Below are 72089 nucleotides of genomic sequence, written 5' to 3'. Positions count from 1 at the left end.
TTGATTGTGAAATCAAATGTTCCATTGTTTGTACTTGAATCATCTTCATCAAATGCCAGTACTGTCAGTACTTCTTTACCTAGACAAATATTAAGAAAAGTGTTACATGAATGTTTCATTCAAAGTACTGTAATTTCTTTACCCTCAAAGTGTTTATTCAATATTTAAGAATGCTTCGTCCAGTCTTTATTTATTCACCTTCATGTTATTTCAAACCTGTATGCTGTTATTATTTCTGTGGAATAAAAAAGTATATTATATCTTAACTTAGAGTCCTATCTGTTTAGTTACCATGGTCATTTTACTTAGGTTAAGAATTAAGGTTTAATACAACCCCAAAGGCTGTCAAGTACAAAAGAGCACCATGAAAATATCAGTTGTAACATAAAGCCCGCAAGGGGACATAAATATAAATATTGTGATTAAGAATTAGTTCCCATGAATTAAGAATTTTGTGGCCATGATTTACTCATTTGTTCACTCATTTTAGGTCAAACATGACCATGTTGAACTAATTTGTTCCCTCGTTTTGATTTAACTACAACAAGAGAATGAATTATTACAATGTGGCCACAATTTAGTAAAACGAGGAAACAAATTATTATATTGTGTGCACGATTTACTTAAAACAAGGACGAAATGAATTAGTTAAACGTGCTGACATATTAGTAAGTATTGGGAACAAATTGTTAATTTGAGGCCACAATATACATATTTTTTTTCCCCGCATGTCATGTGCGGGCCTCTGTATTTGTACAATTTGTGCTCTATATTCTAATTCTTCATGAAGTAGCTGGATGTGAGAAACAGGCCAAATTAAGTTCATTGAAAATCGTCCTCTCATAATTAATATTAACTTTGGTTGTATGGAAAAGAGCTGTGTAGTGTGTAATAATTGTAAATAATCAAAAATGTTTGCTTCTGTGTTATGAGAAAAAATAACAGCATAGTGGTCTGCAACAGCATAAGGGTGAGTATAATGACAGAATGTCCTGTTTTTGGTGAACTAATTTAATTTTACAATTTGGGTTACCTTGATCATGTGACTCATCCACAGTCACTTGATAGACTGACTTCTGAAATTCTGGGGCATGATCATTTATGTCCAATATTTTAATCTCAACCCCGAGCCTTGTATGCACTGCATTAGTGGATTCATTTATTGCTTCAAATTTCAACTGTAATTGAGTCCAGTGAATGTCAGTATACAAGCCTTCTTTGCAGTGTATTTAAATGAATTTAAATGCTATTATGCAATGGGTGGTTTGTTTTTCAGGGAGTACTTACATTGAGAATTTTAATACCTTGTGAATTTTCATAGTCCACCTTTCTCAATACTGAAACATAACCTTTATTATCAATCTCGAGAACATTAGTTGGCTCTTTATCCACACCCTGACCATGTAGCTGGAATCTTACTAAATAAGACTTTTCAAGTTTAATCTGAAACACAAACAACATACACACTGAAATGTTCACATGATCATGATAATCTAGTACTTATACACATATGTAATGTGAAACACTATACAAATAAATAGGGCTGTCAAAAGTACTGACTTCAGTCAGTACTGAAATTTTAAAAATGTGATGACAGCAGCATTTCCCCCTAACATTTTGAGTGCTGATTAAACATAGTTTCAGATTAAACATATTGCTAATTTAGACAGTTACAGTAACTGCCTACATTATAAATTAATATTAATGAATATGATCTGGTTAGTTAAAATTATTTGAATTGAAATCAAAATTCAGGGCTTGACTTTTGACAACCCTACAAATAAAATGGAATTGAATGGTAACTGTTTCGAATGCCTCTCACCTGGCCTATTTTATATGGAAATGGACCAGGGCTTTCTTCCTCAATAGTAAAAGAATCAATGATCCATGCACGCTTCTGTCGTATCCTTCCACTGTCAGCCAACACACACACTGTCCAGGCAAACTGAATTAAAAAGAAGTCATCATAAGTAATGTTATGAAAATTGTGTTATAAAGGTTATGTCAGTGCATAAATTTCATGAATTCTGGCCAAAACACGTCTTATTTTACCTAAATTTTCATTATCTTCAGTGCTGGGTAGAATACTTACAATTTGTAGTCCAATACAGAATACAAATTACATGACAAAAATTGTAGTCAGTAACGTAATCTATTACACATCTTATGTAATATAATCTGATTTGAATAGTGCAATCTTGTGCCACATTGAGATAAAAAAAAAAAAATAAAAAAAAGTGCTTTATTGTGACAGGACAGTAAGTTGACAGGAAGTAAAGTTGGAGAGAGGGGGGGGGAGGGATCGGGAAAGGTCCATACTTGCCGGGACTCAAACTTGGGACGCCCGAAGCACACCTGCGCTATATGTCGGCGTGCTGCCCATGAGAGTATTGCCGCCAAGAATAAATGATGTTACATAAAGGATTCTTCATTCTTCATGACAAGGTGAAAGTCCCTTCATTGTGGCAGAGATATTATTTATAACTTCATTTATTTTTTCAATGGTATGTGGAATGATTAACTACTGTATCTAATTTTATTTTGATCATGGCATATCACCACATTGACAGGTCACTTAACAGAAGTCCACATATCTGCAGTCCAGCTGCCCAAAATAAGTTACAAATAAAAGTTTAATGTCTGTCAATGAGATCAAAGACTAATTAGTTACTGTTACTGTTGATGACAAAACTTAATTTTAGGACCACTGCCAAATGAATAGGGACTTTCTAATAACAGTATGTGAATGACTGTATTTTCTGGCCAGCATTCACATAGTAAATCAAACTTTCTGTGAGGTTTCCATTTCTAACAATGCTTGAGGACATATACGCTTGAAAATCCACATCATATATTCCCTTAATGACATGTCAAACCCTGAAAAATGAATGATGATGATAAGATGATACACAAGCTCACAACTGTACAGATTATATAGAACACTATATGTATAATTAGATATCGCCAATGCACATTTAACTGAATTCACATAATTATCAATTGGTTTTACTAATAAGCATATTTGGGAGTATACCTACACTGTAAAAAAAAATCCCCGTAAAATTTATGGTAAAAGAAAAAAAGTAGCTGTGGTTGCCAGAACTTTACCATAAAAAATACGGTAGCAACGTTTTAGGTTTTACGGGACAGCACTTAGTTTACTGTCTATTTTACAGTTCAAAAGTGTATAATTTAAAGGTTTATATTGTAATAATTACGGTTCATACCTGTTTATTTTACACACTGTAAAAAAAATTCCGTTAAATTTTATGTAAAGAAACGCATTTCATTAACTGATATAATGTTAATTTACCAACCTATTGAAGTTCTAATATCTGTTTTGTACCTTTAATACACTGACAACCACCAAACACAGTGGTGATGAGAGTCACATAATGAATCATAGCTCATCACAATCAGCTTTTCCACCAGCTGAAAAGAACAATACTAATATATAGAAGGTGCACACAGTGTCATTCACTCAAACACTAAACACCATCATGGCAACACTCATGAAATTAAAAAAAATTCAATAAACATTAATTTAACAAAATTAGATGTAACATAAAACCCTAATGTACATAACTGATTAGAAAAAACTAAGAACTGAGTTCAGTCATGACAACTCTCGGAGTGGATTAAATTCAACCAGCATTTATTGGCATGGGGCATGAAGTATACATGGCTTGATTTTGGTGTACGAGATCTGCTACGCTGCTGCTGCTGCTGCTGCTGCTGCTGAGCAAATACAATAATTTGTTCAGCTTAGTCAAATATAACAAACAAAGAAAAGGGTGCTGCAAGAATGGTAGAACCCCCGTAGCAGATCTCTACAGATGGCGCTGGGGAGGAGGAGGGATAACAGAGCTTTCACATTGCGCAGCTTGTCGATCGCAGGCTAGGGTACGATATATATGGTTGCGTGGATTTGGAAATACTTCTGATTGGCTGGTGCCACGGCATAGAAAGAACCAATCAGCGTTCAGTTAGAGTTTCATGCCTGAACTCTGTATTTATTTCAATGAAAATACATCAAATGTTAAGTGTCACGCAGGGAATTGTGGGAATGTCAAGTTTTTCATTGTAAATTATACAATGACGTTATTTTTCACTTCCAAAAGCTATAAATTTAACAGTATTTTACTGTAAAATTACATTAAATGTACCGTTCGATCTATTACAGTTATTCTCCATATATAGTATGGAAACTTTCTTTAAACCACTTAACTGTTTTTCACTGTAGCATTTTTACAGTCTTTTACCTTAAAAATCACAATCATTTTTTACAGTGTAAAGGCATGAGCTGACAATGCAAACAATTCTTAAAATGCATGCTAATGTGTCATGTGTCAAAGACTTACAGGAATCAAAGCCACTTTCATACACACCCCATAGTGGTAACAAGTATCCAAGTCAACACAACTTAAATAAGTATACCCTACAGTTCTTACTACATGACACGTAAAATAATCACATCAGCTAATCATTCACTGGAAACCAAACATTCTATAGCTCATCGTACATAAACCTGGATTTCACCTGGCTTTATACATTGCGATAGACTTCCCGCAACATAAACACCTACTGTTGTCTAGAAATATGAGCAGAGAAACATGAGCTGGCGTGACTGACCACCTGTATGGCTGTATCACATCACACAGGCCTTTAACTCACCAGCACCACGAGCAAACTGACAGGAAGGGTCTTCATGTTGAAGCATGTGATATGCTGTGATCCTCAAGCAGTCCAGTGCGAATGAGTCTGAGCTTCCCTCTTTCTCATAGAGAAATAGTATTCTAGGCAGCTCATATAACAGATGGGAGAGGGGAGGGGATATTCAAATCAGGGTGGCAGGAACTGCAGAGTCAGTGTTATTTTAGTATCGTTGATATCGTTTAGTTTTTATTTTAGTACTTTTATTTAAATTAAACCAAAATGATAAATATTGCTTTGGCAACGAGCTCAAATAAAATAACTTTAATTGTTTTTTCTATATTTATTTTACTTCAATTAATGATTTAGTTAACAATAACCCTGGCTGGGGTAAAGAAAAAAAAGAGACTTCAAAAATTGCTGAATTCGGAAACGCATACTAGTATACAGTATACTACTCATAGTTAATAGTAGTGTGCTATACGAGGTTCTGAATTTAGCAAATGTTTTGGACTTTATACCTTTTCCGGAAAACATGAATAAAAATGAAGAGTAATGTAACGATCAGTCCTCTGAAGGTGAGCTTGATGAACCCAAGTGCAGTTTGTTGAGTGAACAAACCAAAGAAAGCAACCAACCTGAACATGAACACGAACATAAGCAGACTTGACAATGACACTCACCAACAGTAGGGTTACATTAACAACACACAACAAAGAAACATGGGGAAGACAATGGCTTTAAATACAAGAACTAAGTGAACACATGACTAAGACAACAAATTAGCAAGTGACACAAGGAACAAGGGAACCAATGACAGAACAGAACTGAAAACCACATGACCATAAACATCAGAACATGACACATAGACTAAGGAAGAACATGAGAAGCAAGGGGAGCATGGCACAAACAAGCAACATGAATCAAACTACAAAATAAAAGACATGAACCATGAACACAAAACCAAAACTATACATCACAAGTAAATTCTACCAAATAAAAGAAAAAAGATTTGTCATACTGATTATCCAATATGGAGCCCCGCACTTGACATACAGAAGAAAAAATAGATATCATGGCCATGAATTAAGAATTCATTCCCTCATTTCAGTTGAGTTGTGTTCACATAATTTGTTTCCTCGTTTTAATTTAGTAAAAAAACAAACAAAAAACCCAACAATGGTCATGGTTTAGTACTAATTCATGGTTTTTGTACTAATTAGTACAATGTGGCGAATGAAAAAGTCATGCTTCATACTTCATAATCCAACAGCATGCTTCATAATCCAACAGCAGTCATATCAAAAGTAACATTGAACTCAATTACTAAAGCATGCATGTGTTTTACTTTTTTGAATGCCTTTATTAGTTTTAAAAAAACAAACAAAAAAAACAATACCAATTTGTTACAGCCAGATTTCTTCGTTTTTCTCAGTTTATATTTACGTTTTGGTTCAAACCTTACATTTTAATTTAATATGAATCAAATATATTTATCTTCCCACAGAGGTGGTACGGAGGTCTTTTTTAATTTCACCCTGAACAAAAGCTAAATTATAATATGAAAGTAGACTTTTCACACTTACTTGGAAATTGAATATAGTGTCATGTATTTCAGTTCCCTTTCACGCAATTCGAGCTTCGTCGAAACGCTATGGGAACGCCTCTGTGTGATTGCGTCGTGAAGCACGTATGAAATCAGTCCAATGGAGTGACGGAACGTCATAGGCGGGTGACGTCACTGACCAGAAAACTATAAAGCCTACCCGAGAACAAGCGCATTCAGCTTCTGTGCCTTCAGCAAGCGCTATGTGTGAAATTGTCTCTGTCTGTTTATTGTTCTTTGTCACAAGCGTATACTGTATATTTCAGACAGTATTATAATGGTGAGCAAACAACCTTTTGAATCGTGTGTGTCCCTCCCTGCCCTCGCTACATAACGAGCGGTGATACACACGATTTGTGCTGTTTGTTTGGGAGTGGGACATGAACGTCAGCTCTCGTGTGGGCTGACAGTGTTCATTCATAAAATTCCCGACGTGTAAGAATGCACTATCGGGAGTTTATAGCCCCGCTCCTGTTGACTTTCCTCTCGAGGGAAGAAAGTCTTGCATTGGCTCGAATCTCATGTTTGCCGAGGCAGCACGTAGATTATAGGTCTGCAATAAAGAATCTAGTGGCTCAGATCTCACTTTTGCCGAGGCAGAGTGTACATTATGGGTCTGCAATAAGGCTTGGATCTCACGTTTGCAGAGGCAGCGCGTAGATTATGGGTCTGCAATAAAGAATCTATGGCTCGGATCTCGCGTTGCTGAGGCAATGTGTAGATTATGGGTCCGCAATTTACTTATAAAGCAAAGGCAAACCAATTATGTGTTTAAAAGCCATGATTTTATGATTCTTTTTGTATTTTAGATTCTATTAGGAACATTCAGACTGTGATATACTGGCGCAATGCCGGGGCACAGAGGGTCCCCGCGAGTAACCTGAGGGTGGCTCACGCTCTCTGAGGAGAGTTTCATTGCAGTCAAGCCAGTTGTTCCCTGCCGGTGCGCCGCTTCAGGGCATAGTGCTGACAGCCCAAAGTATATATATCTCGAGAGACTGGTACCCTTAGTAGATTTTCTAGCAGAATGGGAATGTCTTCCGAACATATCTCAGTGGGTCCTGCAGATAGTAGAAAAGGGGTATGCCATTTAGTTCAGGACTCGTTCGCCCCGATTCAGTTGGGTCCTGCCCACTGTTCCTCCCACAACACAGGAAGTTTCTGAGGTTCGCTTTCGGGGTCGAAGCGTACCAAATATCAAGTTCTTCCTTTTGGCCTAGCTTTGTCACCCCGCACTTTCACGAAGTGTGTACACGCGGCTTTGATGCCCCTGCGTATGGGGGGCATTCGCATTCTAAACTACATCGACAACTGGCTGATTTTAGCTCATTCAGAGCAGGGAGTTCTGGAGAGAGTTCGCCGGGATGTGGTCCATCTTTTGCTAGTAGCCCCATTTTGGCCGGCCCGTGTATGGTTCTCAGACCTAATGTCCTTTCTAGATGGCTCTCTAATGGAGATTTCGATCAGGAGGGACCTCCTCTCTCAGGCGAACGGGTTGATCCTTCACCCTCGCCTGGAGTTGTGGAAACTGTGGGCCTGGCCTCTGAGGGGGCCCAGTTCATAAGTTCAGGTCTCTCATCTGAGTTTGATCTCAGATCTCATCCTTCGAGCCTATTGAAAAAGTTTCTGAGAAGTTTCTCACTTTTGGGTTTTCTCATCTTTCTGCTTGCCATTTCGTCTCTCAAGAGAATTGGAGATATTCAAGCCCTCTCGGTATCCCCCTCATGCCTGGAATTTGCGCCTGGTATGGTAAAGGCTTTTCTTCACCCTAGGCCGGGTTATGTTCCAAAGGTTCCTACTAATGCTGTAAGACCCATCATACTGCAGGCCTTCTGTCCTCCTCCCTTCCAGATGTCAGACCAGGAGAAACTGAATCTGCTCTGCCCTGTGAGGGCGTTAGATGTGTATGTCCACAAAGCTGCCCTGTGGAGAAAGTCAGAACAGCTGTTCATTTGTTTCTAGTCACCTAGGAAAGGTTACCCTGCATCTAAGCAGAGGATGAGCAAGTGGGTGGTCGAGGCCATTTCACTTGCTTATGAGTCGACTGGACAGCCTTCACCTTTGGCTGTATGAGCTCACTCGACTAGGAGTATGGCCGCTTCTAAAGCGTTATTATCAGGAGTTTCTCTCCAAGATGTATGTGATGCGGCAGGCTGGTCCTCGCCGCATACATTTGTGAGGTTCTATGAACTTGACTTCGGCTCCAGTCCAGGGGCGCAGGTGTTGTCGTCTTAGTGTGCACACCGATTTCACACGGACGGTCATTTCCTTGTATGGCGACGTGGGTATTAGCATTCCCACAACGTTTTGACGCAGCTCGAGTTCCCATAAAAGGGAACGTCTCGGTTACGTATGTAACCTTACTTCCCTGAGTAGGGAACGAGATGCTGCGTCGCCCTGCCATACTCCTGGCATGCCCGTGAGCGACTTGCTTCAGGTATTTCAGAAGCTGAATGTGTTTGTTCTCGGGTAGGCTTTATCGTTTCCTGGTCAGTGACGTCACCCATCTATGACGTTTCATCACTCCATTAGACTGATTTCATACGTGGTTCACGACGCAATCATGCAGAGGCATTCCCACAGCGTTTCGATGTAGCGTCTCGTTCCCTACTCAGGGAACTAAGGTTACATATGTAACCTTAATGTTTATTATGATGTCTTTTTAAGATAAGCATCATAATCATATTTAAAAAAAAGCACCATAAAAATGAATAAAACCCACAACAGTCATTAAAGCTAGTCAGCATGTGTTCTGCACATCAACACTCTGGTGTCAAGCGAAAATACTATTTTAACAAAACTGAATAAGACAGGTTTAAACCGGAAACTGACCTTTTTTTTACTCACTTCTGCACATTTATCTAATTAAATACTGTTGTAATATACTAATAAAATATTACTTTAAACTTTATAAATTATAATATTATCACATTAATTTTTATAGTACAATATTAAATTTACAAACAATACAATTGTAATTTACAATAGTAATGTATCTGTCTCAATTTTCTATAATTCAAGTTAAAAATAATAAAAACAATTATTATTGTTGTTGTTGTCCATTATTATTAAATTTTATTGGGTTCCTAAAAACATCAGCATTAATGTAATGTGGATTGAGTCATTAGCGTGTGTTCTGCACATCAACACTCTGGTGTCAAGCAAGAAGTTGTTACCTTCAAAAAAAAAAAAAAAAGTTGTTACCATTACCTTCAAGAACCACTTAACTAGACTTCTTTGGCAACATTGTTGAACAGTAAATGATGAAAAATATCTGACTCAAAACACACCTACTTTCCAATGAAGGGACGTCATTGTTATCAGTGGGCGTTATCAGACTCCCTTTTTCACAATAACATCACTGCATGGTTCGTGAGCACAGAACAGGCCTGGCAAGTTAGCACACAAGGGAGTCTATGTTTAGTCTATTATTTGTATTTTACAAATTTTTAACTAAGCAGTCCTTATTTGATCCCCAACATTGGATATTGGTAGGACATTAGGAAAGGTACACTGTACAAAAACTGTGATATTACAGTTAGTTGCTGTTTTCCTCATTTGTTTCTGTTTTTGAATTGATTTTTGCTTAAGCTGACAAAAAGTTCTATGCGTTTCCCAGCAAGACATTTTTGCTATTTAACATGTATAGAAATAATTCTATACATGTATTTTCATTCAATTTAATTTACATTTTCCACAGCAGACAAGTCATTTCACAGGCAGTGTCATTGGCCAATCACACACAGAAGGGTAAAATTTCAAAATGCATGTCTGACTAACATGAAAAAACCGACAGCACTTGAGTGTGTTGAAATAAATGATGCATTGTTGTGGGGTCAGTGGTAGGGAAGGGCTTCTTAAGAGGTAACCATTAAGTATGCATCATTTGTAAAGCATTTGGGAATTTGTGCGGCAGTTTCATTCTATTTACATTCACATTCACATAATTTTCCAGCATTGATGTGAACAAATGTTTAAAGCATTTCATCAGTATTCAGTCGAAATAAAATCTTGAATTTGACATGTTAAAAGCTTGAAGGCTTGAACTTTTGTTCAAGAATTTTAGACATAAATATTACGATTGTAACTTTTAGTGTAAAGTAAAAAAAAAAATAATAATAATATTATCACATTAATTTTTACAGTACAATATTAAATTTATAACAGTACAATTGTAATTTACAATAGTAATGTATGTTTCAATTTTTATAATTCTAGTTAAAACTAATAATAACAATTATTTTTGTTATTGTTGTTGTTGTCCATTATTATTACATTTTATTGGGTTCCTAAAAACACCAGCATTAATGTAATGTGGATTGAGACACTATGAAGACTAAAGAGTGGCTTGAGTCCATTTTAAAGTCCAGCTACAAAGCTAAATACTTATCATGTCACAGTTCAAATTACAATATATGACAAAATAATTCAAAATAATCAAAATAAAACACTTACTAAAAATAAATATTTTCATGTTTACTTGAATATCATATGATCATTAACCAACAATGGAGAACTGTGAAAATGTGCTTAAAAATGCAGTGCTTAAAAATGGAGACAAATCACCTGGCTGACGACCTCAAACAAAGGCTGCAAATTAAGTATCCAGGTATAGAAACCCACCCCAGGTAGCAAGTGTTGCAAGTCTTAATCCAATCAGCATAACTATTCAAAGAGTGGGACAGGGGCTCCAAGAGCCATTAACGACAAAATGTGAGATTCTTAGTAACCTGACTCATTTGACTTAAAATAAAGAGAACAGGAACTGGCAGAAAACTCTTGCAACAAACTTTGCTTAAGAGAATCCTTGGCCCGATGTCATTATCTTTACCTTAAATGTTAAATGGATCATCTGATCTTAAACAGATTTGTAAATTTGTAATCTAATCCCTGATAGAGTTTTGGTTTGGTTGTTGCTAGGGTGTTAAAGATTTCAGGAAATACTAATACTAAAATAGTTACTAGTAAAAAAGAATAATTACACACACAATAATGTGAAAAAAAAAAAAAAAGCTAATCCCTAAAGAACATGTTTGTTACTTTTTTCTTTTCTTTTTTTTTTTTTTTTTTTTTTTTAAATTTGATCTGATTTGCTTTATTCACTTCACAACATTCATGTCACTGATATCACAAAATAACAGTCTAAGTTAAGCTTTTATTTGGTTAAACGTTATTTTACCCTATTTGGTTTGAAAAAATATACAGAATTTAAAATATTTTAATTCAATCATGCATTTACTGTAAGCGGGTATTTTGATTTAATCATAGAAATAAATCTTTCTCACTTGGTCATTGAAGGTTACTAAAGAAAGAGCAGAACTAGTCTATCAGCGTCTCTCACATCTTTATACATGAAGTTTGCTATTGTAAAGTCTTATCATGCAATATATCTTACAATGCAGTGGACTAAATTGAGAAATGCAAAAACTATGACAGGAGTTTGGCAATGGTTTTGAGCAAGTTGTGGGAACAGAAATGCATAAATGAGTAGCATTTTCTAAGTTATATATTTAACTAATTTAACTCACATTTAAAATTATATTCAAATTTAAAATAAAAAAACATTAAAAAATACAAATTTTGTGTTTCATAGAAGAAAGAAAATGGGTTTGGAACAACATGTTAATTTTAGGGCGAACTACACTTGTGAAAAAGAAGTACACTTTAACATACTGTCACAGTCTGTGGTTGGATGGAAGGAGCAAGGACTCAAAGGTGCAGATAAAGGGCTTTATTGGTAATAAAATAAAACAAACAGACTTGACTTTACTTGACAGGAAGCAAAGGGAAGCACAAGACATGTCAACATCTGACGACCACATCCGAAGACATTCAATGACAAACGATGACGATCCAGCACCGGTGTTGTGTAATATTCGGTTCCTGTGAAAAACTCTTCCAGTGAGTGGAGTATATATGAGTATTCATGATATTTCCCCGGTTGTGGGCGTGGCCTTGATACAATGAGCAGACGAATGGAACTGAAAATATTAGTGCTCAAATCGCCACTCGTTTAATGGATTATTTCGAAACGGCCATGAAGTTTCAATGTTAAGCATTAACTGCAACAGCTGACATTTTCAAAACTATGAATATATTGTGTAATAATATGATAAATCGTCTGTGCTGTTTTGCCTGATCGATTACAGACACAGCAGAGCAAACAATCAGCGAATAACCCATGCTCGTCTAGGCTAATACAGTTTATTACTATTTGATATCTTTATCTTTTTTATTTATTTTTTTTATTTCATTTGTGAGGTTTTCGATTTAATTTGAAAATTTTGGTTAGTAGCCTGTACAATACCTTTTTGTAATTCGGTGACAACAGTACAGCAGAGTGTTAACAACAATGCCTGAAATAAACTAATGTATCCGTGCCCTAATAAAATGTATATATAGCCTGGTGTGAGTATTTGTGTAATTCTTAATTTATTTTATAGCCAGTGTTTCCCAGCCCCCACAACCACGTCAGTAAGGCTCAAAATTCCTTTATCAACACCAAACTACATATTTTTACTGTTTTCTCATATTTTACTGGATATTATGTAAAATTGTAGCCTAATTAAAGTAACATTTGCACATTTACTTGTATCTGTCACAATTTTCTTTTTCTTTTTTTCTTCTTCTTTTTTTTTTTTTTTTTTGCTTTAACAAAGCAACATCAAAATCATTCCACATTTCGGAATCACTAGTCTCCAAGTACTAATCGATTATAATAGATTAAAGGTATAGTCCATCCAAAAATGAAAATTTTGTCATCATTTACTCACCCATCTTCTTTTCTTCTGTGAAGAAGATATTCTGAGGAACATTGGGAACCAGTAGAACTGATTTTGGTGCCCATTGACTTTGTATTGTATTGTATGAAAAATACACTGATACGTTTTTTAAAATATGTCCCACAAAAAAAATTTGTCATACAACTTTGAAATAAGATGAGGGCATCAGAATTTTTATTTTTTAATGAACTACCCCTTTAACACGGACCCTCAAAAGAATACATCCCATTTTCATTAACAAAAACAGGTTGTGTTTAGTTAAGAGTAAAATACTGTTTAGAGAAATAACTACTTCTAATAAATATTATATTACTAATAATTTCTTACACACACACATTTATATATATATTTATATAAACCATACATCGTGTCTGTTCTTTGACCATACGTTGCACTGAAAAATGAATAATCCATAATGTTGTGTTATAATCGTGTTTAAGATTAAAATATTATTCAAAAATATTTCTTCTCATTTTACAAGTATGCATACAATTATACCATTTCTGATTTTCAACATTGTAGGGCAGGGATTCCCAAACGTTTTTCTCTGTTGACCTAAAATATTTACTTGAAGTCCCCCTGAGATTAATAAAGTTAATATTTCAATAATTCAACAACACACTTTCATGTTCACTGTTCTCTGATGTTGGTTAATGGTGACATGCATGTAAACAAATTAAATATGTCATCTTTTTTAGTGTTTTATTTGGATTGTTTTTACAGTTGTGTGCTTTTCATCAACTCTAACAAAGCAAAGTTAAGTCTGAGAATGTCTGGGATTATCAAAACAGGGTCTTGGCAGTCGATGAGAACAGCTTCCATGTATGTCCAGGAACTGAATATTACACAACACTGGACTGAAAGCAAAGGGAGAATAAATAAGGAACAAACAAGGCAGGTAACGAGGGAGGACAGGTGGGGCAAATTAACCAATAAACAGATAACAAGATGGTCAAGACAATCGACAGGAGAGCACAAGGAAACACATGACAAGCCATGATGCTCACACTGTAAAACATTTTCAGCTGGTTAAACTTAGAAAATGAAAGTTCACCTGCTGCCTTAAAAATGTGAGTTAACTAAACATAAGTTAACTCAACTTGAAGATAATTGTTTCAACTCACAAATAGTCAAGACAATGCATTATTTTAAGTTTAAATTTTAACTTAAAGTAATGCGTTGTCTTGACTATTTTTGAGTTGAAACAAAGCTTATCTTTAAGTTGAGTTAACTCACATTTTAAGGCAGCAGGTGAACTTACATTTCTAAGTTTAACCAGCTGAAAATATTTTACTGCACCAAACATAAACACAAGCACCACACGAAAGCATGTGGCAAGAAACAAACACGAAGACAATACAGGAGCTCTGTCACAAAACCAAGAAATTACACTAACCCTGAACCCTGACACATACTTTTGAAAAATATAAATAATATATTTTAAAATAATAAAAGCTAGTGTGTCGATTTAATTAAAAATCTATATAGCCTATTATATATTTTAAAATATTACATAATTCATTAATGCCCGTTTGTCATGTATAATACACCAACCAATCGTGATCTGGCACAACAAGTTCAATGTGGACAATGAAGTGGAGCGGTAATTTTCCTTTCCAATTCATAAATCGGTTGAAAATTACATGGACGGACGAACTTGCTTTTGTGGAGCGATTTCTGCGGTTTATCTCATTTTATAGCTGAATCAAATTGCGTCGCTGACAAAATGGATGTTAACTGACTTCAAAGCACTGCACAAAACCATGCAGCACCAAACGTCGCATTAATATATTCAATTCATTTAGTGTAGGCCTATTGTATATTGATACACCGTTTACTATTTGATGAAACTATCATAGTTAATGAAGCCCAAGTGCCACCTACAGGATTATTATGTAAAGTGTAGGCTGGCGAAATGGTGACGTGAAAGGACTTTATTATATTACTATTTTTAAATTAGCCTATGCAGCATTATGAAATAGGTATCTTATGCTCTTCAAGCCTGCATATGATTAAAAACAGCAATATTGTGAAATATATTATTACAATTTAAAATAATGGTTTTCTGTTGAATATACTTTAAAATATAATTTATTCCTGTGATCAAAGCTGAATTTTCAGCATCATTACTCCAGTCTGCAGTGTCACGCGATCCTTCAGAAATCATTCTAATATGATGATTTATTATCAATGTTGGAAACAGTTGTGCTGCTTGATATATTTTATAAACTGCTGTGATCATTTTTATCAGGATTCTTTGATCTTTGATTAATAAAAAGTAAAAAATAACAGCATTTATTCAAAATAGAAATCTTTCCTAACAATATAAATATTTTTATTCATCAAAGAATCCTAGTATCAAAGGTTATAAAAAAGTACAGCAGGATATAAAATATATTAAGCAATACAACTGTTTTCAACATTGATAATAAATCATCATATTAGAATGATTTCTGAAGGATCATGTGACACTGAAGACTGGAGTAATGATGCTGAAAATTCAGCTTTGATTCAGCTTTTTTTTTTTTTTTTTTTTTTTGCTGAAATTTCAGCTTATTTTAAACTGTCAGAATATTTCACAATATTACAGTTTTTTTCTGTATTTTTGATCAAATAAATGCAGGCTTGATGATAACTGTTTTGTTGTTGTTGTTGTTTGTTTGTTTGTTTGTTTTTTTACATTGCCCCTTTTTACGTTTAAGCCCCTGCCCCTGAGGAACTCTCTGCACTTCCCTGCTGGACAGTCCTTCAGTTCTTCCGAAACCCGCTGATTTTCTAGAATAACATAACGGAAAGAGAAAAATCATAATCTTAATGCTTTTGATAGTGTTATTTGCTGATAGAATGTGATTTCACTAGCTACCTCATGGTGTCTACATGGTCTGCATATCTTCATATGTTAGTATTACATTGGGCTATGAAGGATCTAGCAGACAGGTGGCGACAATGCACTGGATTTTCAACTGAGAACAAGGTCTCTTTTCCACCAGTATGTGCCAAAGGAAAGTCATGAAGTGCAAGAATATTTAAACAGTTCTTGTTTCCAAAAAAAAAAAAAAAAAAAAAAAACTGACATAAAACAAAATTAAACAAACCTGTATGTTGATTAACATCTACCCTTTCACGAGTTCACATATTCAATTAAATAGAGTAAGTCATAAGTATTTTGGCCCGAACCCAGAGTACTCCCCCGGATGTGGTAATAATAAATAGAACTAGAAGTGAGGAGATGAGGTGGTTTAGGGATGCTGATGAACTGTCAACGAACAGAGGTGAGTCTGCAGTATACCTCTTTGGTGTTGGTTATTTAGCTGAATGCTTTCCACTTGTGCTAATTAGGTTAATTATCTGAACCTGCTCCTCCCGAATTTTATTAATAAAACATCATTAAGCGTAAAAAAAGTCCTTTTTAAACTAATACAAGGTTTTGTTTTTTTTAATTATTATTATTACCACAGTGTGTCAGATTCTTCAGGGTAAGTTGTGTCAGTGGTTCCAAATGCAGCAAATACTATGCACTTCTGGCGTGTCTCATTGAAAAATAAGCTATTTCTAAAAATTAAAAACCAAAATGATTTAACTGCTTTGAAATATTCTGGATGTTAAACTTTTCTAGTTGGTTTATTGCTATATTAAAGAAAGTGTGATTTCATGCTGTGTCACTTGATCTTTTTTTTTTTTTTTTTTTTTTTTTTTTGTAAAAAAATATTTCTTATGTTATATTGTGTTATCTTTATTCTAATCCCAGTCATTATGCTCAGTCATTCTGTTCAGGGCTTGATATTACCCGCCAACCCGCCAAATGCATTTCAGCTGGGGTGGGTAAGACAGCCAGGGGCGGAGCTACGGGTGGGCCTGGGTGGGTCTGGGCCCACCCAGATTGACAGCTTGCCAGTCAGATCCAGGGAAATATATATATATATATATATTTTTTTTTTTAATAAAACAATTTTCTAACGTTTAACAATTCTTCAATAACTTTTTTAAATGTGATTTGGTTTTTTTCATGCATTAAAACTCTTAATAAGAATATGCTAATTCGTCTCTTCTTCAGTTACGTCACACGCCAGTAGTAGCTATTATGTTCGCGCAAATATCCGGATTTCAACCAGCAGCGCCCTATTTATGTTAAAAAATGGCTAACCCGCTATCTATGATGCATTTAATAAAGAAAAACGTCATGACAAAGATGACAGGACGCCGTTACAACTTTTATCGTTTGAACGAGAACTAACAGATAGGCTAAATGAGTTTATGACGATATCAGCATCTTCAATTCAAAACCCAGCCGACTCATGTCAACAGACATGAGCCATACAAGGTAAGCTATAGGTGTTTAGTCTGGCCCGCCGTGGCATGATAATGCAATATTTTTTGCATGTAATTTGTGAGCAAGGGGTTTTCTGAAATGTATAAGTCAGTGGCGTAACTACCGACAGTGTAGCCGCACTGGGGCCCGTCAGGCGGGGAGGCCCGCAACGCACGTGGGCCCTGCCACATCGCAAGCGGCCCCTGGCGACGAAGTGACTATATTAATATAAATATTAAGATAAATATAAATATTAATAATACAATATAATTGGTGCCGAGATTCTTTACAGCAGTGAATAAATACATAAATTCGCCGAATTACTCGTGTACCGTAATGGTCTCGTGGTAGAATATTTGGCAAGCGTTTCTGAGGTTCTGGGTTCTAATCCACCCTCATATCTTTTTTTTTTTTTCTCATTAAAACTAAAGGTGTTCATCAGTGATTGTACATCAAGAGCAAGGACACGTTGTGTGCATTTTGTTTTGTGCTTTTAACAGAACGAAACGCTCGATTGTCTGTGTGAAGACTGCGCATGTGCACGAGCGCCAAGAGAACTGATAACAGCAGCAACGAGCACTGGCCATGATTTCAAAAACAACACATTCCAGCGGATAGATCGCCTCTTATTTAACACAGACCTACGAATTTCTTATCGAATGGAGATATTTCTTTCTTTTAGGTACAATTATTCGCTGTGTTTGAGTTCATTTTTGAGACGTTTCACAAAGATTCTCGCAGAAAAACAGCTAAAAGCGCACCCTGTTTTTTATTTATTTTATTTTACAAAAGTACAAGGTTTTGTTGTTATTCTGAGCGTACACGAATAAAAGTAGACCATTTATAGTCTTGCACCAATCTGTAGGCTATCGCCAAAAATGAGGGAAGGCCTATTTTAAGTTCTGTCATGAGGAAAAAATCCATCAGAACGCGCCGGCGTGTTCGTCGGCCAGAGGGATAAAAATAGCCAATTTAGTTTCATATTTATATTTAAATATTAGGCTATAGAGCCTAATATTATTTTTTTTAAATTTCACCTATGTTGATTATGAAAAGTGAATAGCATGACGGATACGCATGCAATGTCGGGAGACATGCAGCGGGTCAGACATGAGTTTGACCACTTCATTAAGTTTTGTTTTATAGTAAGCCTTTCTTTAAAGTGAATTTCGTTTTGTAGAAATTGTATCTTAATTTCAATCAATGTTTCATCAACCAGTTGCCTATATTTAATAAATAGGAAGAAAACCAAGAACGTCGGGTGTGGAATGGATTGAAGTGCGCAACAAACGAACCCATGTTTCCGCGGCCTTTGAATAAGGCTGCAGCAATATTCTGTTTTTATTGAATTTCTTAAATACATGTCTTTATTAGGCTAATTAATTATTTGATAAGATATTGTTGGTCTAACAATATATTTTAGTTGGTCTAAATTAAGTAAGTTAGACACAAATTTAAGTAAGGTGCCCTTCTAGACAAGCGCGTATGTGCTTGTATGTGCTTCATAACTGTGCAGCGCAGCCCAGCCCAGCCCGTCATAATAGCTGCACTGGGGCCCGTCATTACTATGTTACGCCACTGATATAAGCCACTTGTATGGCAGGTTGTCGATACAGGACTCAGGGGCGCTCAAATTCGTTATTTCAAATGTAGCCTATAGGCACGCGGCAGCCGCGCTCATAATGGAAGCGACGCGCATGCAGTGCGTTTTCCAGGCGCATCGAGATGAAAAATTCTTAACTTTTCAGAATGCCGCAAACGCACCGCAGGTCATGTGACAAGAACGCCACTGAGGGACGGTCCATCATTTTTTTCCCCTCCCAAATTAAGCCAGTTGAAAAACATGGGATGATGCGAATTATTCTGGCCCACCCACACTTTTAGAGGCCCACCCACCATCCACTTTCTGCCTCCGCCACTGACACACACACACACACACACACACAAATCTTATTGGCTGTTATGTATGTTTTGTTGGTCTTTGTATTTGTATTTTGCATTTAATTTCTCATCTGTAAATATTGTAATTGTCTGTTTGCATAATAAAAAAAACAAAACAACAACAACAACGACAAACATTCAAACTGGGCAATATTTAAAGCTTTGAAGTGCTGGGAAAAGTTGTGTGAAGCATTTAAAAGCACTCGAAAACATTAGACCATTTCTGCCACAAGTTATTTCTGTTAGTGGTTTCTCATGGTTTCCAGATTACACAGCGCTGGCAAGAAAGCACTTGAATTCACCGCAGAATTAATAACATCGCTGTGAAATCTTGTGAGAAGCATTTAGGTTACATTCGTCGCAGAATTCTATGTTAAACCACAGTTATCAGATCAAACAGTTTCCACGTCGGCACTGCTTGATCTGATATCTGTGGTTTAACAGACGAATGTGAATGCTTCTCACAAGATTTCACAGCGATGTTAATAATTCTGTGGTCAATTCAGTCACTTTCTTCACAACGCTGTGTAGAAATGGTGTCGTGTGATCGAGATCGACCCGCTGCTCTGAACTCCTGTCACGTTGCCTATTAGCCTATTGGTCCGAGCTGCGCAGCTCAAACGAGTTGACTAAATGAATGTTGCGATGACGTCACGGGACGTGTCTAAACCCAAAATCTGCGGAAATTAAGAAAAAATGCAAGTTCCTCCGAATATTGCGGAGTTTGCTTGATTTAGCGATAATTTCAGCGATCGCAGAATCGCGAAATCCTAGAGGGACTGTATTACATACATACATACATACATACAATTTATATATATATATATATAGAGAGAGAGAGAGAGAGAGAGAGAGAGATAGATATATATATAGCCTGTATGAGCAATAGACTTTTTTTTTTAGAAAGGAAAAATTAAATGATAAAAATAATAATTAATAACAATATTGAATTCTGAATAATTTACTGCCATTTTATGAATATTAAGCAATCATGTAATCAATAAAAATAAATAGTTTGATTATGAGTATTTTAAAATCCAATGTAATCTAATTAAAAGTATTTCATTTTTGGAATCTGATTACATAAACCTTAATTATACATTCTCTCTCTCTCTCTCTCTCTCTCTCTCTCTCTCTCTCTCTCACACACACACACACACACACACACACACACATACACATACACACACACATACAAAAGTAATACAAAAGTAATATTCCAGTATAGCATCAAGAATTGTGGGGAGGAAGTGTGCTTAATTGTCATGAAAATAATTCAGAAACACTACAAAATATTTTCTTTTTACAAAATAAATCTAATTGTTTTTTTTGTTTTGTTTTTTTGTTTGTTTGTTTGTTTGTTTTTTTCTTTTGATTTGGGGTGCTTTTCTGTGCCATACTGAACTACATTTTCAGTGCCATCGTGTGATTTACCTGACAAGTTGTACAGTTGTTTTACATGCAGAAGATTCTCATTTTAGTAGTAAGTCAGAGTGATTCTTAGGAGATGGGTGATTTAGTCAAGTAGCTAACGTGATATTACCTAAAAAAATGATTGCTTTGAAAAGGTTTAAAAGCCTCAAGAAACTAACTTTGAACTACCACGTTCTTCCCCTTGAAAAAATCCAATAACCCCATTTCTCCAGGCAGAGATTGTTCCTGTGACTTAAGATTGTAATGTATGAAAGTCAAAGAACCAAATTTGAATGGTTTTATGTTAATATAGAAACAGTGAAAAAAAAAAAATGGTGAAGATTTACTTTGCAACAATATTTACTCCAAAACTGCTAGTACATTTCTCAAATAACTACAAAGTAACAACAAGTAACATTTAATTAAATGTGATTTTTTTTTATTTTTTCCAATAATCTTTGTTTTATTTACAACTTTGATTTTTTTTTTACAGTGAAGATGGTTTAAAATTTGAAATGTAGCCCCGAAATTGCTTTGAATGTTTTAAATATAAACACGTTGCTGAGAAGATTTTGATGAGCTTATTAAATTCATTTTCATTTATTGCCATAGTCAGGGTAATTAAAATATAATTTGCACCAAAAGAGTTTTTTTTTTTTATAAAAAGATTTATTTTTTTGCGTGTTTGCCTTTATAGTGATAGGACAGTATGTTGACAGGAAGGGAAGTTGGAGAGAGAGGGGGACGGGATCGGTAAAAGGTCCACACTTGCCGGGACTCAAACTCTGGATGCCCGAAGCACACCTGCGCTATATGTCGGTGTGCTGCCCACGAGACTATTGGCGCCAAGAATAAATGATGTTGCATAAAGGATTCTTCATTCTTAATGTCAAGGTGAAAGTCTCTTCATTTAGTGTGGCAGAGATATTATTTATAATGCCACTTCATTTGTTTTTTCAATGGTATAATGTGGAATGATTAACTACTGTATTTTATCTAATTTTATTTTGATCATGGCATGATATCACATTGACAGGTCACTTAACAGAAGTCCACATATCTGCAATCCAGCTGCCCAAAATAAGTTACAAATAAAAGTTTAATGTCTGTCAATGATATCAAAGGCTAATTAGTTACTGCTGTTACTGTTGATGACTAAACTTAATTTTAGGATCACTGCCAAATGAATAGTTGCTTTCCAACAACAGTATGTGAATGACTGTATTTTCTGGCCAGCATTCACATAGTAAATCAAACTTTCTTTGATGTTTCCATTTCTAACAATGCTTGGGGACATATACGCTTGAAAAATCACATCATATATTCCCTTAATGACATGTCAAACCCTGAAAAATGAATGGTGATGATACAAGATGATAGGATGATACACAAGCTCACAACTGTACAGATTATATAGAACACTATATATAATTAGATATCGCCAATGCACATTTAACTGAGTTCACATAAATATTAATTGGTTTTACTAATAAGCATATTTGGGAGTATACCTAAAGGCATGAGCTTACAATGCAATTTTTTTTTTAAAGTGCATGCTAACGTTCATGTGTCATGATCTCAAAGACTTATAAGAATGAAAGCCACTTTCACAACCCATAGTGGTAACATGTATCCAAGTCAACAGAAATTAAAGAAGTATACCCTGCAGTTCTTACTGAATGACACATGTAAAATAATCACATCAGCTAATCATTCACTGGAAACCAAACACTCTATAGCCCATCATACATAAACCTGGTTTTCACCTGGCTTTATACATTGCGATAGACTTCCCGCAACATAAACACCTACTGTTGTCTAGAAATATGAGCAGAGAAACATGAGCTGGCGTGACTGACCACCTGTATGGCTGTATCACATCACACAGGCCTTTAACTCACCAGCACCACGAGGAAACTGACAGGAAGGGTCTTCATGTTGAAGCATGTGATATGCTGTGATCCTCAAGCAGTCCAGTGCGAATGAGTCTGAGCTTTCCTCTATCTCATAGAGAAATAGTATTCCAGGCAGCTCACCCGCAGGAGATCAGTTCCTCTGGCTATTCTCTCCACTGCCGCAGCCAGTGCCGTTTCTAGGCATAGGCAAACTAGGCAGTCGCCTAGGGCGCAAACAGCTGGGGGGCGCCAGTGAGAGCCCCCGCCCCACCAAGAGATTTTTTATATATTTTTTATATATTATTATTACTATTATTATTATTATTTCGTACATTTGCTATTTCGAGGCATTATGATTACTTGCGATTATCTGAGTGACAAGTCTCCCTGGTGATAGTGGCCGCTGCTGAGAATAGAGAAATAAGGTGTAGAAGGCGGCAGGGAATGTCGTCATCCGTGTTTACCTGGATTAAGTGTTTTAGTTTCATCATCATGAAAAGGTCAAAGCCATCAGGGGCTCAGTATTGAAAAAATTAAAAAAGAGGATGAGAAAAAAGAAAGCGAAATATACAGGTATGTTACTAAGTGGTTAATTGTTCTGTTCTACTACAAGCTAGTCGCTCCATCATCACGAGCAAAACATGACACTGCATATTAGCACGGGACGGATTTACCACGTCATGGTCATTTCAGCTGCGGAATATTATAGCATAGTAAAGTTGAATGAAAAATCATTATCAGAGATGGCTGTTTAGTGTAAATTGACCAAGTGATTGTGTCATAACTATGACAAGTTTGACAACCAGCGTGGACCTGCCAAACAAACATAGTTTCAACAGAAAAAAATAAATAAATAAAAATTAGTTTTACATGAATTCAGTGCATATCAAGAAATAACTTAAAAACATAAAATAAATGCATTTCTTTATGCTGTAATAGTGCAGTTGAAGTCACAGACAGACAGACATTGTGATTTGGGAGTGTAAATTATGAGAATCTGTCTATTTATGCTGGAGAGATTTATATTAATGGTACAAACAATTATGACAGGTGCACTAAACAAATTTTTGGAGAATCACAAGGCAGATGCTACTGTAAGAAGACAAGCATCAGAGGCAAGCCCCAGTCCTAACTGTAAGTGTTTACTTTACAGCTTTAGCTATATAGAATAAATAGGGATGTTTCCAGGCAGATGTCCTATGATGACATTATTGACACTTTTGCAGCAATTAAGTCTAGGCGTGTCCACTTTTAAATAGTAAACATATGCTCAAATATGCCAAGGTCAATTTGTTTTAAGTCCTTGTAGCTGTTTACCAGTTACTTCATTTGAACATGGATGTGCATAAGTGGTAACTGTGTATTACTGAATAATAATACAATACGCATACATTACGCATACTATTTACTATCTGATTATTTGTAAGTGTGAACTCGTGAAATTATGTTTTATTAACAATATTCAGGAGGAGCAACGTTCAAATAATCTGATTAATCTTCACGTCATTTCAGCCAGCTGTTAACAATCAGTAATCAACATATCTACCCAATCAGCATGAGTGAAAGCATATATATAGACACAGTCAACTCACCCATATTCCTCGACAGTTTTACAGCATCCCTCCACCACCCCGTCTCCTCACACTTGCCTGGTTACTTTCCTAACCAGAATACGGGGGGAGTACTCTGGGTTTGGGCCAAATACCGAGCTCGGAGCCCTCTCCTCGGACAGCACGCCAAATACGCGTACCATTACACATACTGTTTACTATCTGATTATTTGTAAGCGTGAACTTGTGAAATGATATTTTAAGGTGGGGAAGAATTAAATGAACAGCAAAATTAGGCATTTTGTTCGCGTACCCCCTCTGTCACCTCACGTACCCCCAGGGGTACGCATACCCCAGTTTGGGAACCACTGTCCTAGTGGATGGAGCTCTACAATTCAGGACTGTCTCAGCAACCTCAGCCGAAAGACCATAATCTATGAGCATGTGCCCCTCAGGGGCTAGACTCAAAGTTTCCAGATCTCTGGCCGGAAGTGAAGTATTGTCCCCTGAACTTGAGATAGAAGATCTCTCTGGACTGGGATCTCCCAGGGGATGCTGTCCAGAAGAGACACTAGGTCTACAAACCAAACTTGGGCCAGCCAGAGCGGAGCCACTAAAACGGTCCTGGCAGATCGTTCTAGAACCGAATATGGGCCAATTCAGCCTTTCAATTATAAAATCCATAGACATCGTTAAATAAAAGCAAAAAAGCAAACACCAATCCGTATTACTGCATGGACAGACTGATTAACTGTCCTTCCGCCCCATGCTCACCTCTTATATATCCAAGTCCACACTTTAATCTCTTCAAAAGGTTCTGCCTCGGCATTTTGCCAACTTAACAGTGTTGGGAGTAACGCATTACAAAAGTAATTATATTACAGTAATATATTACTTTTTGCTGTAACGCAATAATATAACGGATTACTAATAAAATTTGGGTAATATTATACTCGTTACAATCTCAGTAACGCACGTTAAAACAACGCATTTTAACCCAAAATTAAGTGGTGTTAGCTTTATTTTTTACCAACACCGCAAAACATTCCAGCACCAGAGCAAAAAAATCCGTGGGTAAAATAGTGTCTATTTCCTGCTGCTGGAATTTGATGGTTGAGATGACTGCAGAGACGGATTCTACATTTGTGAGATGGACATAGCAACTCCCATTATTTTCAGAGAAAAGGACAAGAACGTAATAGTCAAGTGCAATATTGCAATCTATGTGCAGCACTGAGGGAACTTTCTAGAAATAGCATTTGAAAAAACAGCTTCGGGGTAGGAGAAGATAAAGAATGCGCCGGACGAGAGCACGGGCAAGACAAAGCAACAGATGCAGAAATATCAGTGAGCCGGGAGCGCACATACTTGGTGTGTTTGCGCATCAATAATAACGGACTCACGCATGCCTAATGTATGACTCCTGTATGTCACTGTAATCGTCTTTACCTTCATTACAATTGTCATCCATCAAAACTTTAATAGCGACAATAGTTTTCTTCATCCAGCTGAGAGATGTAGTTTGCGTATACAGTTACTGATACGGTTGGGTGTTTTGAGCCGCCGTTTAGTCTGTTTTTAACACAGCGAGATGAGAAACGGCGTGGGCTGCTCCGAAACAATCGCAAAGAGGTGGTGTTTGTTAATATTTAGTTTAATGTATTAATAATACAATTAATGAATTATATTAATATATTTAACTTAAAATTAATTTATCTCCAAGCCCCCCCTGGAGGATCACTGGCATTATGCTATACCACATCTCCACTGGATGTATAATGAGCAGCAATAAACTACATTTTAGCATTTTATGCCATCATACTTCTGTGGTTATTTTGGTGAAAGTAACTCAAAAGTAACGCAAAAGTAGTGTAACTCATTACAATTCAGAGACAGTAATATTGTATTGTAACTAATTACTTTCAAATGACAGTAACTAGTAATATGTAATGTATTACATTTTGGAAGTAACTTGCCCAACTCTGATAATTAAAGGGGTCATATAATGCCATTTTTGTACAAGTTAATATGATTCTATAGGGTCTAAATTAAAAGTTTGTAATATACTTTAATTAAAAATTTTCATTAGTATTGTAAGAAAACACTCATTTTACCTGGTCAAAAACTGTTCTGCTTTCAGCAAGCCATTTTAGTGCATGTGTCTTTAAATGATAATGAGCTTTGCTCACCCCGCCCCTCTGTTCTGTGGGGCGTTTTGACACAACACACGTGGAGTGTTGCCTTGACAACAGCTGAGGGTATATTTTGGAGAAAGAATGGCAGAGGGAGTCTCTGAGGACACATCTGTGCAACCGTATCAATTTGAACCGGAGTCGGACCCGGGACAAGATGACGGCCCCGACGAAGTTTCTGAATGGTTGGTTAACGTAATGTCACTTTGATCTATCTTTGTATGTACTGGCAGGGTAGCGTAGTGAGATACGAATGCTATGTGTTTACTGATGTATACGTTAGTTCATTGACAGATTGATGTTACAGCTAATGGTCATGAAAAACTTTTTTCGGTAAATGTAGGCTTGTAAATGTACTTCTTAATCAGTAACAGACACCGTTATAAACCATCTACAAAAGTAAGTTTAGTGTAGTGTTACCACATTAACTTTACCACCTGCGTACACAGTTTGTAATAACACAATAACCATAACGCGTTGTTCATTATAAACGTGGGATTATGAATTATATTGAGAACGTCGTACATAGCAAGCATGCCGTAATGTACCCTGAGTGTAAACTTTAGCCGCATTCATCGTGAAGCGTGCAAGCGATTTGCAAAGATTAATATGGTTAAAAAGGTTACTAAAACGTTACACTCACTTCTTCTGGAGGTGCAGCAGGAACACGAATAGTTGGTACCGATCCTTTTTTCAGAAGCAGCTTCTTAGCAAAAAAAAACCCCTGCTTTATACTGACCCTTGTTTATAAAGCAGTCTGGTGAGAAATGATTCACGCAAACATGAAAGCATTGATGTTGATCGGGGGGAATATTCCCTTCGAAAACAAAACTCAGCCACAGCGTCTTCAGCGGTTCGGATTTAGGAACATCAAAATGACTGCTGTGTTCGTTATTACACCCAAGAACAGAACACCACAATCGCTTAGACACCATTCTGCTCCAGCGTATCAACAATGGCGGCCTATGATGACAGCTCGCTCAGGGCGGGTCTGTGTTGAAACTCTGCTGTCAATTAACAATCGTGGGAGGGGCGTCCGACCGTGTGACGTCACACGGTCAGACGGCTCGATTTGAGACAGGGGAAAACATACAAGGAGATTAAAAAAAAACCCACTGGATGGATTTTTATCATTATAGGATGGTTGTGTACAGGCACTGCCAACACACATTTCAGTACAATCAACTTTTAAAAGTGCATGTACCATTATATGACCCCTTTAATAATTCTTGTCCACATTATAGAGACAGATAATAGGGTATGAATTGACATACATGTTACATAAAATACATGAAAAGAAAAAAAAAAAAAACATCATCATGTACATACAACAATGACGTGTATAACTCGCTCTGCCGAAGCACCTGCCAGCTTGTCTACATCCAGCCCATCAGAGTTTTGACATTTGATATTCAACAGTGTTTTGATCTGCCTGCATTGTATGCAAACTGAACTGAGCTGGATGATGACATCACTGTTCACTCCAGTGCTGATATAGATAAATTAACTAAATTAATAACTATTGATTCTTACAACCGAATGAATCAGTACTGAATTTACTTAAGATGGACATTGACACCATTTTCTTTAAGAGCTGCTGTGCAGCCAAAATGATATCAGTTATCACTGTAAAGCTGCTTTGACAATCTGCATTGTAAAAAGCGCTATATAAATAAAGGTGACTGACTATCAGAGTCAGATGTAGACCGCATGAGTTCATTAATTTGGTCTGAAAAATTTGCAGCACAAGCTTTGAGATCCAAAATGGGGTCCTCCGAGTCAGTGCGAGAGAGAGGTGTTTTCGCCCATCTCAAACTCCGCCTCTGCCATCTCTACCTGCAATACCCATGACCGGAATCGCCACAGTGCCTTGGCAGCAGTGGCCCTGAGCTACAAGGTGCAGGCGTTTGACTCTCATCCCTCGGGAAGAGAGCCAAACAGGATCAGAGATTACATATACTGAAGCGTTCGCAATGTGCATAGTCAACTCCCTCGAGGACTGACCTAGCATGCTCCTCACCCATGCACATTACACACATGCTGTCTGAGTTTTCAGCCAAAATAAAGAGAGGTATGGCATCATTTTCATCTAAATCCTGGTCTAAAAACTTTCAATACACATGCAAACACAATGAAAGACAGACACAAGCTCAACAAACATGCAGTTTCTGAAGACAGTATATCTTAGTATGTTTGTCAAGACATCAAAATAAGTGTACTTCCTTAAAGCATGACAAAACATTATTTAATGTATTAAAATGTACATTAAATAAAAAAAAACTTTTAATTTGGCATTACAGAGTGCACTGTACTTACTGTGTGTTAAAAAACAAAGTCATGAAAGTGTGCTCTCTTTAACTACACTTTTTTTGTAAATGTCTTGTGATGGCTTTGCTTTGATCGTATTGTGATATTTTTATATGTGTTGTGCTGTTGTGTTTGTGTTACATACGCTCCTATTGTGAAGACGAATTTCCTCTTGGAGGACAAATAAAAATTAAAGCTGCAAGCAGCGATGAAAGGGCCCTCGCACCCGGGCTCACCGCCACCCGGTGGCCTTAGGAAAACTGTGAACAGTTGGTGATATTCATTTAAGTGGATAAATAGAGGAGAAATGTGGCAAAGTCATTTTGATGCACCACATTCCTGCTGCCAGCAGGTGGCGCTTTGACTGTAACTGAATATTGCCATGTAGATGTCTTCAGGCCAGGACTGTTTTCAAACGTGAAGTTTGGGGCAGATCGGACATTGTATGCCTGAGTTACAACAACTTCCTGTTTCGTGGCGTTAATCGCATACATTAGCACTTAATCAAGTGTTGCATGATTTAACGTGTTTCTAGCATTTTTGGTACTTCATGGCATATACAAATGTGTTTCTGGGAGTGAATTACAGTGCAAAGCATGCCATTTCCTGTTGCCAGCAGGTGGCGCTATGACTAACTGAATATTGGCATATAGACGTCTTTAGGCCAGGACTCTTATCAAACGTGAAGTTTGGGGCAGATCAGACACTGTATGCCTGAGTTACAGCAGCTTCCTCTTTCATGGCGAAACATCAGACTTTGTCAGGCCGCCACAGGCACGCCCTTCAACGAAAACTCAAGATCTTCTCAAGTTAACATCACTAAGGCCTTAAGATTAGACTGACCATATATGGATGTTGATCTGGTTAAATCTCTATGAGGAATTAATCACAGTGTAAAACATGTCATTTCCTGTTGCCCGCAGGTGGCGCTATGACTGTAACTGAATATTGCCATGTAGATGTCTTCAGGCCAGGACTCTAATAAAATGTGAAGTTTGGGGCAGATCGGACACTGCATGCCTGAATTACAACAGCTTCCTGTTTCATGGCGAAACATCGAACTTTATCAGGCCGCCACGGACACGCCCTTCAGTGAAAACTCATGATCTTCGCAATTTAACATTGCAAAGGCCTTTCAATTAGACTGACCAAATATGATGTTGATCTGATTAAAGCACTAGGAGGAGTTCGTTAATGCATGTCTGGAAATGGCAAAAATTTTGCAGAGAAAATTCAAAATATCTCACTTCCTGTTGAGTTTACAGATTTTGCACCCAGAGACTTTTTTGTAGGGATTGGGCTGTTACATGTGTCTACCAAATTTCATACTTGTACATGAATTGTAGCGCGAAGGGCGCTTAACTGAAATTTTGTAGGTGGCGCTATCGAGCCATTTTGCCACACCTAATTCTGAAACCCATATCAGACGTAAATTTTCACCACTTCTGACATGTGTGCAAAGTTTCATGAGTTTTCGAGCATGTTTAGGCCCTCAAAAATGCGATTCATTTTGGAGAAGAAGAATAATTGACTGAGCAATTACAATAGGATCCTCACACCATCAGTGCTCAGGCCCTAATGATCTATCTATCTATCTATCTATCTGCAAGTACACATTTTATATTAAGCAAAAAACCAACTGATACATTTTCCTGAGTTTCCCCCAAATATTTACTAAACCTGAAATGTCCTTAGAACAGAAGTCCATTTAAATGATATAGAAGGAAAATCTCCAAAAACGGGGTGGGTTTACAAGCTCACACGTGTCTAGTAACATTTAAATCCTGAATTCATCTGTTTTTCAGTAAATGCAATGGGCTTAACAGCCTCTTGTCAGTGCTGTGGGAAAGAGCCTCTGCAACATTACAGACATTTTTTGCTTAAGTATTTTGTAACATACAGTATCTTGACTTGGTAGGTAGCGCTGTTGCCTCACAGCAAGAAGGTCCCATATTCAAACCCTGATTGAGCCAGGAGTCCTTTCTGTGTGGAGTTTGCATGTTTTCCTTGTGCAAGTGTGGGTTTCCCCCACAAAGACATGCAGGTTAGGTGCACTGGACAAGCCAAGCTGTAGGAATGTGTGTAAGTATGTCCCAGCACATGCCCTACTGGGTTGTGTCAGAAAGGGCATTTGGTGTAATTTGGTGGTTGTGGATAATTCTGATGAAGTGGACCCTGTAAATGAGTGGGACTAATACTAGGGGAAAGAAAAGAAAAAAAAAATATTTGGGGAAAAAATGACCTGCATGTCATGCAACCACTAACTGTCATCAAAAAAATGTGAACATGCAGATTTGTTTATGATCTTTTGAAATAAGAAAATCTCTACTAAAAATCTCAGGGGGTACTTTCACTAGATATTTAATGTCAAAAAGGTTCAGCTAACGAAAAATCCCTGGTGATACAGCCTGTGTCATGACATGCTGGGGGGCTGAAAGATGGTCCATTGTACATTTATTAGTCACTATATCTGACCTAGTCTCAGCCTCAGGCGTCATGCCCAAGGACTGCTGACTGAACGTCTGCTGTATATGGCACCCAAAATGGGAGACACTTCAGCAGTTTCAGTCATCATCTGATTGGTTGAATTCTACAGGATTTCCTGGAGACATATGCGTAACTTTCTTTAAGGGTCCACCTGGAAACAAAGCCATAGTGACGCCAAACACCCTCATGGAAGAAGAAAGCCATCGTGAAAACAGCTGTGACAATGTGCGCTTACCAGGATCAACTAAATGCTGGGTTTTCAAAAGTTTGAGCTCACGGTGCCACTGTTGCAATAAACTTGCACAACGTTCTTGAATGAATATTTGAATTATTAATTTATTAATTTAGTAGTCTTTTATTTCAGGGATATCGACTTTATATTTTCAGGCCGCTAAATATGACGTGGAACAAAACGAACTGTGATTGGTTGCTTTACATGTTGGTCAGATGTCCTCTTGGGCAGTCCTTGGCCAATGAAAGCTGCAATGGAGTCCAGGCCTTCTGCCGTCAATCTGAAGGTCTGGCTGCATGAGACTATGTCTGACCTGAAGTGTGAGTTGTGTCTCAACATACTTAGATTTATCTCATTATAATCATAAATTAACAATCTAATTCTAACCTAACATTTAACATACATGCCAACTCTTACAAAATAAACAGTAAGTGAAAGATGAGTCCTGAATGACTGACAAACCACATGACAAATAACTGAACAACATTCTGTTCTTAGCAACCTGTATAATTTATTCAACATCATAAACTTCTTACGATTTTAATTCAAACTACTGTACTTCATGGCATCCTGTTCATTAACTGTATAAAACACTATTGTAAAGTGTAACCGGATTAATTTGATAGCTAACAAACTTTTACAGCTTTTTAAATCTAGGTTAATGCTCATTTCTTTATGTACTGATAGTATTTTATCATTTAAGATAAAAAAAAATGTGTTTAAAATAACAATGTATTATGAATGAACATGAATTAACATTGAACAATTATATTGTTTTATGAATTAACTTTAAACTAGATTAATAAATGCTGCAAAAAAAATAAATAAATAAATAAATAAAACGTGATACTATCGGTGTTCATCTTTGTTGTCATGTGGACTCTTATTTTGAAGTTATTTTCTGTTCCCATTGTTCCTGTTCTCTTCCTGTCTTTAGTTCCTGTTTGCCTCTGTTGCCTTGTTTGGGTGTGTTCCACTTCGCTTTTAGGTTGCGCTCCGCTCCACTCCACTTTTAGACACGCAATCGTGAATTTCCCTAAGCACTTCCCCTCAGGCAAATCCCTGCCGCCATTTTGATGTTTGTTCCACTTCGTGAAGTGGACGAGGGAAGTTTATATGGACAGACCTATAGGACAGACCCTCACTGACTCAATTTTGATGTTTAATTTACCCCACTACAAACAACTCTATGATATATTAATTTTTTTTTAAATATCTAAAACAACCCAAACACACATGTATACATATAGAATGCTGCATTAAACAGTTTCGTAAGGAAAAAAAATGTAAACAATAAATCAACTCCATAGCAGATTCCAAGTGATCAAGGGCTTAGGACGTTCCAGTTCAGCCCATTGCACGAGTTCCGCCAGTAGTGGGCACTCGTGCAACGTAAGCAATGACGTACATCTGAGTCAACGAGAATGAGGAAAGTTAGCGAGGGAAGGGTATAAAAAAAACAAACTGGAACGCAGCCTTAGACATACACTCGCAAACTTCCCTAAGCACTTCCCCTCAGGGGAATCCCTGCCACCATTTTGAAGTGAGTTCCACTTTGTCAAGTGGGCGAGGGAAGTTTATGTGGACAGGCCCTCGTCCCCTCCATTTTGACCGAGGGAGCGAGTCTACTTCGATGTACACTTCAAGCAGCTAAACATCACACAATTCACCCAGCAAACTTGATTGTGACGTCACAGCAGATCAGGCTTAACTGTTGTGTGTGATATATTAATTATTTTGAGAATTGCATAATAATGTATAATGTATTAATTATGTTGAGATTTAATCACATAATATTTGTAGCTACCTTATGTTCACTGTCAAAGTTTATACTATTGATATTTTTTCGTTTATGTAGGAGGGAAGTTAGCGAGTAAAAGTCCATGGTAACTAACCATCTACACCTGTCCATCATTAGCCCTTGTGTTCCCTGTGAACTTGTACCCCTGTGTTTCTGTTGTCTTTTGTCAGTCAATATTCTTGCATGTCTCTACACCTCTTGGATGACCTTGGTTTGTGTTTTTGAATAAACTGTTGCTTGGATTCTCACCTCTCCTCATCCCTGCTTAAAACTTAACAATAACACATTAACTAATGTTAACGTATTGAACATTATTTTAATCCTATTTATTCAGATAATGTTAAAAATACATTTTTAAGGAGGTTGTTCCTCACGGAAAAGGTGAACATTGCAGACAACATCTCAGGCCCTCAGCACCTCTACACCAAAACCATCCAGATCATTGTTTTTAAAACACATCATCAATCCTTACTTAAAAACAAATTTGGATGAAATAAAAAGTATTTACAATACAATGAGCAATATAAAAGAAATAGATGAACACTGCATTGTGTTCACACTTACAAAATGTAAATGTAGCATAATTAAAGAAAAAAAGCCACTCTTCATAAAGCCTCCCAACAATGAAAAAAACCCTTGAAGAAGAGGAAACACAAATACAGAAGAGGGATGTAGTAATTATTGATGCCGCATTACTACCACCTGCCAGACTCTCAGATACTGATGAAGTGATAACCGATCTTGACCTTAATTTTCTTTCTCTCATTGCTCTCCGAAATGACTTCTGCTTGTTCTTTATTCTTTATTCACTTTTGCTGTTTTTTTAATGCTCAGTATTTAAAGGGAATGTTCATTCAAAAATGAATATTCAGTTATTATTTACTTACCCATGTCCTTCAAAAACTGCATGTTAAAAACTGTACTTCTTGTCCATATGAAAGTCAATGGGCTCCAATGTTTTTCGGTTTCCAGTGTCCTTTAAAGTATCTTCTTTTGTGTTTCACAGTAGAAAGAAAGTTATATAGATTTGTTTGAAAGCTTATTTTCATCACAGAAAATAAATACTTAAAAAATAAAATATCTTGCAATCGCGAGTTTATATTTAATTTCTCCAAAAATGTGCACACGGAGAGGTCAGGTGTATAAAAAACCTCAGAATTCTGAAAAAAAAAAAAAAAAAAAAAATCACAATTGTGGCATAACTATTAATTATTATTATTATATATATTATTATTTAATTATATATATATATATATATTCCATGGCGGAAATAAGCTTCCGTATGTTTGGAACAACATTAAGGTGGGTAAATGATAGAATTGTCATTTTCAGCTGAACAATCCCTTTAAATACACAAGCGATTCTACAGTGCAAAGTCATTCTACCAAAGAGCATGAAACAATACGGTAGCTAAAAGCAGCGTCCCACTAGCATCATGTAAGTGCAGGACAACCCCAGACGATCACTTACACAATCACCATAGCAAAGTGTGGTTGGGATGTGTGGCTTTGTGTTTGCTGAGGCAAAACGATAGAAATTCAGAACAGATCCGATCAGGACAGTGGCTTATTAGTTCATCAGAGAAAGAAGACGCTCTTTGGTCACTGTCAAGAACCACCAAGACGGCTTTGATCATTACAGACAGGCTGGCACAAGTTGTGAGGTCAGGTGGGTCAAGCACCCAACATTCATCCTTAATTGTGAGTACAAATGCATAGTGAATCCCATAGTTCCTTGAGGCCACTCTTGGCACTGAAGACGTAATGCTCACAACTTATCAATAATCACCCTGCGCATGTACAGGTTTCATGGTGCTCAAATTCAAAGCAAGTCACTGTCTCCAAAAAATAAAAATCACAGCACAAAAAATCCCTGGTACCCTTTTGCAGCTGAGATGAGCAAGCATTATAGAAATGTGGAACGATATAAAGCAGAATTGCTCAAGCCTCAAATCATCATCCATTTTCACAGTCAGACATTCCTGCGCTCCAATGACTGTTGACAAATCCCACCCAGAGTGCTGAACTTTGGCCCAAGGTTCTGCAGGAAGTCCAGGTTATTACCAAGGTTGCTAACAGTCAACTGATCCAGAGACTGGCAATCACTTCCCTTCCCCTCATATTCATACTGATATGGGGAATATGCTGGATAGTCCTTCAGTTCTTCTGGAAACCCGCTGATTTTCTATAGAATAACATAATGGAAAGAGAAAAATCATAATCTTAATGCTTTTGATAGTGTTATTTGCTGATAGAATGTGATTTCACTAGCTGCCACCTCATGGTGTCTACGAGGTCTGCATATCTTCGTATGTTAGTATTACATTGTGTTATGAAGGATCTAGCAGACAGGTGGCGACAATGCACTGGATTTTCAACTGAGAACAAGGTCTCTTTTCCACCAGTATGTGCCAAAGGCAAGTCATGAAGTGCAAGAATATTTAAACAGTTCTTGTTTCCACACAAAAAAAAAAAACTGACATAAAACAAAATTAAACAAACCTGTATGTTGATTAACATCTACCCTTAAGTGTACTTAAAAAATAAATAAATAAATATATAAATCTTTTTAAACTAATATAGTTGTGTGCGTATTTAGTGTTCTTCAAATGTTAAAAATATATTTTATGTACTTGCAGATAATATAATGAAATAAAAAGCACTTAAGTGTACTTATACATTTTCATGACTATTTCTTAAACTTAAGTCATTATGTTTAAATAATATTTTGTCACGCTTTAGACGTGCACTTATTTTGATATCTAAAATACTAGAGCACATGTAATGTACTTGATTATAATTTTAAGTGTGTTATTCAATAATACATTTAAAGTTAATATATTTTAAATGTAGTAAATTGCAGCTTTGTGATTACAAATGAGTAATTACAAGATATACAACTTTCAACAGAAATTACATTCAAATTTAAATGTTTGTCAAAATTAGCCAAAAAAAAAAAAAAAAAAAATCAAATAATTGCATTTAATGAATGCATATATTTATATCAGTATAAATTAGGCTACCTGACAATTATTATTGTTCTTTCTTTCTCATATTTACTACAGGTTTCCTAAAAATCATGCCAGTTAAGTGTTTTGTGTAGTGGACTCACCCTCTCAATGTGTTCTGCAAGGTTTCTTTCGGTTCGAGCCAAGCTGAATGACCGGGACAGCTGGCCGCCTCCATTCTTAAAAAACAAGTGTGATATTTCATTTAGATTTCAGTTGAAACAGGTACTTATCTTTTTTGTTTTTTAATCATTTAATTTTACTTGTTATTTCTGTATTTAACACATTTAGCTATTACTAAAATGAAAATGGTCTAAAAAATTATGATATGTAACAAATGTACGTATTTATACAAATCATTTGAAAAGCTTACCCTAATGCTTCCCCTTTCCCTTCGGACAGTTGACCAGGTATGATATGGCTTTAAAGAGAGCAAAAAAATAACTATATCATTAAATATCCATCATAATGAAAATTAAACTCTTATACATTTAAATGGGAGACCGGGGGAAATTGTAACAAATTTTGGTCATGTCGTCATTACTCAAAAACCTTTTGAAATATTTGGATAAAAGTTTTATGTCAGTAACTTTTATCTGTGTACTACTTGTTAACAGTCACCAAATGTTTTTACAAGCAATGTTAGAGTATCAATATTTATTGAAACATTAAAAGTCAAATGTTACATCTGCCCCCACATGCGGGGGCGACTGTAACAGCATATGGGGGCAATTGTAACAACACATGTAATACCTTCATATAAATACCAATGACCACAATAAACTCCAGAGAATATAGATATAGTTAAAACTATTCAATACCCATTACATCCATATTATCCAGAACAATTAATTAACTGCCATTGCTGTTTTCCTTGGTCTGAACCTAGGCATGCTGTGAACAGAGAGTGTACAGGGCCAACTCAAGTAAAATGGATCCCCAGACTGAGAGGCAAAAACACTTTTTTACAATTATTGGAATCTATTAATCTATTTTGATGACCTTACTAAGCTGGACACTATTTTGATGGTGTCTGGGGCAATTGTAATGCAGTGTTACAATTGCCCCTGACTGTACCACCCCTAACAAGCTACCCTGATAGCTAGAAACAACAAAGCTAATGTTTGACAAAGATATCAAATGTTAGACAACAGAATGGTCATCAAAACAAGACAGATTTAATTTCATAGACATCAATGGTTAAGACAGTATGAGGAAAATACTATAGATGAAAAAAAAAAAAAATTACTTTTATACCTCAAAAATGAGTCTTTGTAGAAAAACTTTACCAAGTATGATTTAGAAGCTTGTCCTTTGGCATGCAGAGAGGGATCTCCACAAAGGACATGCAAAATGAGTTTTATGGTTCTGTCTCGTTTCTGATTGGTGTAATTTGAGATGTTACAATTGCCCCGTTACATTTGCCTCCGGTCTCCCTACTGTTCAAAAGTTTGGGGTCAGTCAAATTTTTTTTAATTAATATCTAGTTCATGAAACTCTAGAGGGTGCTGGCTGATGGGTCCTTTACATGCAATCTGCAAGCAATCACATCATTACCGCATGGCACAAGTTGATTAGCCAAAGAGATTGCTTGTTCAACATTTAAATAGTCTGTGTATATAGTCCTGCAACACACTATCAGAGTTCCTCTGAAACCCTCCACCTCCCCCAGCTCCACCTGCCTAGATCTGTTCAAGGATTTATTTTAAGAGTTGTCGTGACTAAAATACATTTATTCAGCAAGGACACATTAAACAGAAAAAAAATTATCAATTTCAACATTGATAATGTTACATGAGCACCACATCAGCATATTAGAATGATTTCTGAAGGATCATGTGACACAGATTGGAGTAATGATGCTGAAATTTCAGACTGACAAACTCGATAGTAAAATGGGTTGTCAGTAAATCAGACTTATGTTCAATTATATAATGAATGCAAGAAAATCTACCATTCATTTACATTTGGTTAACAATCTTAAAAAAAAAAGTGCAGAATGATAACTACATTTTACATAGTTTTACCCTAAACTTTCTGTTTTGTAGATCTTCTATGTAATATGCACATTTCAAAAACACCTCAGGAACAGGAAACTCGTGTCAAGGTACAAGGTACAATAATCCCAAATTTCTTTGTTTTCTTCAACATCTCTTCCCCTCCCTGTCTGTCCTGTCTCTACCATATCTCAGTTTGATGGATGTGGTCACTCACCATGCTCATCACACCTCCACCATTGGATATTTCCTGGAATGTCCCAGAGTTATAATGATACTGTACAGAAAGAATAATTAGTCAATATTTAACATTGCCAAAAGAACACTCTGATTTATGGCCATGACATAAGATATCGAATATTATTACATTTTTGAATTGTTAGTCATAATGCTTTGAACAGACAAAATGTCACATGTGTCCAGCAAAAGCCATTCACTTCTATGGTTATGCCAATACAATCTCATGGAAATTTGCAACTATTTTACATTTTATCAAATTGGTGGATAAGTCGTATTAATTTGTACATTTGTTAGTTCTCATTTGTAAGTTTTCGTATGATCTTCTTACACCCCACTGATGGTTAGGTTTAGGGATGGACCTTCATGCTTGCTTTGTTTTTGCACAAACCACAAAACTCATTTCTGAAACGAGTCGTTCACCATTCACTGTGTCTTTTTAGTCACATTTTAGGTGAAATAACTAGGAAACCTAACCAGTCTCAACTTGCCTTTTCATTTGATATCTTTTGGATGCTTTATCATTTCATTTCTCTTTCCCACTCCTACACTTCCACTATGTTAGGCAAATAGCTATTGAATAGAAGTGCAAGGTCAGCCAATGACCTATCTTATTATTTTAACATGTCCACCAGAATATGTTTTCACTATTAGTCATTCATTTATTTTGTTTAAAAGGGGGGAAAAATCTAATCTAATCTAAACCATATTTGTACCATATTTAAATCCATTTTGCAGATGTGTGTACTGTGCTTATATTCAGTTTTTCCATACATGTCAACAGAATGATCTAGGATTAATTCTTGGCAGTCAACGCATTCACTTGATTTGACACTCACCCCCAAACGGCTTCTCAGCGTATCGTTGTCAGCCTTCCTGTATCCATCAGTAACCAGGTACTCAGGCTGGAACAACAGTAATATGCAGGTTGTTAGTAGCTTATTATCAAATTAAAGTATGAGATTTGAAGGGCCATGTCACATTGCTTTCTTTTAGGTCCTGTTTTTACTTATGGATCTCACGCTAATGCTTACAGGACATCAGAAATGAAAATCATGCAAATAAAAATCAATTATTGTTGTTTTTGTCTAAGACACTGTAGCTGTAATGATGGGTCAACAGAATGGGGATCCATTTGCAGCTTTTATTAAGAACAGTATACACACACAGGTAAGGGCAGAGGCAGAGACGTAAACGGGGACAGGCAAAGGTCGAGGCAGGCGGAAGACAGACGGTATCAGGAAGCAGGCAGAGATCAGGGCAGGCGGCAAACAAACACAGTCCAGTAAGCAGGCAAGGATCAAGGCAGGCAGCAGAGAATCACAAGAGGTAAACAGTCCAAACGGCAACAGTATAACAATCCACAGAAAACGCTTAGAAATGATCACCGGGGCAAATCAAGACTTCGCAGTGTGTGTGTGTGTGTGCGTGCTGCTTAAATAGTGTGAGTGTGATGTGGTGCAGGTGTGTGTGCAATCAGTCCCAGGAATGAGGGCCTATGGGAAATGTAGTCTGAATGATGGTTATCAATATTCCGGTGAAGGCTCCCTCCGGTGGTGCGGGGGAGGATGTGCGGGAGCCTCACTTGTGACAGTAGCAGAAATATGTCTAAATTCTGTCTCATGTCTAAATTCAGTTGATTCACCTTCCATCCATCATCAATAATCAACTTCATGATGCTCAAAACTTGTATAACTTTTTTGTCAAATCTGAAAGCTGCTTCTTTCTTTTTTTTTTTCAATACGCATGCTAACTTTTGGATGTTTTATACACCCACATACTGCCATTGAAAAGTTTGGGATTGGTAAAATATTTTAATGTTTTTGATAGAAGTCTCTTCTGCTCACCAAGGTGGACTTTATTGGATCAAAAATACAGTAAAACAGTAATATTGTGAAATAGTATTACAATTTAAAATAACTTTTCTATTGTGATATATAGTCAAATGTAATTTATTCCTGTGATCAAAGTTGAGTTTTCAGCATCATTATTCCAGTCTTCAGTGTCACATGAACCTTCAGAAATCTTATGCTCAAGAAATACTTCTGATTATAATCAATGTTGAAAACAATTGTGCTGCTTCACATTTTTGTGGAAATATGTTTTTTAGGATTCTTTGATGAATAGAAAGTTCAATAGAACAGCATTTATTTGAAATAGAAGTCTTTTGTAGCATAAATGTAAAATAAATGTCTTTACTGTCACTTTTGATCATTTTAATCCATCCTTGATGAATAAAAGTATTAATTTCTTTTTTTTTTTTTTTTTTAAATCCACCTTTGAATGGTAGTGTATATACACTACAATAGCATATAGAATTTAAAAGACATGGAATAAAAGTCACCGCAAACAAATTTTGAGACAGAACTGTTATTGGTGCCCATCATAAAAAGGTGCTTGGCGCCCATGTAACTACACATGAAATCATTTGATTATGATGTGATATTTTGGCATAACAGGTCCTAACATGTAAAAGAAGCTTGGCAGCCCAGTTATTGTGTATTACTAACTTGCAGTTGAGCTAACAACCTGCTTTTATGTGTCAGTTTTACAGAATGCATGAAGCGACATGTAGCTCTTATCTTTTCAGTGTAAATCATCTTGAGATCCTGTTCACTGTGCCAAAATGGGATACAACAAGCATGTCTAATCCTATGGCTTTCAGCAATGAAGTAGACATGGGAAACCAACAGAAAAAAAAAAAAAAAAAAAAGAGAGAGAGAAAATGTATGTACCGGTGCAGATGCAATTTTTGTGCTTTCCTTGAGACCAATATTGGAAGAAAGCATGGACTCGGGCTGAGGAGAAAAAAAAATTACAGGCAAAATGATTCATCATGTTCTGCTCTGAGACCACAGATGTTGCTCCTCCCAAAACTGCACCAATATTCCCAGGTATTCCCAGGTAAACAGGTTCAGACTTTATATGCAAATATCACTGCGGATACTTTGGAATGTCCTCAAACTCTCTTTGGTTACATGCAAATAACCTTTTTATTTGTAGTTAAAGGATCAGTTCACTTTCATATAAAATTTTCCTGATAATTCCTGATAATTTCCCATGTCATCCAAGATGTTCATGTCTTTCTTTCTTCAGTCGAAAAGAAATTAAGGTTTTTGATGAAAACATTCCAGGATTATTCTCCTTATAATGGACTTCAATGGCCTCCAAACAGTTGAAGGTCAAAATTATAGTTTCAGTGCAGCTTCAAAGGGCTTTAAACGATAACAGACAAGGAATAAGGGTCTTATCTAGCGAAATGATCGGTCATTTTCGAAAATTGTTTCGCTAGATAAGACGCTTATTCCTCGTCTGGTATCGTTTAAAGCCCTTTGAAGCTGCACTGAAACTATAATTTTGACCTTCAACCGTTTGGAGGCCATTGAAGTCCATTATAAGGAGAATAATCCTGGAATGTTTTCATCAAAAACGTTAATTTCTTTTTGACTGAAGAAAGACAGACATGGACAACTTGGATGACATGGGGGTGAGTAAATTATCAGGAAAATTTTATATGAAAGTGAACTAATCCTTTAAACTAAACTTTCAGTGGTTGATTTTGATGTGATTATTACAGAGTGCAGTAATATAATGAGCTTAAGTAATAAAATCTTAAAGAAAAAATAATAACTAAAATAATTAATACGTATTAGATTTTTTTCTAAAATAATTATCTTAAATAACCTGTTAAAAGAAGTTATATTTTTCAAAATGAAAAATCAGATTTCATTTAATTCACACAGTGAACAAATGATGAACAACTGATTTTGTCATATATACTAAATGCACATATTAATGCACTTTGTAACACAAGCCACATGAATAAGGGACGTCAAATACCAAATTATACTTCTTAAGAAATTAAACTCAGGAACACAGGTGATACTTAATTCATAACTTTGAACTCTGTACAAGACCAGTTTCATATACCTTATAGATTGAGCCTCCTCCTTCCTGGTTGTATTTGACAAGGGTTTGGTTGCCCTCATCTTGCAGGTTCAGGGGGATGTGTTGAAAGTTCTTGCTTTGACAGTCACAGATAAAACAACAGAGGAGTAGAACTGCAAAAAAACAACAACAAGGTGTGTCATTATATTATGCACATTATATAACACTGCATACATTGAAAAGATTTCATGAAAATACAGTAAGATTAAGTGCTATTATAAGAACTGCACTTTCCTTAATCAAATTAGTGGACTATAACTGTTGTAGTAGGCTGGGATTTGATTTTAAACTCACGGGCCAAAAGGAGAAGTCCGGCAAGCAAGAGACCGATCGCTGCTGGACCCAGCCTTGAGGAGAAAGGAAGACGCCCACGACACACGTTTCCTCCCATACATTCACACACAACCACCTGCAGAACCTCTTCTGACTGCAGCGCTTGTTGATCCTGCATCTTCAAAGGAACTGAGTAGTTTCCATACGGCAGAGTCGTCAAACTTATCAAAGAGGTGTTTGCTCCTATGGTATAAACCCAGCAAAACTTTAATGAAACAGGGTTATTATACTTAACTAAAACTAAAACCATAAAAAAAAACATTTTTGTTAGTTGAAATAAAATAAACGTTAACTGAAATAAAATGTAAAAAAAAAAAAAAAGTATTTTATTTCAGCTAGTTGCAATAAAACATTTCTCATTTTCATTTAGTTTAGCTTGATGTACTAAAGTAACTAAAACTAAACTGAAATAAAAATTAAAATCTATATAGACATTAAAAAAAGTTAAAAATGACAAACACAACAAAATTACTAAAACTTTAACTAAAACTAGGTATGTACATTTTCTGAAGAAAATGTGAGTGGTGTTTGCCATGGCAAAAATCAGCACTAGGCAGCCACTAGGGTCTTCTGCGTGATTGCGATAGAGCTGACTCCCATGTCTATACCATGTTCTGGTGCTGAGATATGGCTTGTTTATTTTTCTATATGGTTGATAGGGTCCTCAAAATCATTGCTCAGTCTGAGTCAAAAGAGCCCACATCCATGTCTTTATGTTATTCTGATCCAGAGATATGGACCATTCGATTTACTATACAGTCGCTCTAAATGGTTGCTGGGGCATAGCTAGACAGTTGCCAGGATAATACCTAAAGCCTACTGTCAAGGTGATGATACACAGGGGAACTTTTTGAGCAATGTTGCCGAGCAATGTTGCTTGGGCACTTTCCCATTGGAAATGGGCAACAAATTTCTATCTGGATACTTTAGATCAAAATTTGTAGCCCATTTCAGTAACATTACTCAAAAAGTTGAAAGTCAAAAGAAACAACCCACATATCGCTACAGTATTCTGTAGCTGAGATATGTCTTTTAATTTTAATATGGTTGCTAGGGTACTCTCAATGGTTGCGAAGGCTTAGCTAGACAGTTTCCATGGTGATATTTAAATGATAATTAAAAACTACTAACCAGTCTGAGTCAAAAGAACCCACACCCATGTCTCTACAATGCTCTGATCCAGAGATATTCATCTCATTCATTTGAATGAAAAAAGAATGAGATGGAAACTAACTGGTTGCTGGGGTGTGACTAAGAAGTTGAAATGGAAGCTGAAAACAACTCTCTACGACATTCTGATGCGGAGATATGATGTCACAAAGTTCTATCCAATGTAAAGTCTATGGGATTTTTCACCTGCTGGATGAAAATCGTACACCTGATCACTTATAAATGTCACAGCAGTGTTGTCCTCAATGAGCCGCACGATTTGTCACCTCATTCATGGGTCTGTGACAAATGGTGTGGGACAAGTTAGGTGCAAAATTTGTATGGAAGGAAGAAGTATGTGAGATATAGTAATAGTGGTGCTTGCGAAGCGAATTAAAAAAGAAAACGGAAAATAATACTGGTATTAATAAAAACTATAATTACATATCAATTATATTAAAATAACACTGGTATCAAACTGGTGTCAAACTATGTGAGATACAGCATACACCTCACTAAATTATGTCTGATTTATATTTAAAACAAGAAAAAAACATCCCAGTGTACTTCCTAGTGAAATTAGACAACAGATGGGACCAGATGTGAAACTGTAAATGAATTAGGGATGTCCCGAGGCGACCACAAGGTTTCTCTTTTAACTGATCGATATCGGCTATCCTAAGCCCGATCCTTTATTTTACGTCAGCTGTCACGCAGGTGATGTGCAGTAAGTGGAGGTATGCACATTCAAGTGGGTTTGCCAACCGCCATTAAAAGGAAAAGAAGAAGCTCAATTTGCACGTGAATGTTGTCTGTTATAGTGCACCACACAAGCACTCTCTGCGTTTAGCATATTTGATGTGCACTTTTGTAACGAATTACCTGAAAGTCATTTATTTACAGTTTATCTTTATCTGCCGTCAGACTGTCTGAGACGTCATTGCCACAAAGCGTTGCTATAAGGGTTGCGTCTTGCTTCAGACTTGACTGACAAGTAAAATACTCAGTGACTCGGATTAGATAGAGCGGACAAAAAACTTGATCGAGAAATCCCTAAAATGAAGTAATAAATGTATGTATGGACTGACCTGTGGTGGGCTCCAGCTTCCAGAGTTTCTTAATCTCTTCTTCTTCTCCCAGAGAGAAGGTAAAAGGACTTGAAAATGGAGGACCATCAAGGTCTGCTGGTATCACACTGACACTGTTGACCTTGTTTCCACACATGACCATGCTTTTGGAGGTGAGATAGGGGGCATTATCATTCACGTCACCCAAGTAGATCACAACAGTACATGTACCTGTAGCTGGAGGCTGTCCTGTGAAGTAAAACATTACAGAGTACAGAGATTAAATTAGTATTTTAGTACAGAATACTGTATCCCATAATGTAATTCTCTCGACTCTCACATTCTGCTGAGAAACTTAGCGCTCACTTGCAAAATGCTAGATTTTTTAAAGGTTTAAAGGGGGCATGACCAAAAAAAGTTTGAGAACCACTGGTATACAGTATATACTGTAGTCCTCATGTTTTCTTAGTCTCTTGATTAGCTTTGTTATTGTAACCTGCTGTTGGTGAGTTTTGTCAAGTCTGTTTATGGTCATGTTCAATTGCTCATGTTTAAGTCATGTTTTAATTCTGTTTGTATTGTATTTGATTGTTCTGGTTATGGATATCAATAAAACTACACATGGGTTCTCAACTTGACTTGCCTTCAGTGGAATAACATTAGTGTTCACTCACAAAACATTTGCGCCATGTCGCAGAAGTATTGAACTCTTCCTTTTGCATTATTTTCATTTGCTCACTAAAGCACCTAAATTACTTTTTTTTTTTTCTCCCATGTCATATTTCCATCACAAAGTTTTGTTAGCAAATGCAAAGTTTCTCAGGGGTATGCAAACGTTTGGCAAGAGAATCCCATCTAATTTTTATTTTACCATCACCATATGTCCCCTTAGGGGTTCCCTACTGTGCAGTATTCTATAAGTTAGTAAGTTAGTGTTCCATTCTTGTGTCTTTCTTTTTACCTCGTTACTTGCATGTTCCCCGTTTATCCAATTAGTAGGTAGTTTTTGAATAAAAACTTCTGGATCTTATAGATATATTGTCTATGTTGTCATAGTTCACAGTTAGAATAGTGTTTGGATTGTTTGAACATACTGAGAACAGATAGTTTTGTGCTTACCATCATCTATAGCACGGACTACAACAGTGTAGGTGCCATTTTTTGAGATGTATTCAGACTCCCGGTCCATCTTCTGAACTGTGGTGATCTTTCCTGTCTTCGGGTCAACACTCACCCATTTGGCTGGGTCTTGTACTAACTCATACCTTCATACAAACATACAGATAATAAAATACTTCTGCTTTACTTTCTGCTACACAATCATCCAAAAATCTAGTTTCCCTTACATCTCTGAATAAGCAGTGTGTGTGTGTGTGTGTGTGTGTGTGTGTAACTAAAAGTGGCATATATTGTATATATTATCTATTACATTACTGTATACAATATATACAGTACTGTGCAAAAGTCTTTTGCACATCAGTATTTTCGCCCCCAAAAAAGGGTTTTAAGCCAGCTATTTATAGATTTTGCTGTAATGTATCAGTAGGAAATATCAGTTCACATTTCCAAACATTCATTTTGCAATTAATTGTAAAAATTCAGCGATACTGAATTTTTACAATTAATTGCAAAATGAATGTTTACTGAAGTGCCTAAGACTTTTGCACAGTAGTGTATTTTAATTTTATATAATATAATTTTATATTATATATTATTTCATATAGAGTTTCATTCAAAATGTTGGTGTCAGTAAAATTTTTTAAAGAAATTAATACTTTTATTCATCAAGGAGGAATAAAATTGATCAAAAGTGACAGTGAACACTGTACATTGTCACAAAATAATTCTATTGTAGAATCATTCTAAAAATAAAATGAAAGTGGCATAAAAAAATTTACAAAAATTTAAGAACTTTAAATGCTGAGTAATTTGGTGTTGCGCAGCTCAACCACACCTGATTTTGTTTACGTCAGAGTCTTCATCTTTGACTTCAGGTACAAACAACACATCTCCTGGATCTCCATTTTCACTTCGGTAAACTTTTTCAACCTGCTTCTTAAATTCAGGGGGATCATTCACATCAATGACTTTCACTGCCACTTTGGCAGTGTTTAGCTTTGGTTTGGAACCTGTTAGGGCCTTTCCATCAACACACTGAAATAATTTCTCCTCATTCTCGACTGCTATCTCCAGCTCTGTGATCTCAGTTTTCTCAAAATTCTTCCCCTGTGAAATACAATCATATTGAGAGCCCACATAACCACCGGCTGTCAATTTTTTTCACAGTTATTGAACCAAACTGAATCAACACTGAACTGATTTCAACTGAACAAAGACACTATTGTCTTGCTAGAGCTGCTTTACAGCAGAATTGAATTCTGTTTGCATCATTGATCATTATTAACAGTTTAACACTGTAAAGCCGCTTTGAAACAAACTCTGTTGTATAAAGTGCTATATAACTTGACTTAACTTTTCTTTGAATACACCTGATAAACTTTTCTTGTGTATGAAATATTAAGGGGAACAGTGGCATTACCTTGATAACAGACAGCACACCTTCATTGGTTTTGGGATCTGTCTCGATCTTGTAATTTCCATCTTCGTTGCCCTTCAGGATGGAGAACACCGCTCTTGACGCAGGCGTGTTTGGTGTGTCCTTGTCTGTGACGCCGATTCTTAGGATCTCCTTGTTTAATTCCATTTCCATCACTTCAGTGTTGTACTGTTTCACACAGATACATTCATGTATATCAAATTATCATATCACACAAGAGCTTTGTTACCAAATTACTCAATAAAGCCTATTATATAGTAAGGGTAAAGTGTGCAATTTCTGCATCACTAGCAGCATCAATTGGCACTGCAAAAGCTTGATGAAAATATCAGTGGTGTATGTCCATACTAAAATCCCACGAGTGCTGCTCTGATTCTTTTGAGTGAGTTGCTATGCTGCCTTGCCTTAACAAGCACCCAGTTGACTGTTTACAAACAGGTTTCCTTAACACACTGCCCTTCTGTCATTGGTCAGCCAAACAGACTGTTCTGCCATGCCACTGGCTGACCTGATGTTGCTTTATCAGAAGGCAAATAGCAATGTTTTAAAAGCACCACACAGTCACGATTGCCAAGTCCTCAGTTTTTCCTGCAGAAATGAGCTAGTGGGTTAATTCACATATTAATTAGTAATAATAATTTGATATTCAAAATAGGGTCACTGGGCTAGTTTTGTTTTGCTGACCTGGAGCATATATGATGCTGGTTTAAGTGGCTAGCCAGGTATGTTTCAGTGTAGTTTGTGCCAAACCTGTGTTTTAGGCACCATGAAAGTGACTCGGCTCATAGTAACTTATGCTCCATGGATGACCTACTCCGGGGCAGGTAATATTCTGGGTAAGAGATCTCAAACTGAACGTAACGTAACACATGTCTTGACACAATAAAGTCACTGGCTGTAAATCGTGCGCACGTTTTAGTAAATCGAGGGAACGAAATAGTACATTGTGCGCACGATTTAGCCTACTATTTTTTTTTCTGCATGTCATGTCCGGGGCTCCGTATGTTCGCTACTGATGTCACACAGTTCATTAACTCAGGACCAAAGCCTGAGTTAACAGAGAAAGTTGATGATCAGCATAATGGTACCAACCAAGCATGACTGGATTGGTTTGGTTTTGTCAACTCGAAACAAATCCCGTAACCCTGCGTTTGTTCAACAAGGCCCCTGGCAACGTTGGTCACAGTAATTACACTTTTTTTGGCACATCAATCTACAAAAGTCTGTCTAGCCTGACTCACCACGGCAGAACTGAATTCTGGGAGATAGGTGTTGGAATCTGTGATGTCCAGAAGAACAGTTGCAGTTGAAGACAATGCAGGCGTCCCACGATCCATTGCTTCAACTAGCACTTTGTATGTTTTTACTTTCTAAAATACAATAGAGAGACGAGATTAAAAATACTGGAAAATGCTGAAAACATGCCTTTGCCATTAGCTACTCACATCATAATCAAAGCATCCTGTGAAGGTGAGCTGTTTGATTTTAGTTGTTCCTGGCATATCCTTCAGGGAAATTTTTGGTGAGGCAGGTACTTGTGACACCACACTCATGGTGAACTGGGAATTAGGAGTATCCATCTGATCAATGTCATGAGCTTGTAATGTTGTCAGAAGAGTGCCTGTTCAAACAAGGATGATTAAAAAAAGAGAACAAATCTCTGCTTGGTATTCAATTGTAACAGTTTAGTTTCAATAACTCCCTTTGAACTGGGGAGGAAGTTTTGACTTTTAAAAAAGTGACATTATTTTTAAAAATTACAATGAATTATTTTATCTGAAAAGATCAAGAACAATTAGACTTGTCAATACCTGAGCACTTTATCAACAACAACAACAACAAAAAGGTCTGAGAGAAAAAAAAAAACATGCTGCATTCCATAATTCTAAAATTCACAACACTGAGCTTCCAACAGCACTAGAGACAACAGGATGGTCAGGATGCTCAAACAAACAGAGCAATGTTCTGTCAATGTTTAGACTTTTCAGAAGAAGTCACGCTACAAATAGGCTAACTTAGTCTCTGTATATTAAAGGGTTAGCTCACCCAAAAATGAAAATAATGTCATTTATTACTCACCCTCATGTCATTCTACACCCGTAAGACCTTCGTTCATCTTCGGAACACAAATTAAGATATTGTTGATGAAATTCGATGGCTCAGTGAGGTCCCCATTGCCAGCAATGTTACTGCACCTCTCAAGATCCATAAAGGTACTAAAACATATTTGAAACAATTCATGTGAGTTCATGTGGTTCTATCTTAATATTATAAAGCGTCAAGAATACTTTTTGTGTGCCAAAAAAACAAAATAACGACTTTTCAACAATTTCTACATGGGCCGAGTTCAAAACACTTTACGAATCGAATCAGTGAATCGGAGCACCAAAGTCACGTGATTTCAGCAGTTTAGCCGTTTGATAGGATATCCGAATCACTAATTCGAAACAAAAGATGCATAAAGCTCAGAAGCTTCATGAAGCAGTGTTTTGAAATTGGCCCATATAGATATTAGTTGAAAATTCGTTATTTTAGGGGTTTTTTGGCACAAAAAAAGTATTCTTATCGCTTTATAATATTAAGATAGAACCACTGAAGTCATATGAACTGTTTCAAATATGTTTTTAATACCTTTATGGATCTTGAGAGGTGCAGTAACATTGCTGGCAATAGAGGCCTCACTGAGCCATCGGATTTAATCAATAATATCTTAATTTGTGTTCCGAAGATGAACAAAGGACTTACGGGTGTAGAACGACAAGAGGATGAGTAATAAATGACATTATTTTCATTTTTGGGTGTACTAACCCTTTAAGCTATATGATAGAAGAAAGCATTTAAAAGACAAAACTGCACACTTTATGTTCATATATGCAGTAATACGTGTTCTCTGTACCTTCAGGGGCGTTCTCGGAAACTGTTGCATGGATAGTGTTCGGGGTGAACTGAGGGCTATTGTCATTCCTGTCCTTTATTTCCACATTAAATGACAACGTTTTGTCCAACGTCAAGCCAGTCTCTCTGCTTAGCACATCAAAGTCCACCTACAAAAGAATCAAAATGCCACACTGAACTACATCAACATAAACTGAATCAGTCCATCCTTTGAATTCCGCTCTATTAATGTGTTAGCATTAATGCCATTTCAAATCCTGCCTTGAAATCTTGCTTTGCCACAGGTGATATCTTACATGGAAAATGGGATTCAATTCCCGGTCAATGGCCCGGTGTACGTATACAATCCCAGTGTTTTCGTCAATGGAAAACAAATCACGTGGTTCCTTTGTCACCCCATCTCCTGTGATGCGGAACTTGACGGTGTTGTCCCCCTTTTTGTCATTGAACATCTAGCATCAATTTAAAAAAAAAAAGATTTATGATTATATATTTGTTCACTTTTTAGATAAAACATTCATTATTCTAAATAAATCCATTATGATAATCAATTCAACAAACCATGACACCAGATGATTGATATCACTTAAAGGTGCAGCATGTAATATTGACAGTAGTAGTTGGAATGTTTAAGTCCAAATTCAAAATAAATATAGGTGAAAGTTTTTCCCCTCGCTGCTGCCTCCTCCTCAGACTTGACACTCACGTGGGTTGCCAGATTGACAACACAAAACTGAGACCTCTGAACCAGTTCGTTTGTTGGCATCCATGGCTGCAATTCACTGTTTTCCACCAACTGGCAACCCAGGGTGTAGAAATACTATTGGGTAAATTGGCAGTGGGTGGGATCACACAGACCAAAACAAAAACAGACATTCCAACCCAGAACACACATTTCAGAGTAACTGGCTGGAGCATTGTTTTTCAGAGAAACAAGTACTTATAGCATGCTTCCTAAATCTCTGCAAACAGATTATGGTATTTTTATGCTTTAATACAGTCAAAAAAAAATTACATACAGCACCTTTGAAGATCCTATCAAATCAAATTTGTGTTTTTTGGCTTTTAGTTCATGTCTGTTATAGCTTTAAGGTCATGTATAAGATTAGCTTTAGGATCACCAGAAACTTCCAGCTAAGTGTTCTGTTTGTGCTAAACTCTGCAGGAAATTGGCCCTCCAGGAGCAGAATTGGACCCCCCTGCTTGATTGTTCCTCCTCCTAATACCATCTGCAAGTAGCATATTCATGTGCTGTAATTAAAACCTGTGGGCTACCTATAAATAAATATGTTCTGCTAAAATGTCCTACCCAAACCTCCCGAACACTGCAACACAGAAAAGAAAACTGCTCTCATCAAAAGATTTTATGAGGTCTTTACGTTTTCCTGAACAAGCCGAACTCAACACACAGAAATCAGAGTGACTGTGTAAAGTTACCTGTGTTACCACAGCGGGAAAAGGTCCAGGCATGTTCTCCTCTAAATCAATGGTGGACAGAACCCATCTTCTCTTTGAACGAATAAGAACAGCTTCCTTTGAGATAGAGAGAGGTATATTGAGTGATGATCAGTTTCAATTTAATTCAGTATAGTACTTAAAGGGATAGTTCACCCAAAAAATGGGTATTGCGCATTCTGTTTACGGTCGTCTGCCAGAAGCTAGTTATTTGAATTTATAGTTGTAAATATGGATATTTTTCTTAAAAAAAGCACATTGCTTCACTTCAGAAGGCCTTTATTAACCCCCTGGAGTCGTATGGATTACTTTTTTTTTTATGGATGGATGCATTATTTTTGTCTTCACAACCATTATAAAATAAACCTTGGAGGATTAAGGATATTTTTAAATATAAAGTGCTCAGCGTAAATGAGTACACCCCCTTTAAAAAATAACATTTTAAACAATATCTCAATGAACACAAAAACAATTTCCAAAATGTTGACAACACTAAGTTTAATATAACATCTGTTTAACTTATAACATGAAAGTAAGATTAATAATATAACTTAGATTACACATTTTTCAGTTTTACTCAAATTAGGGTGATGCAAAAATGAGTACACCACACAACAAAAACTACTACATTTAGTACTTTGTATGGCTTCCATGATTTTTAATGACAGCACCAAGTCTTCTAGGCATTGAAATGAACAAGTTGGCGACATTTTGCAACATCTATCTTTTACCATTCTTCACTCTCTTTTAGAGACTGGATGCTGGATGGAGAGTGATGCTCAACTTGTCTCTTCAGAATTCCCCATAGGTGTTCGATTGGGTTCAGATCAGGAGACATACTTGGCCACTGAATCACTTTCACCCTGTTCTTGTTCAGAAATGTGTTTAGGATCATTGTCATGTTGGAAAAGTGCACGACGACCAAGGGCATGGAGTGATGGTAGCATCTTCTCTTTCAGGGCTTTAGGAGAGGCTTCTTTCGTGGACGGCACCCATGCATGTCATTTAGTGGTTCAACGGATCACAAAACTCACGGTTCGGATCATATCACGGTTATTAAGTCACGGATCAGATCATTTTTCGGATCAGCACAAAAAAAAAATAATAATAATAAAATAATAATAATTGGGGGGTGGGGGGTAACTTTGCTAACTTTGGTAACTTTGGTAAACTTTTTATTACTTAGTCCACTTTAACTACTCCGATACCACAGCAGAAACTACTAGCCTAACTAATATATTATTAAAGGCAAGTGAACAGACTGTAAAAAGAACAAATACTGTACACTAATTACAAGCATAGATAAATACAACATAAAGTTACAAATAAATATAAGGTCTAACTGTAGTATTAATTTGTGTACCTAAATGTAATTAAATGTAAAATGACACTGTTCACTGTATAAATTTAATATAGATTAATCTTTGTTAAAGCTGTGTTTTGTTGTTTGATTTACATGACAGACAACAGCAGCTATAGGTTGCTGTCACTTTTAAGAGTAAGACTCCATGCACGCACACATCTGATAGATACACATCCGAATTCTCACCTCGTTCACTTAAGACATAACCGAATGTGTTTACGAGAATACTTGCCGAGAGGGGTATTTTGACTGACATAATGCGTGTATGTGTCCATCCAAGTGCATTGAGGACGCGAAAGAGAAATCAATTTGGAGTTCGCGAGCAATCTGAAACGCCTCTGCCTCTGCCTCTCCCTCTCCCTCTCTCTCTGTGTGCGCGCGCGCGAGCCTTGTATGTCTGTGCGCACAGATAACAGCGTGGCGTGCGATAGCCTACCGAATTAAATCCTCTTTTGCCTCTTCTAGCGCTGGAATGGTTTTTATATCTATTTAATGTGTGAACTAGCAAGACAGAACACGTGCAAATGATAACGTTTCACTCTATTGCAGTTAAACTTGCAATCGATCCGCGAATCACATGCGTGCTGAACCGTGGGGCTTGGTCCGTACGGATCACGGATCAACAACGATCCGTTTAACCACTAATGTCATTCCTCTACAGTGTACGCCGTATTGTGTCACGGGAAATACTCACCCCTAGTTTGGCTTTCTACTTCTTTAGATAACTGCAGTGAACTTGCATGCCAATTTTCTTCAACCCTTCTCATCAGAAGGCGCTCCTATCGAGGTGTTAATTTCCGTGGACGACCTGGACGTCTCTGTGAGATGGTTGCAGTGTCATCTTTTTTAAATTTTTGTACCACTTTTGCTACAGTATTCTGAGGGCTCTGAACCGGTTCAAGGAACGAAAACGAAAACCGGAAACGAACGAAATTTTGACCGGAACCAGAAACGGAAACAAAATCAAATTGAATCGTTCTGAACAGAAACGCTCATTTGAAATGGCCATTAACCGGCTAATAACGTTATTTTATCGTTCTGTTTAATATTTTGATTTAGCAGTCAACCAATCACGAATTCAAATAGTTCAGCCTATGCAAATATGACGCTGACGCATCCAAGTGATAGGGAGTCGACTCCAAAAGATTCGATTCCTCGACTCTGAATAGCCCCAGTGTCGGGGTCGACTCCAGCACAGGAATCGACTCTCGGTGTCGACTCTGTTGCTGTGTCCGAAATCGCTCACTTGTTTACTGATTTTCGAATCCAGCCTATATAGTATGGCAGTTGAGTGCACTAGAAGCAAGGAGTGAACGAAATGAAGCGAGGAATTCGGACACTGACGAATCTCGTCAGAGATCTGTCGCAGAAACTTTGTCACATACATGTATCCTACATGCAGCTTACTTTAGAAATAGATAACAGTCATAGTGACTTTAGATTGTAATTATACATACCTCTTGTGCCAGCTTTAGTATTGATGGTAGCTTATAGTAATGCAATAAATATAGATTTGATTTTCTAACGCGTGTTCATATTCATAATCATTAACCATAAATAACAATAAAAGCTCACATCCACAATAAACACATTGATAGCATAAGTGTACATTATTGTATGCATTTTTGTATGTATTGTATTAATTTTAGTGTATTTAACTCTCCTGTCCAAGCACTTTTAAGACAATGTTGTGTGTTTAGCGCCATCATCCGACCATTATAATGAGATTAATTCTGACATAATATTCGACCACAGATGTTTTTCGTGACTTTTCTCTCTGTAAAAGTAGGTATCGGCAATTAGCTAGGTAGCAACATTGATAGGCTACTCATCAAGTCATCGCTAATTTGGACTAATTCGGACAGTCACACTAACGTGTGTTGTTTTAATGAGCGGATTTTAAGGCTTCGTGTCGCCGAAAAATTAATTAAGTGTGTAAGGACTGCCATCTTGCCTTATTTATGACCCTGTTTTGATGTAAAGTAAATGGAGTCGAGGAGTCGATTCCATCGACTCCTACAGTGGGAGTCGAGAGTCGGAGTCGACTCCAAAAAACCTGGAATCGAACACCCCTAAAACTGCCCGCGCTCATGCTCTACAGTGAGTGAAATGCCCGCGCTCAGGCTCAGCTGTCAAGTCATAATAGGTTAGGTAAGTTACAATGGCAATGCCCTGGCATTAGTTTTTTCTATGATATATGTCACCAACCGTCAGGCATTGGGCCTACATTTAAGTGAAAATGAATGTCAAGTAATATGCATCTTGTGCGTTTTGAAACCAGCGAAAATTGCAGGATATGTCGAACATGAGTTCACACAACGTCACATCACGCACATTCAGCGCTTCTGTGAACGGAGAAAACGGAATAACACTATAGGCCTACATAACACATATAAAATAAAAGGGAATATTTAGGCCTATAAGCTACGCGAAATATTTCACTTAAATAATTAGGTCTACAGATTAACAAAACGAAAGTGGTTCATTGTGGCGCACTCCAAAGATTTAGGAAAGGAAACAGACATTCTGCTTGTTTTCGTTATTTAAGTGTCTTTTGTAAATGTATGAATTATGTCTCGCTTTTACCTGTATGACCATAAATTAGGCTACGGAGTACAGTTTACTGTCTTAGAAAAAAAATCCAGTGGTCGCGCCTTACGCGCGCACACACACACACAAATTCTTACATTGCTTACTTGATATCGCAGCCTGTTAAATAATCAAAATAAAATACAATCAACCAAACATATAAAACGTTACACTGCTCAATTCATTTCTGTAATACAATCTGCAGTTTACCACCCGTGACCACCGCCTGACTGTGCTGTTATGTGAAGGATGATGTCGATAATGCGAGTGAAGTACAAAGCTTACATAATATAATAGTCTAGCATTCGTCTCGAAAATGGAAACAGTGCCGAATGAGAAAGGTAGGCTTCAGATTCACTTTAAATTAATTCGTTTAGCATCTTTTTTTGTTTTATTTCTAATAAATAAACCTGAGAAGCTGGAAATGGCGTTAAAAAAGAAAATAGATTTTTTTTTTTTTTTTTTTTTTAATTCGTTTTGGCTTGACCTATATAGCCTGAACTTTAGAGGTTTTGTGGTAAAATAAAATAGGGCAGTTTTGTTCATAATGGATGTTTACAAACATTAGAAACAAAGCTATATAGGCTAGGCTATTTGTAAACATTTTATTTTATTTACCGATAAATTACATTATTTTTGAATATAATATAATATAATAATAAAATGCGACTTATCTTTTTTCCTCTCAGGAATAGCGTCGGTATTTTTTAACCATGCAGCATTTTAAAATATCTTGAAAAAATACTTTATAAACCGTTGATAGTTTTTCCTTTCGTTTAATAGGTTTACATTTGGACAGAATCTTGTTATAAAAGATAATTAGGCCTATTGGCTAAGACGATAAATAATCTTTGTTTTTTAATAAATTAAATGCTGTACGTATTGTTAATAATAATAATAATAATAATAATAATAATAATAATAATATTATTATTAGGTAGGCTGCATTCAAACAAAAAAAAAAGTAACATTATTAACCGTTATTTTTTCTAAACAAACCGGTTACAGAAGGAACGCTGGAACAGAAACGTTAAAATACCGATTCTGCTTAGAGTGAACCGATTTTAAAAAAAAATTCTTTTTTTTTCGTTTTTAAGCCCTGATTCTGACTGATATGAAAAGCTTTGCTGATCTTCTTGTAGCCTTCACCTTTCTGGAGTAAAGAAATTATTTTCTTTCTCAGGTCTTGTGACATTTCTCTTCCATGTGGTGCCATTGCTGACAGCATGAAATGGGAAGGGGTTTTAACACCCTTTTATAGTCAACTGTCTGCTGGACACCTGTGTAATGAATAATTAGACTCACCTGTGGTTGAATTCTTGTTAAATTAGACATTTGTAGTCTAAAATTTAGCTTTGCTTCAGAGACTTTCAGTGGGGTGTACTCATTTTTGCATCACCCTAATTTGAGTAAAGCTGAAAATTTGTTCTCTAAGTTATATTATTAACCTTACTTTCATGTTATAGGTTAAACATATGAAACTTAGTCTTGTCAACATTTTGGAAATTGTTTTTGTGTTCATTGAGATATTGTTTAAAATGTTACTTTTCAAAGGGGGTGTACTCATTTACGCTGAGCACTGTATCTCCGATTGTGTTCGTCTGAAAGAAGATTACCTACCCTCTTTTCGCGAATGCTGGCATCATTTTTGCTGGAAGCGGTCACTTCAACAAGCTGATGAATAGACAAAAAACAGAATAACACTAATTGATAAACATACAATCAATAAACTAACAAGTAATTGAATAGAAATTCCTTTCAATGTCTAAGGAATGATTGTTATGTATATATTGTTACATAATATTGTTAATAAATCAGAAGATTCAAATGAGATTTTTGAAAATGTATGTGCTTGACCTTGGTAAAACCTGCTGCCCATAATGCTAGGTTTTTCTTTGTTGTATTGAGATACATACTGTTTTAATAGTTTAAAAGTATAATTCATAGAGTTAGGATGCTGTTGAAATCAATAACCCTCTGAATTAGCAATAAACATTTGAATTATTTGTTAATACTTTCTTACAAAACTCATAAACTTCAGTTTCAACTTTGGCTAAAATATAAAAATTGTTGACTGACATACTTTTAATGTTTTTTAAAAACACTGTGTCACGTTGTCTAGCTTGTTTTAAGACTGAGGATCAGAGCCAACATGAGAAACAACAATTCATAAACATCATCATGTCAAATGCCTGACTCACATAGGTGGCGTTATAAAAAAGTGCCGTTGTTAAACCTTCTCACACCCAGTATATAACTTTTCTAAATGGCTCAAATGCAGCTGCTATCATTAAAAAAGCATTTTGTTTTACATAATGTGACTGAAAAATGATGCCAATATAGTTTTGAGTGACTTTGACATGATAAACAATAACCCTGAATCTTTGCATGGGAAGCTCGGGGCAATCTCAGGCCGATATAATGTCAATATGTGAACACCCCAAATGGTCTCAGACCTCCCTAAAGGGTTGATGAGGTGGGGTCGGTTCATTAGTTAGTCCGATTGGTTCATATGTTGTTATTGTGAACACCAAAAGCACTGAGGTCACTTGCAACTTGTTCCAATTTTATTCACTTCGACCGAACTGGGTTTTGATTTACTTAAATTGGAGCTTTTAGAAATCTCACATATCAAAACCATAATAAATTAGATCAATAATATGCAATGCGATTAGAACTGATGCTAAAAATATGACCGCAGGCATAGCTGCAAATGCAAAGTCAAGGTACTCAAAAACAGACTTGGATACGTATTAGGCTTCCATTAATGCACACATTAAAAATTTATATAGGAGACACAATAAGACAGCACCATTACACTACTTCCCTCAGATTAAATGCTATCGTGTTTTTCTGCTAAAGATGAACTACAAGATAGAAGTCTTTAGAAAAATGTATGGTTGTTAATTCACAAAATATAACCACTCAAAGTGAAGCTCACAGTGCACTAACTATCTATGGAAAACACAAGGAAGTAACATCACAGGTAAACAAATGACCTAAGAACATCATCTGTCACCATAGAACTGTCACTTGATAAGAACAACAAATGTGTTTGATTCATTTAAACTTTCAAATACATCTATACCGGTGTATAATAATATTTATTATATGTATACGCTAATATTTTTAATTAGATTTTATTTTTATATGTTCTGTTTTAATTTCAATTTAATGTCTATACGTCTATACAGTATAAGTTTTTATTATTTTATTTATTGCCTTGAAAACTAGCTGAAATAAAATTAAGTTTATTAAATAATCAAGGAAGTTTATTACAGTAATATATATATATATATATATTTTTAATGGTTTTAGTTTTAGTTAATGATAACATCCATGGTCTATACAGAGAACTGTAATATTTCTCTTTTACCTTGACTTGCATGTACAGATATGCAGTATGCGGTCATATTTTAGTGTCATTCCTAATCTAACTGCATATTATTTATCTGGTTTATTATATGTGAGATTTCTAAAAGCTGCAATTAGACAGTCCTCAAAACTTTATTAATAAGAGAAGAAATAATTACTTTTAAAAAATCATCCATTACAGCTGATTATGATGATTAGAGTTGACTCATTGTAAAAAAGGTTTACTCACGGCAAGTAGAAAAAGGAAAAAGGTGCCCCTGGTCATGCTGCTGTTGCGTTCCTGCTAGCTGGCGCTCTCAAAATGTCAGATCAGCACCTGTGGCAATCAACTTAACTGGGATTAGGTGTAAAACGAGACAGCCATCCCACACCTTTTGTGTGCATTTGTGTAACTCTGAGCATCTATGAGGATGTGCGTGTGTTTATGTGTGTGAGTAAACTGTGTCTTTGAATACAATGAGTCATCTATCAACACAAAAGCCCTTCGGGGCAGAAGCCTGGGAGTGGCTATTCTGTCAACAACAAGTGAGGTTTCAACTCATTTTCCCCTCAGCTAAAAGAGGAAAAACAGGCTGCTCTGCTTGCCATCTGCCAAGAGAAAATAAGTAGTGCTTTTTGTGGGAAGCCTCTGTTTAAATGTATGCACAGATCAGACATTCCACTCTGCTACTTGCAAGCCAATGATGTTCACCACCAGTCTGTTTCAAGCCTAGGCTTGCATTTACTCACAAATTAACTGAGGAGTACTTGAAGGCACTTGCTGTGGCATGAGTGTGTTAGAATGCGAAAAGTGGTGTGAAAATGTGTCTGTTACTTTTAAATTTTCCTCTTTTCCTTTTTGTGGCAGTAAGTAACCACCATAGAAGAAGTGAATGTGAGCACGCTCTCTCGTCACTTCAAAATACAGCGCATGACGTGTTAACCACGCAAAAAGAACAGGATGGATGGAAAGAAGCACCTGTCAGGAACAAGCGAAAATGTAAAAAAATAAAATAAAATAAAAAAAAAAGTAGCTATGGATGAAGACGTTAAAAGGAAGTTTCCCTTACGAAATAAGCCCTTACAAATACACGATATATTGGAGATGATTATTGGTCGCGGATGTGTTGAAAGACCTTAAAGAAGTCTATAGTGCAAGCGGTCTTCTGTGTGGGTGCAAAACAGAATTTGGTTGTGTTGGCCGGGGAAGTCTCTATATTCTATGGGCTCTATATAGGCTATTGTAGCCACCAGCGTGAGATATTAAGAACATTTATTTATTTATTTATTTTAGAACGTATTAATTAATTGGCGACGCATCATTCAGCCACACAATCAGATATCGCGTTTATTTCATTTTTCCTTTTTATTCAAAATATTGAATATATAGGCCTTATAACTTGTTAACTATGAATTATATGATATATTCTGATTGTCAAATATGTGGAAGTGAGTGTTTTGTGTTGTTTAAATTAGGCCTATTTATCAAAATAAAATTGATAAATGAAAGTGGAGACAATCCCTCAAAAGAGGCACATTATTATTTTTTTTCCAACATTTATTATTCTTAAAAGTAATGTAAATTATGTTTGCAACAATAGCTGTAGGTTTATTGGCCTCGCTGAGTCTGAGACTCCTGGCCTGAGATTGTGTCCCAGATGGAATTAAATAATTTGTATATTTGTAAATATCAGTGGCTTAAACAGTGGCTGGTTCCCTTTCGTTACTGCACTACGTACTGCGTCGTCAGCCTTTTTAGGCAAGATGCAACGGGGAAACTCCTGTTTTCACCAATTCTGAAGCCTTTTTTATTCACGCAGTGAAACTGCACGACCATTGGTTCGTGGAGTTTAAGAAAACGAACCAATGGCGGCGCGGCTAAGCCGCGCAAGCCAATGGCGAGCGAGCCCGCCAAAATGGGCGGGGTCTCGGGCTATATAAGGCCGTCTTGCCTTGGCAAACTGATTCATTCTCCTTCAGCGACGCAGATTTATCTCTTTGTTGATCCCGAGACTTGAAGCCTCCTCTTTGGGCCTACAATGCCCAATAGGTGTTAGAGCACACTCCACGAGGGGCATGGCCTCTTCTTGGGCATGGTCCACTGGCGTGTCCATTGCGGAAATTTGTGAGGCGACCGGCTGGGCCTCGCCGTCCACCTTTGTCAGATTTTATAATGTAGACGTCCCCGCATTACATACGCAGGTTCTGTCTGCATAAGCCTCACTAATGTGATCAGCTTATGAGTACTCGTTTATGGCCCTGACCAAAGTCCAGGTAATACAATATTTTTTCCCTTTCCCTATATATGCTCTAGGCCCCAAGGGAGCTCCTAGAATATATAGGAACAGGAGGACGACTATAATGTCCCCAAGTCCCCTATCTTTCGGGATATGTTATGCTATGTGCATCCGTGCAAGCCCTCCTCAGTGCTCCGCTCGGATGATCTGTTGATCCCCCTTCATAGCACGGCATGATTGTATAATCCCCATTGCGTATTGCCTAAAAAGGCAGACGACGCAGTACGTAGTGTAGTATCGAAAGGGACCGTACTCGGTTTCTAACGTAACCTCGGTTTCCTTAGATATGGAACGGAGTACTGTGTAACTTGCCGTGCTATTCGTAGGTTGGATTTTAGCTTTAATGTATGTTTTTTTTAACAAAGCAGCTGATATTGCCATAGAAACTAGTGGACTGCTGAGTCGCTTTCACCCCAAAATGGCAGAAGCGTAGGGCTGCTGCTGGGCGCCGGTGTTGCAATGGAACGTTCTATTGAGTTTCGCTTCTTGTCAGTGTATATTCTTTGCACCCGTTCATTCGTGCGACGGAATTGGCCGCATACGAAAGTTTAATGAATCACACATGAGTGTTATCGTAAGCTGATTTTTATGTTCGCATGTATGCTGGTTCCTACGTCCGTTTGATAAATGAGGGCCCCTGTCTCTCGCGCTCTCCGCCGACTGAGGACCCCATTCTAGATCTTGAAGCATGCTCTGCGAATTCTTCAGACCAGAATGTGGAACTCTTTCTGTATATGACTCTGAGGGGCTGGATGTAGATAAGCAGATGGGTATTTTGGTAGAGCAGCTCCTTCAACCTGCTGCATTCGAGGAGCTGCTTAAGGTTGTTACCCATGCATTGGCCAAGCCTAAAATAGATTGGCCTAATGAGAGTGAAGCAGTTGTGCTGGACTCCTCTACAGTGGTCGGTATGCTCGAGCAGGGGTATGGGGCGATGCTGAAGGTGGAAGAGACACTCAAGAGCTATCTCTCCCCCTTATGCACATCATCGCTGAGGAAACCTGCCTTACCCACAAAGCCCTGCCGAACATCAAACTTGATGGAAAGGCATATATAGAAAACAGGTCAGGCTGGTGACTCAGATTAAACCCCAAGAAGAGTGTAATTTCTCCCTAACAGAAAACCATTTTTCTGGGGGTAGAGTGGGATTTGACCATGATGCAGGCACATCTGTCTCCAGCACATGTGGAATGAGAACTGTTCAGTCCAACGGTGGAAAAGCGGCTATAGATTCTGGTCTTTCAGCTGAGGTTGCTGAAACAATCCTTAATTCTAGAGTTCCTTCACTGCAAAAAATGCTTTTCTTACTTAGATTTTTTGTCTTGTTTCTAGTCCAAATATCTAAAAATTCTTAAATTGAGAAGCATTTTCTAGACAAGTAAAAATTATTGTCTTGTTTTCAGAAAAAATAAGTCAAAATTAAGTGAGTTTTTCCTTAAAACAAGCAAAATAATCTGCCAATGGGGTAAGTAAAATAATCTTATTTCAAACCAAAAACAATAATTTTGACTTATTTTTTCTGAAAACGATAATAATTTTTTACTTGTCTAGAAAATGCTTCTTGATTTAAGAATTTTTTAGATATTTGGACTGGAAAAAAGACAAAAATCTAAGTAAGAAAAGCATTTTTGCAGTGTTCCACTAGGAAGCTATATGCCCTGAAATGGCAACTCTTTGTATCATAGTGTGAACATGAGGTTAACTGCCCAGTTTCTCCAGTGATGGAGTTCCTTCAAGAACATCCCTCAGCAGGGCTGACTCTGTCTCCCTTAAAGGTTTACGTGGTTTAAGAGTGTATATACATTTTAATATTAGACACAGTGCTAATTGTAAAAGTTAGATATTCTATATTTTTTAAGCATAATTTATGGTTCTGGACATTCTGGATTATTTTTTAAATAGAGATCACGGTTCTCTTACGATTCTGAAAACAAAACATTACACAACTAAACAAAATGTAATTTATTTGAGGTTCTGACAAAATTTCTATTAAAAATATTAATTTAAATGAATTCATCATGTAAAAAATAGTTTGAAATTAATCAATGAAAACTTGTTTTTAAACAAATCTCTGGAAGGAATGATTCAATGATACATCAAATACATTTTAAAAGTTATCTGTATTAACGTTAGTTTCAAAGGTAATTTACTCAATTTGATTGCTGCCGCAACATTAGTGTTTATATCAGGACTATAAACTTTTATCCCAGTATGTTATTATTTGATGTTTGCAGCACAGAAATACTGTGTAGTTTGTGAAGATGTTTCAAAAATATAGTTTACATGACCACTGCTCTCTCTGTGTCAGCGGCAGCACGAAAGCAGGTTTAAATATTCCAGCGTGATCGTAATTTCAAAGGTTTAACAGACATAGTGGAATCATTGTCATTTAGGAATAAGATTACGTGTGTGTTTGAATCTAGATTGTGATCTTTTAACGGTTAATCATGCATACATATGGGCCTATAGCCTATGTATGTTTGTATATCATATTTATACCAGGCGCAACCCCTCCCCCCACCCCCCACTTCCACAATGCAAGTTTCTGGCGTCTTTTTATGGAATTTGTGACATGCTACATCACCACGTCCATACTTTCAGCCAATCAGACTGGTATGTGTAGACACATGCTTCAGACACTGGCTCACATGAAAGTGTTCCAATAGCATCAAAGCCATGATGTAGCATCTTGTTCCCTTCTCAGGTAACTGGGTTACATACGTAACCAATAACCCAAAATGTGCATAAAACTAGTTTATTTTTCCTTTCTAGACATAGAAAAGTTATAATAAAATTGTATAACCCATGGATTTTTATATAGTTTATAAATAAACTGGTTATAGTTATGCAAAATATTTTATCAGGTAGTAATTGTGAGTAAAATTGTATCCTTATCCTGAATCCTCATCCAGTACATCACAAACAAGTGGAAAAGTCATGAATATACATATGAATATTGCTTTGACACGAGCCTTGAAGTAAAAAAGGTTGAGAACAACTGATATAAGATTAATTACTATGTTAAAAAAGTAAAAAAAAAAATAAATAAAAAAGGCACACAAACAAATAAAATAATATAAAATAAAATAAAATAAAAAACACACCTGTATTTTCTGATCGCATGGGTTTAATTAGGGCCCGAGCACCGATGGTGTGAGGACCCTATTGGAATTGCTCAGCCAATTATTCTTCTTCAAAATGAATCGCATTTTTGAGGGCCTAAACATGCTCGAAAATCATGAAACTTTGCACACGCATCAGAAGTGGTGAAAATTTACGTCTGATATGGGTTTCAGAATTAGGTGTGGCAAAATGCCTCGATAGTGCCACCTACAAAATTTCAATTAAGCGCCCTTCGTGCTACGTTTAACGTACAGGTATGAAATTCAGTAGAGAGATGTAACAGCCCAATCCCTACAAAAAAAGCCCGTTGGTGCAAAATCTGTAAACCCAACAGGAAGTGAGATATTTTGAATTTTCTCTGCAAAATTTTGTCAGTTTTTGCCATTTCCACACGTTGTACTTTAACAAACTCCTCCTAGAGCTTTAATCAGATCAACATCATATTTGGTCAGTCTAATCTAAAGGCCTTAGTGATGTTAAATTGCTAAGATCTAGAGTTTTCACTGAAGGGCGTGTTTGTGGCGGCCTGACAAATTTTGATGTTTTGCCATGAAACAAGAAGTTGTTGTAACTCAGACATACAATGTCCGATCTGCCCCAAACTTCACATGTTTTATTAGAGTCCTGGCCTGAAGACATGTACATGACAATATTCAGTTACAGTCATAGCGCCACCTGTGGGCAACAGGAAAATACATGTTTTACACTGATTAACTCATAGAGATTTAACCAGAACCACATCAAATGTTGTCAGTCTAAACTTAAGACCTTAGCGATGATGAATTGCAAAGATCTTGAGTTTTCATTGAAGGGTGTGTCCGTGGCGACTGACAAAGTCTGATGTTTCGCCATGAAAGGGGAATCACATTTTTGAGGGCCTGAACATGCTCAAAAACGCATGAAACTTTGCACACGCGTCAGAAGTGGTGAAAATTTACGTCTGATATGGGTTTCAGAATTAGGTGTGGCAAAATGGCTCGATAGCGCCACCTACAAAATTTCAATTAAGTGCCCCTGACGCTATATTTCACGTACAAGTATGAAATTCAGTACGCACATGCAACAGCCCAATACCTACAAAAAAGTCTCTTGGAGCAAAATCTGAAAACCAACAGGAAGTCAGATATTTTCAAATTTCTTTGCAAAATTTGTGCAGTTTTTGCCATTTCCACATGTTGTACTTTAACAAACTCCTCCTAGAGCTTTAATAAGATCAACATCATATTTTGTCAGTCTAATCTAAATGCCTTTGAGATGTTAAATTGCGAAGATCTAGACTTTTCGCTGAAGGGCGTGTCCGTGGTGGCCTCACAAAGTTTGATGTTTTGCCATGAAACAGGAAGTTGTTGTAACTCGGGTATACAATGCCCGATCTGCTCCAAACTTCACATGTTTGATAATAGTCCTGGCCTGAAGACATCTACATGGCAATATTCAGTTACGGTTAAAGCGCCACCTGTTGGCAGCAGGAAGTGTGCCACTTTGAAATGACTTTGCCATAATTCTCCTGTATTTTCTTGCTTACATGCATGTCGCCCACTGTTCACTGATTTCCTAAGGCCAACGGGTGGCAGGTGAGCCCAGGTGCGAGGGCCCTTTCATCGCTGCTTGCAGCTTTAATTGAGTTTGTATTTTATAGTCATATTGGTTACTGGCTAGATCAGTGGTTCTCAAACCTGTTCTTGAGTACCACCAGCCCTGCACATTTTGTATGTCTCCCTATATCTGACACACCCATTTCAGGTCTTGCAGTCTCTACTAATGAGCTCATGAGTTGAATCAGGTGTGATAGATGAGGGAGACATACAAAATGTGCAGGGCTGGTGGTATTCCAGAACAGGTTTGAGAACCACAGGGCTAGATGTTTGTCAGTTAAATCAGGCTAGAAAAAAATTCACCCTAATGAGATTTTTTTTACCACTCTCCTTTCACATACCTTTTCTGCTGTGCTACACAAGTAATTATCTATGTGCACACCTTGACACTGACAAAAGAGTGATTATGACAATTAAAAACTTTTTTAAGGTTGGCACATACAGAGACTGTGACATTTATATTATCTGTGAGAATCTTATAAGCTTCTGAAAAAGTGATGCACTGTGCTAAACTCAATCCACTACCTGAATTTGTTGCAGTTTAAACAGCAAACAAGCATCAAACAGCACTTCTAATTCATTTTACCATTTTAATATTTATTGTGTGACAATAAATTAGAACATTTTATAACAATTATTAAAAAAGCATGAAATATTATTCAATTCACATAAAATTCAAAGGAGTAGGCAAATTTTTCCCAAAAATATTATTTCCATTATGGAACATGATGTTAAACACCAACATATAGCCTACTGTACTTTGAGATGTGAAAATGACATAGATGTGTCATTGTGGTGGAATGTTCATGACATTCAGGGAAAATGACAAAAATTAGATCATTCCTCTGTCAAGCATATAGCTATGTCCACATGTGAAAAGTGCCTTTTAAGGGAGTTTATTTTGCAATGGTCCACATGGCCAAAAATCAAAACAATAACAACATATTATGTAAATAGATAATGGCCTTACTTTAGACAGATTAGATTTTGACTTTTTTAACTTTATACCAGGGATGTCCAATCCTGCTCCAGAAGGGCTACTGTCCTGCAGAGTTGAGCACCAACCACAATTAAACACACCTGAACCAGCTAATCGAGGTTCAGGATCACTAGAAACTTCCAACCAGGTGTGTTTGAGGCAAGTTAGTGCTAAACTCTGCAAGACATTCACCCTCCACAAGCAGAATTGGACACTCGGCTTTAGATGATGTGATGACTTTGTGTAAGGAAGCCACGTCCTTGTGCATCGCTTTTTTCCATATTACCTAATAACTCATCAACGTTTGTGCTGAAACTCTAATTCTAATCTAATATAATTCGGTTTAATTCAAATGTATTTATAGAGTGCATCATAATTCATAATCCAAATTGTTCCAAAGCAGCCTTATGAATCCCCCATTGAACCAGCCAAAAACAACAGTGAAAACTCATAACCTGAGATATATATATATATAATCTATATGTATCACCTTATTTCGATGGCGAAGCGTCATGCAGGCACAATAGCGCTGTATGACAGATGTCGTAGGCTATCACTTATTTCCTTTTTCCTTTTTTATTCAAAATATTCACAAAGTTGTTAACTATAGCCTATCACTATCACAAACTATATAATAGGCGCCGAGCACCGACGGAAAAACGTGAGATATTCTCTATTAATTTTAACCAATAAAAAAAACGACTGCAGCTTTCAGATGCGACCTTCTTTTCAATTTTATAGTTCACTTGTGGCAGTTACCATGGCATTTTTTAACGACGGATGTCGAGTGTGCATAAATGTTATACATTAACACGAGAGCGCATCAGTGTGCAGCACGAATCTCCACAAAACTCAAAAATAAATGATCTCATGGTTCCACTCTGGCTCAGATATTACGTGTGTATGCTCGGTTATGGAGTGTGGGCACCAACCGGCAGAAACATAAATCAGCACCTATTGTTAAATATTTGAATGTGTTTTGTCATTTAAATCATGTCAGTTGATCTATAATGTGCAATGGGTGCTGCCACTGCAGTTCAGAGAATCGGATCTGTCAGATTAACATCATGTAAATTCACCAATTTCTCCCGAAATACATAAAAGTAAGTGGCCAGTGATCTGGGAAAAGAACAGATTAAACTTTATAGTTAACTACACAATGTGTATTTGATATAAAACATATCATCAAATTTTAATTGAAGAAAGTGCCCTAGTTATTGGTGATTCTATTACACGGAACGTGAAAATAGAGACACCAGCCACCATAGTCACATGTTTGCCGGAAGCCAGGGCGCCTGACATCAAAGCAAATTTAAACGTGCTGGCTAATGCTAATCGTAAATTCTCTAAGATTATTATTCACGTCGGCACTAATGATGTTCGACTTCGCCAGTCAGAACTCACTAAAATTTACATTAAAGAGGTGTGTGAACTCGCAAGTATGATGTCAGACACTGTAATTTGCTTTGCCCCCCTTCCTGTTCGTCGGAGTGATGAGATACTTAGCAGACTATCATCACTTAATGGCTGGCTGTCTAAGTGGTGTCTGCAGAATAATATAGGGTTTCGTAGACAATTGGAAAAGTTTTTGGGGCAGACTTGACCTGTTGAAAAGAGATGGTATTTATCCCATCTCTCCCTCCTGGTGCTACTCTTCTCTCTAGTAATATGGTACATAGTCTTAGAGATGAACCGTGACTAACTGGGGCCCAGGTCAGGAAGCAGACAGACTGGCTAAACTGACCGTCTGCTAGCTGTGTCACGTCACAGAAGTCAGATAAATCCCAACACAGGACTCTTTCACCTAGATGTCATCACGTAGAGACTGTCTGTTCCCCGAATTAGTAAAATACAAAAAACTCTCAAACCCATTTAAGGGTAAAAATTTAATTGATGTTCAACAAATAAAAAACAGAGATAATACAGATTAGGGATGCACCGATGTATCAGCCGCCGATATTTATCGGCCGATTTTTGCTCAATTTACAACCATCGGCATATCGACTTTAGCAGGAAAAAGGCAGATATAACAAACCAATAGTTTATTAATTAACTGCGTGAAGGCACTGAGCTGTATAATGACTGTTGCGTAATCCTAGCGCTGCTGTCTGCGCTTTAATGCTAATCAAATAACAAAAGATCGCGCACTATTCTTGACTAAATAACTTTTGTAACTTTCATAAGTGTAGCGGACCCCACCCGAATGATGACCAAACCTTTATTGATTTTTTATAAAGTTTATTGCGTCCGTTTTCACTCCAAACAAATCACCACAAAAGCTAAACATTACAGAGCACAAGAAGTACGCATTAAACTCTCACTCTCTCTCTCTCTCTCTCTCTCTCTCTCTCTCCATTGCATTATCATTAACATACAGCGAATTACTCAAAACAACAACTAACAGTTAACAAATACATACAGATCTAATGCCTTTTCGGGGGATGCTTAATAAACGGACAAACTTTAAATCTGCAAAATAAAAATATGAAGAACTTCGTGCTCTCCTTGTCAGTCTGTAGAATAGAACACCCGTCAAAATAAGAGTCCCACCTTAGTAAAGGAGATAGTGCAGATCTCATACATATTTAAACTTACAAAAAATATTAAAATGTATACAAAAACAAATTAGAAGATTAATCACAATAAAGTCTGTTACAATAAAGAAGGATTAATATGTATTTAATTTATACAGTGACGAATATGCAGTGCTATTTTACATAGGCTATATGTTTACTTTATTTCTGTACCTGAAAACTATTAAACCTACCTAAAAAGCACTGTTTATTTCATATGTATCTTTGTTCTGTTATCTTTATGTAGGCCTGCTGAATGTTAAATGGATCTAATCCATGTTCATTAAAAATTATTTGATGATGCAGCAATAAACCTGCTAGTATATTTTAATGCAGGTGTTTTTGAACTTTGCTGATTTAAAACATGATCAAAATACTATCTATTTTAATGACAAAATTTCAAATAAGAGAGAAAGTGACAAATATCGGTATCGGCCAATAATTGTTTGTTAATATCGGTATTGGCCCCAAAAAATCATATTGGTACATGCCTAATACAGATGAACAAAAGATTAAGCTTGGTTTGCTTAATATTAGATCCTTTTCTATAAAACCACTCTTTGTAAATGATATGATTACAGATCATAACCTAGATGTGCTATGTTTGACAGAAACCTGGCTAAAACCAGACGATTACATTACTTTAAATGAGTCCAAACCCCAAGGTTACTGTTATAAACACGAGCCTCATCTGAAAGGCAAAGGGGGAGGTGTTGCTGTAATTTATAGCAATATTTTCAGTATTACTCAGAGGTCTATTTTCAAATATAATTCTTATGAAGTGATGGTGCTTTATGTAACGTTATCTAGTGTACGTGATAAATCCCGCTTGACATTTGTGCTGGCTACTGTATACAGGCCACCAGGGCAACATACAGACTTTTTCAAAGAATTTGCTCATTTTTTATCAGAGTTAGTACTGGCTGCGGATAAAGTCCTTATTGTTGGTGATTTTAATATCCATGTAGATAATGAAAAATATGCATTTACAGACATTTTAAACTCCTATTGGAGTTAGACAACACATGTCAGGACTAGGCATGTGACGGTATCAAATTTTCATGTTGCGATAATTGCTGAAGCTTTTATTACGGTATACAGTATTATCACGATATTGAAATAAATTGCAAAAAAAGTGTTGTCATAGTATAACAGGTGTAAGAACTTAAGTGTAAGAGTTCTTTTAACAAAAAGAACTGAAAATTTAAATAAAAAAAATAATAAAGTAAAATGTTTTTAACAGATGAAAGTGCAAATGAATGATACAGAACAGGCAACACGTTGCAATAAGGTCTCATTATTTAATATTAATGCATTAACTAAGATTAAGAATAAGCAATAGCTACATTTGTTACAGAAGGTATTATTTTTTGTTAATGTTAGTTAAAAAATACAACTGATCATTGTTAGTTTTAGCTCAGGTCCATTAAATAATAATACAACCTTTGATTTGGTAATGTTAATAACATTAACTAAGATTAATACATGTTTTATAAATATTTTTCATTGTCAGTTTGGTAATAATGAATTAACATGTTAACTAATGAAGCCTTATATCATTTAGTGTTACTGAACTATAACAAATAATCAGAACATTTTCAATCATTATAGGGCATGTTGCAGATTAAAATATAAAAATGTTTAAGTTTGAAAATAAATAGCCTATTAAGTCTTTAAGTACTAAGTATTTGGTACTGTGATGAACAACATTACTAATACAAAAAACTGAATGGCTGTTTGAAGCATTTTAAATACTGTTCAGTAGCAGAGCTGCTTTGTTTATGGGTTTACAGGGTAACCGCAGCATTTCTGCTGTTCAATCATCGCCATCTGCTGTCAGAGAGTGAATGTGCACTTTCATTCAGCGCGTCTCCTTCACTCGTTCAGCCTTGTGCTTCTCATGCACGTTGGGCTTGTTTACATCTAAGCACGCGTGTCCCTTTGACGCAGAATACAGTGGTTTTGTGCATTTTATACAGTTGATGAGGAAAATATTCTTAAAATGTATTATAAAAAATTTGATAATTCATAATAAATAATAATTCACAGTATTTTTTAAGTGCCCACGATAACAATATCATGCATATTCATTATTGTGATATATCGCATTACCAAATATCGGCACATGTCTAGTCAGGACCCACTCATTGTCGTAATCATACTTTTGATCTAATATTGTCACATGGAATCGATATTGATGCCATTAAAATTCTGCAGCAGAGCAATGACATCTCAGATCATTATCTAGTCTCATGTATACTTCATTTAGCCAAGGCTGCAAAGCCGACTCCCGGTTACAAATATGGTACAACCATCACTTCTACCACTAAAGATTGCTTTATAAATAATCTTCCTGATCAGTTTCATCTCCTCAGCATACCAGATAGCTTAGAAGAACTCAAT

The 72089-nt window shown here is 36.6% G+C and overlaps 2 protein-coding genes across 3 annotated transcripts in view; both read right to left on the bottom strand.

Moving 5' to 3' along the window:
• LOC127505419 (cadherin-like protein 26) overlaps positions 1–10989 on the bottom strand; it is a 24419-nt gene extending 13430 nt beyond the window's left edge. The window contains exons 1-3 of one of the 2 annotated variants that reach the window (XM_051880954.1): positions 10826–10989; positions 1823–1945; positions 1–79 (exon numbers count right to left, since the gene is read on the bottom strand). The exon at positions 1–79 is cut by the window's left edge and continues 93 nt beyond it. The gene's annotated coding sequence lies outside the window, so the exon portion shown is untranslated. Of the gene's footprint in view, positions 80–1033; positions 1178–1822; positions 1946–10825 lie in introns of those variants that run through there. The other variant, XM_051880953.1, reaches the window with a different exon arrangement.
• A 22475-nt stretch (positions 10990–33464) lies between these two features.
• cdh26.1 (cadherin 26, tandem duplicate 1) lies at positions 33465–59547 on the bottom strand. The gene is made up of 19 exons (XM_051880937.1): positions 59370–59547; positions 57386–57439; positions 51796–51891; positions 50655–50810; positions 50360–50507; positions 48909–49084; positions 48705–48833; positions 47446–47631; positions 46861–47132; positions 46026–46171; positions 44928–45155; positions 42652–42873; positions 42340–42470; positions 41145–41207; positions 39249–39314; positions 38390–38449; positions 36549–36596; positions 36280–36354; positions 33465–35352 (listed from the first exon to the last, which is right to left on the bottom strand). The coding sequence occupies exons 1-19, from the start codon at positions 59403–59405 to the stop codon at positions 35140–35142; spliced, it is 2505 nt and encodes an 834-aa protein (XP_051736897.1). The 5' UTR covers positions 59406–59547; the 3' UTR covers positions 33465–35139.
• Positions 59548–72089: the final 12542 nt, after the last annotated feature.

The sequence above is a fragment of the Ctenopharyngodon idella genome, chromosome 22 (genome assembly GCF_019924925.1).
Source record: "Ctenopharyngodon idella isolate HZGC_01 chromosome 22, HZGC01, whole genome shotgun sequence".
NCBI lineage: Eukaryota > Metazoa > Chordata > Actinopteri > Cypriniformes > Xenocyprididae > Ctenopharyngodon > Ctenopharyngodon idella.
The sequence above is the reverse complement of the archived record's forward strand: the minus strand, read 5'-3'. Positions and strand labels throughout refer to the sequence as shown.

Coding starts and splice junctions, on each gene's coding strand:
- cdh26.1 (XM_051880937.1), bottom strand. CDS start 59,405: ATGACCAGGGGCACCTTTTTCCTTTTTCTACTTGCC. Junction 46,172..46,860: donor TCTGACGTAAACAAAATCAG/GTGTGGTTGAGC, acceptor GTTTGTATGAAG/GTATGAGTTAGTACAAGACC. Junction 39,315..41,144: donor CAAAAATTGCATCTGCACCG/GTACATACATTT, acceptor CTGTTGTTCCAG/CCTGAGTACCTGGTTACTGA.